This window comes from Chionomys nivalis, chromosome 9 (genome assembly GCF_950005125.1).
Source record: "Chionomys nivalis chromosome 9, mChiNiv1.1, whole genome shotgun sequence".
In the NCBI taxonomy this organism is placed as follows: Eukaryota; Metazoa; Chordata; class Mammalia; order Rodentia; family Cricetidae; genus Chionomys; species Chionomys nivalis.
Genome location: NC_080094.1, coordinates 5,708,329 through 5,779,348, shown reverse-complemented (window position 1 = coordinate 5,779,348; position 71,020 = coordinate 5,708,329). Strand labels below are relative to the sequence as shown.

Sequence of the window (71,020 nt, the reverse complement as noted above, 5' to 3'; positions counted from 1 at the left end):
CTCCTTGGTGTGGGTTCTCTGAGCCAGGGACCTGGCATCTTCGGCAGCTTGCGGGTACTATTTTTAAACCTTACAGCTGGTCTTCTTAGCAGCGGCCGATAACGTGTGTGTGTGTGTGTGTGTGTGTGTGTGTGTGTGTGTGTTCTGCCGACATTCTGGACTGACTTTGCCCATGAGCAGGGATGAATCAGAAGGAGTGGAGGCTGGGGTCTATTTCCACTGAGACTCTAAGAGCGATGGGGAGCAGAAAGCCAGTCTCAAGCAAGGGACTTGGAATGGACAGGAGGGCTTGGATGTGGTCATAGCAGCAGGCTGAAGCCAGGAGATAGGGGCAGGATTTCTTACTGGAGTTACTGGAGTGTCTGGACCCTGGCAGCATTGACTAAGCCAGGCTAGCCCATTCATTCTCAACACACCAATTAAAGAAACAACCAGCAAAAAGCAGGGAGAGGAGTGTTATTCAGCATGGTCACACTGGTAAGAGGAACAAATGAAGAGGTCCAGTGGATACCTCACACACACCAAGTTCAATACCAAGGTCCTGATATGAGGGTTAGGTTTCAGTAGAGAGCAGGAGGTCTGCTCAGCTAAGGATGCATGTCCTGCCTGTCACTGACCCATCGCTGATGGGCTCCGCTGTCTCCTGCAGGGTGGTCTGCCAAGCTGTCTGGAATCTTCCTGGGAGACAAGTTTCCCTCCTGGTTGGCCACACGCTTCGGCCTTTCTTTTCTCCATCATGAGATTCCTGGAGCAATCCCAGTTTCTTGAGATGCACTGTTTCAAGTCTGAAAGCCCAGGGAGGGACCGAGTCTCTTTAGAATGTCTACAGTCCTGCCAGGATAGCTGTAGCCTGGGGCTCTGATGTGCCTTGGCCTCTATGGGGGAGGGGAGGTGGATGGCTGTGTGGCCAAGAGGCCAGCACAGTGGACAGCCTTTAGCACGGGTGTGTGATGTGAATCAAGCGCCCACTGCAAGTAACAAGTCCTTCCTGGGCAGGTGTCCTCACGAGAGCATCAGCGTCTGTGGAAGATCCTGGCCACCCTGTGTGAAGCAGAGGTAGGGGCTAGGTACCAGGGATACTGATCCCTCAGCCGGGGGCAGGAAGGGAACTGCATGAAGCCTGACCTTACTGATGTCTGCACCCACTGTCCACGTCCCCCACAGCCGCCATGTAAGCCACTGGCACTGGGCACTGTTTTCTTGGGTTCTGGTTTCATCGTGAGGAGCCAGCGTCCAGCTTTGGTGTGGCTAATCTTGTTCATTGTCTCACTGTTGGGGTGGAAAGCTGGCTGCGGAGCAAGGCAGTGGTCTGGGAGTGAAGGGAAGGAGTGGAGATCCCGTTTTTGATGAAGCATCAGCATGTAGCTTAAAGCAACAGAAACTGAAATCTGCAACTGAGGTGTGAACAGGGCTGGCCCCTTCTGAGGCGGCAGAGGAAATCTGGCCCAGGGACAGTCTTTCTAGCTGTGCTGGCCGCTGGTGCCCTGGGCATCCTGTGGCTTGTAGCAGCATGTCTTCTACTCAGCGGTTACTAGCTTTCTCCTGTGTCTCTGTGTCTCAGACAACCCATTTCTCTCTCAACACCAGCATCGGATTTAGTTACCTTAATGGCATCCACAAAGGTTCCCTCCCTTCCTTCCTTCCTTCCTTCCTTCCTTCCTTCCTTCCTTCCTTCCTTCCTTCCTTCCTTCCTTCCTTCCTTTCTGGTTTGTTTGTTTTTGTGTTTTTGTTTTTTGAGACAGGGTTTCTTGCATAGCTTTGGAGCCTTTCCTGGAACTTGCTCTGTAGACCACGCTGGCCTTGAACTCACAGAGCTCCACCTGCCTCTGCCTCTCCAGTGCTGAGATTAAAGGTGTATGCCACCACCGCCCTGTAAGATTCTGTTTCCATACAAAGGAGTGGGGGCTGAACCTGCCTTCCCCTTTGAAAAATGGAATCTCCTTTGATGTAGAAAAGCAAGTTGGTGTGTTCTTCTGTGTTGCTGGGTTTGTGTCACCCAGGTGCCCCTGTGGGGTCTGTGCCCCATTTCTCCACCAGCCACCAGGGCTGCAGTCCAGGTCATGAGCCTTACTGGCCTTGGCAGGGAGAGAATCTGACTTACCCAAAGCTCTCAAGACTAAGAAACCTGAGGGACCCGAGCCTGGATTCCGTGGTGACTGTTGCCATTTATCAGCTGTTTGAGCCCAGGGAGAAGGTTCCTGTCAGACCCCCCGGGCTCCTCCGCTATAGATACATAGACACTTAGGTAGCACGTCACAGACCAAGCCTAGGTGTGAGCCTAGGTGGAGCAGTGTGGAGATGGCCCCTGGCTGGGCACAGTGACTGTTCAGAGTTTTTGCATGATGTGAAATGCAGGTGACCAGCGGGCCCGCCTGTCTGTAGTCACCCCACAGTCTGGGCACTATGCAAATAAGCCACCTCAGGAAGTTCAGGCGTGAGGTGAGAAGTTGTTGGCTCCCGTGCTACCTGGCAGCTGACAAGGAAAGCAGTTCCTAGGAGTGGGTGGCCACATGGCCCAGGGACATCGGGATGTCTCCAGAGGACAGGGATGGGTCAGGAAGAACCTCCCATGAGCAGGCCTTTAGCAAGGCTCCTGGGCCTCCAGCTCATCGGTGTACCTCATATGCCTCTTCCTTCTGGTAGCCTGGAAGTGACTTTAGAAAGCTTCCTGAGAACCCAGCCTGGCCATAGCAGCCCTGGAGATCCTGTGACGTCACTGTGCCAGCCTGGATGACAGACATGTGCCGAGGCCTGACCAGTTCCAGCACTAACCACAAGCGGACCCATGGGGGCCCAATTTCCCCATGATCTTGGGACTTATTCTTTCTCAGACAATATTTTGGCACTTTGAGAGACAAGGCTGCCCAGCCAGAGTTCATGTGTCCTATAGAGGAGGCTCAGAGGACAGCTGCCTGGGCCACCCAGGGCTTGTTCTGGCAGATTCCCAGTCTGCACCTGACTTCCGGAGAACAGGGTCTGCCAACCTCTCCCGCAATCTCCTGAGGCTGAGCTCAACCACGGGTCTTCTCATTGATCTCAGCTCTGGTCTCCTTGTTGTGACAGAGCTTGGGAGCACTGGGGTAGGATTGTTGACTCGGTATGAGGAAGGAAGGCTTTTGAGCCCTGTTTCAGAAACTGGTGGATGCCACTGAGGGCCTCGAAGCCTTCATTGGCCAACCTCCTCTCTCTGTCTCTGTCTCTCTCTCTCACACACACACAGACACACTTCTGAGACAGTATCTAGCTATGGAATCAGGACTGTTCCATATATAGTCCAGGCTAACCTCAAGCTCATGACAATTCTCTTGCCTCAGCCTCTCCAATTCTGGGATCCCAGGCATAAGTCCTCATGGCTGACTCAGTTTCCTCTTCAGTGTAATTTCCCACTTGCTGGGATGAGAGGATGGGGTCCGGGACCCAGGATGTTCAGACCAGTGGTGTCATGGCGCTGTCCGGAGAATGCTCAGTTCAGGACTCCTCCTCAGAGATGGTCTCCCAGCATCTGGGAAGACCCTTTCAAAAGACTCTTAACAGAGCAAACAAATCCCACAAGGTGTTTGCACCGGTGTAATGAGGGCTTTCTTCCATTCTCTGGAGATGCCCCCTGCCCCAGGTCTCTCTGCGCACGCGTGTGTGTGTATGTGTGTGTGTGTGTGTTGCTTCAGTTGGTCCTTGAACTTTGAAAGTTTCAGCACCAGCAGAGGAAAGTGCCAAGAGCCTCTCCCTGGGTCTGGTGAGCACCCCCCAGTGTTACCATCCTATGTGACTTGTCCCAGCCTAGAAGTCACCGTGAGCTCATGAATGGATGTGGAGTTTCAGGGCCAGCAAGATGGCTCAGCGGATGAGGGCACTTGTCTACAGTCTGACGGATGAGGGCGCTTGTCTACAGTCTGACAGCCTCAGTTTGGTCCTCAGGACTCACATGGTGGAGAGAGAGAGCTGACTCCCACAAGCTGTCCTCTGACCTTCACACGTGTCCCATGGTACTTGAGTGCCCACCACACATCACACATACAACAAAGTGTAACAGAAATTGAAAGACAAAGGAGATGGAGTACCAGGCTTGACACAGAAAACTGGTCCCCATGAATTCCTGTAGGGTCTGGATGGTTAATGTTGATGGTCACTGGAGGATCTAGAATCACGTAAGAGAGAAAGCTCTGGGCCTGTCTGGGAGGGAGCATCTAGATTGTTTTAACTGAGGCGAGATGGACCCACCCTAAATGCAGGCAGTGCCATTCTGTGGGCTGGGGTTCCCAACTGAATAAAAAGAAGGCAGGGAGCTCATACCAGCAGCCATCTCTCCCTGCTTCCTGACTGTGGATGCCACGTGACCAGCTGCTCTGCCCTCCCCACCGTGATGGACTGGACCCTCACACTGTGAGCTGCACCAAACCCTTCCTTCCCCTAAGTCACCTGTGTCAGGCATTTTGTTGAGAAAACCAGGAGGCAACTATTACAGGGTCCCGCTGAGATTGTACATCCCACGGCCACCTTGACTCTTCAGGCTCCTGAGTCTGTGATGGCTTCTCCATCGTCCTTCGCTTGTAATGATCTTGACCATTCTGGGGAGCACAGCTCAGCGATCTTGACCATTCTGGGGAGCACAGCTCAGCGATCTTGACCATTCTGGGGAGCACAGCTCAGTGATCTTGACCATTCTGGGGAGCACAGCTCAATGATCTTGAGAATTCTGGGGAGCACAGCTCAGTGATCTTGACCATTCTGGGGAGCACAGCTCAGGAAGTTGTGATGAACTCTACGGCTTGGGTCTGTCTGATGCTTTTTGTGGGTCCTAGAAAGCTGTGGGATTTGGAAAGAAGCAGGGAAAAGTGAGGTTCCAGCTTCACCTGATGTCATTTTAAGCCTGATTAAATGTGCGCATCTGTGTACACGATTGTCACAGGGTACATGGAGAGGTCAGAGGACAGACAACTTGTGAGAGCTGGCTTTCAGGCCATCAGACTTGGTGGAAGGTGCCTTTACCAGCTCCACCCATTTAATTTTTTTTTTGGACAGGCTTCGTTGTGGCCCAGTCTGACCTCAAACTTGCTATGTACCCAAGGATGACTTTGAACTCCTGGTCCTTCTGCCTCCACCTTCCAAGTGATGGGATTTTCAGTTGTATGAATTAGGGTTACTGTGAGGCAACACCACGACCGAAAAGTAAGCTGGGAAAGAAAGGGTTTACTCGGCTTATGCTTCCACATCACAGTTAAGGAAGCCGGGACAGGAACTCAAGCAGGGCAGGAACCTGGAGGAAGGATCTGATGCAGAGGCCATGGAAGGGTGCTGCTTACTGGCTTGCTTCCCCACAGCTTGCTCAGCCTGCTTTTCTTTAAGAGATTCACCACCCCACGGATAACATCGACCACAACTGGTTGGGCCCTTTCTGTCAATCACTAATTAAGAAATACCTACAGCTGGGTGGTGGTGGCGCACGCCTTTAATCCCAGCACTTGGGAGGCAGAGGCAGGCGGATCTCCGTGAGTTCGAGACCAGCCTGGTCTACAAGAGCTAGTTCCAGGACAGGCTCCAAAACCACAGAGAAACCCTGTCTCGAAAAACCAAAAAAAAAAAAGAAAAAGAAAAAAGAAATACCTACAGCTGGATCTTAAGGAGGCATTTTCTCAAATGAGGCTCCCTCCTAGATGATTCTAGCTTGTGTCAAGTGGAGATAAAACTGAGTACAGCATACTAACATGTCTGTTTTTATGTCCCCAATGCCTCTCAGGATCCTGTCTTTGAGGGGGGGTACCACACCCCAGCTCGGCCTTCATTGCTACATGGCTTTTGAGGAAGCTTTTGTGACATCTGCACTCTGGCTTAACCGATTTTTTGCTGAAATCCACTCTGGCCACACCCATGAGCCGCACACTGTGGTCTGACCTGCTAGATGCTTCTCCCACCCCAGGACCATGTAGAAAGACACAGAGTTGGCATGGGTGTGCTGTTCTGAGCTTTCAGTCTGGGTGCTTCCTCTCTCACAGGCGGGACAACTCCATGAAGTGTGTGGGGCTTCGGCTGAGAGGGAAGAGGGCAGGTTAGCAACCGTCTGGTGGGTGACAGACCTGTGTATGAATTCCCTCTGTATGCCAACCACTGATCTTGAGCCAGCTGCCACCTGTCCCACCTCCCTGAGCCTCACTGTGCTCACTGCAAAGGGAGGGGATGATGTGGCTGGCTGCACTGGGTGCTGGGAAGAGTCTGGGGGTGCTGATGGTGTGGAGACACCAGTGTTGGGGCCCTGCAGCTGTTTCTCCAGACAAGCAAGCCTGTGCCAACGTAGCAGACTGACTATAAAAGGGGCCACTTTCTAAGGCTCCCTTTGGGGAGGTTTGGTGGCCCTACTCATCCTGGAAGAATCTGCAGCTGTCTGGTCCAGAGATCCATTTGCAGAGCCATCCCAGGAGAGGCCCGACTCCCAGCTTCTGAAGACTGTATCGAAAGCTGACTCCCCCTCAGTCATCCACCACTGAAACTGTCTCCCCTGAGCCTGCGGCCAGACTTGCACTTGGAACTTCCTTCTGAGGTTCTTGTAGGAAGGTCACCCAGAGGTGCGTGTCCCTTGGAAGCTCATGTTCTCCTCTTCAAATATTGTACAGCATCAGTTGTGACTGCATTGTGTTCGGAATGCTCCCTTCCTTTACCTTGGCTGTGACACAAGGGGACACTGCCTCTAGCTGGGGTCAGTGACACTCACAGGTGCCCACCTGGGTCGCTATGAGAGGGGACTTTAGACTCTACTCTGCACACACTGAGCTCCAGTTGTGAGTTCTCCCCCTGCCTCAGAACACTGGGCTGGGGCCTCGCTGCCTCTGCCAGTCTTCCCCTGAGCTTGGCAATCTAAGGTACCGCCTTGATCTCAGGCAGGCGTTCACAGCTGCTCTGAGTTCAGTCAACGGTCCCGTCACGTTCAAAAGACAGTGCCATCCTCATCCTTCCTAATCTCTGTCTCTTATCTTTCCATCCCCTGTTCCTGGACATTCCCTGAGCCTTGCAGAGGGTGGGGAGGTGATCCAAATGTCCCACTTATGACTGATTCTGAGGTCAAAGCCTTGGCTTGTCCTCCTGTACACCCTACTGGCACCAACACAATTGGGTCATCCCTGCCCCCACCCCAACCCAGACAAGGTCTTATAGTAACTGAAGATGACCTTGAACGTCAAATCCTCCAGCATTACTTCCGAGCACTTGGATTATGTCGTGCTACCATGGCTGGTTTGTGTGTTGCTGGGGAGCAAACGCAGGGTTCTATGGATGCGGGGCAAACACTCTACCAACTGAGAAACATCCCCAGGTGGAAGTGGAGTTTCCATACAGGACAGTGTTTTTCTGAGGCAGGGTCTGTTACATCAGGCCATACAGCCATTCTTGAGCTATAGGGAGGAACTGGGGGAGGGGGAGGTCATTCCCACAGGTGAGGTCATTCCCTCAGTTGCTATAGCGCAAGGTAAACACTATTTGAATGAAAAGACAGAGCAAATAGCATCTTGGCAAGATGACTCAGTAGGTAAAAATTGATTGTATCGAGTTCTGTTTGATCCCCCTGACAACCCAGAGTGGAAGGAGAAACCTGACTCAACACTTAAGAATAAAATAATAATAATAGAAATAGTGATAGTAATAATAATAGCAGGGTGTGGTGGTACAGGCTGTAACCACACACGTGGGAGACTGAGGCAGGAGGATTATTTTGAGTTCAAGGTCAGTTTGGACTGTCTAGTAAGATCTTGTCTTTACAAACCAGAATAAAACAAATAAATAAATAAAACACCGAAGTGAAAAATCTCAAAAGTTCCTGAGCACAAACCAGCAGATGCTAAAGACAGCGTCGGCCAGTGCAGCCCTGTCCTGCCGGGCCCACAGCCGGCCTCCCGCAGACTGCTGTCTCCCAGAACAGATGGCTGCTCTAGGTTGGAAGTTCAATGATTTGACTTGCAAACCCAAGGAATATGCTGCTCTCCCCAGCTCCCAGGTGTGCAGGAAAGGTGACAGACAGGACAGACAGCACACACCTGCCCCTGGAGCTCAGCAAGCAAAGAGGAGACCACGGGGCATTGCTTCTCGACCTGCAGGACAAACCACACATACAGTGGCCCTGTACCTTCTCAGGAGCAGCCACGTCTGAGACTGGTTTCCATGCCCCAGGTCTCAGCACCCATCAAGGCTCACACTCGGAGCCCTGAGTGCTCTCCGGGAGCACTCAGCATTGACATTCTTTGAGTTCACACAGGAATTTCAATCGGTCCTTTTGACAACCCAGTGGTGGCTAATAGTGGTTGGTTTTGTTCCCCAGGGGACAGTTGGTAACCCCAGCAATATTTGGGATATGCTTCCACTAGGAAAAAGTTCAACATTTATCTAAAATGCTTTTTTCTTTTCTTTCTTTTTCTTTTCTTCCTTCCTTCCTTTCTTTCATTTTATTGATATTTATTGAGCTCTACATTTTTCTCTGCTCCCCTCCCTGCCTCTCTGCTCCCCCTTCAAGCCTTCCCCAAAGTCCCCATGCTCCCAATTTACTCAGGAGATCTTGTCTTTTTCTACTTTCTACTTCCCATGTAGATTAGATCTATGTAAGTCTTTCTTAGTGTTTGCATTGTTGTCTAAGTTCTCTGGGACTGTGGTTTGTAGGCTGGCTTTCTTTGCTTTATGTTTAAAAACCACCTATGAGTAAGTGCACGTGATAATTGTCTTTCTGTGTCTGGGTTACCTCGCTCAAACTCACTCAAAATAATGTTTTCTTTTCCTTTTTTTCTTTTTTGTTTTGTTTTTTTGTTTTTCGAGACAGGGTTTCTCTGTATTTTTTTTTTGTTTTGTTTTGTTTTTTTTTTGTTCCTTTTTTTCTTTTTTTAAAAAAAGATTTATTTATTTATTATGTATACAGTGTTCTGCCTGTGAGCATACCTGCACCCCAGAAGAGGGCACCAGATCTCATTACAGATGGTTGTGAGCCACCATGTGGTTGCTGGGAATTGAACTCAGGACCTCTGGAAGAACAGTCAATGTTCATAACCGCTGAGCCATCTCTCTAGCCCCCAAAATAATGTTTTCTAGCTCCATCCATTTTCCTGCAAAATTCAAGCTGTCTTTATTTTTTTCTGCTGTGTAGTACTCTATTGTGTAAATGTACCACATTTTCCTTATCCATTCTTTGATCAAGGTGCATTTAGGTTGTTTCCAGGTTCTGGCTATGACAAACAAAGATGCTATGAACATAGTTGAGCACATATCCTTGTGGCATGATTGAGCATCCTTTGGATATATACCCAAAAGTGGTATTACTGGGTCTTGAGGAAGGTTGTTTCCTAATTTACTGAGAAATTGCCACACTGATATCCAAAGGGGTTGTACCAGCTTGCATTCCCACCAGCAATGCAGAAGTGTTCACTTTCCCCCACAACCTCTCCAGGATAAGTTGTCATCAATGTTTTTGATCTTGGCCATTCTTATAGGTGTAAGATGGAATCTCAGAGTTGTTTTGATTTGCATTTCTCTGATGACTAAGGATGTTGAACATTTCCTTTAGTGTCTTTCAGCCATTTTAGATTCCTCTGTTGAGAGTTCTCTGTTTAGGTCTGTACTTCATTTTTTTTTTATTGGATTATGTGATCTTTTGGTGTTCAATTTCTTGAGTTCTTTCTATATTTTGGAGATCAGACCTCTGTCTGATGTGAGGTTAGTGAAGATCTTTTCCCATTCTGTGGGCTGTTGCTTTGTCTTGTTGACTGTGTCCTTTGCTTTACAGAAGCTTTTCAGTTTCAGGAGGTCCCATTTATTAATTGTTTCTCTCAGTGTCTGTGCTGCTGGGGTTATATTTAGGAAGTGGTTCCCTGTGCCAATGTGTTCAAGTGTACTTCCCACTTTCTCTTCTATAAGGTTCAGTGTGGCTGACTTTATGTTGAGGTCTTTGATCCATTTGGACTTGAGTTTTGTGCATGGTGATAGATACGGTTCTATTTTCATTTTTCTACATGTTGATATCCAGTTATGCCAGCACCACTTGTTAAATATGCTTTCTTTTTTCCATTTGATATTTTTTGCTTCTTTAACAAAGATCAGGTGTTTGAAGATGTGTGGATTGATATCCGGGTCTTCTATTTGGTTCCATTGGTCCTCCTGTTTGTTCTTATGCCAATACCAGGCTATTTTCAGTACAGTATTATAGCGCGCCCTTCCTTCCTTCCTTCCTTCCTTCCTTCCTTCCTTCCTTCCTTCCTTCCTTCCTTCCTTCCTTCCTTCCTTCTTTCCTTCCTTCCTTTCTTTCTGCAACAAGGTCTCATGTTAGCCCAGAATGGCCTTACACTCACTATATAACTGAGGCTGGCTTTGAAGTCCTGATCTGGCGAGCTGGGACTACAGGTATGTGCCACCACTCCTGGTTTCATGCAGGGCTCAAGATCTAACCAAAAGCTTTATATATGCTAGGCAGTCACCGAACCAACTGAGCTATGTGCCTAGCCCAACAGTTTTGTTAAATTCAAGTTTAACTAGGTGGTCCCTGTGTTACTTATAGTCTGTAAGCTGCTTCTTGGACATGCCCCTCCATCCCCTGCCTGATTGCTTTAAAATTATTATTTTTTTGCTACATTTATTCTCTCTCTCTCTCTCTCTCTCTCTCTCTCTCTCTCTCTCTCTCTCTGTGGTGTGTGTGTGTGTGTCTGTCTGTCTGTCTGTCTACCTGCCTGTGTATTGTGTACTCAAGTGAATGTGCACAGTCACATGTGGAGGTCAGAGGCGATGTTAAAGACAATGTTGGGGGAAGCTGGGGAAATTTATTCTCTCCTACTTTATGTATTCTGAGGTCAAACCTGGGTCATCAGGCTTGGCAGTAAGCACCCTTACCATATGGCTTCACACCCAGTCTAATGAAGTGCAAAACAGACGTTCAGAGAAGTGTGTAATACTTAGTGCCAGTGAGCATGTCCGGGTAGCCAAGGCCCAAACTGAAAGACAGAGACAAACCAGGACCCCAGAAGCCATTGCACCAAGCTCCTCACCACCCATTCAAGGGCAACCCATGAACCTCTTCTGGTTCATGACTTCAGATGCCTGTGTGTGGAAGCTCGTGGAACATTCTGTGGTCATGCAAACTGTGAAGTCCTGTTCCTTTCATTCTTCATGCCCATTGGTTCTCATGCAGACTCTGCTGGTGAATGTTTGATCGAGGCTATGCCAAACATACTGGTAAGAACATTCTGGAACGGTCCTCCTTCAAGCTCTACCCCACACTCAATGTTCTTGTCACTGTGGACAGACATCTAGATGTTTAACACTTGCTTGGCACTGACAGCTGGTACAAGACCTGGGTTCTCAACTGGGCAGTGGTGGCGCACACCTTTAATTCCAGCACTCGTGAGGCAGAGGCAGGCGGATCTTGAGCTCGAGGCCAGCCTGTTCTACAAATCAAGTTCCAGGATAGTCAGGGTACACAGAGAAGCCCCATCTCAAAACACAAAAAATTAACAAAAACAAACAAACACCACACTTCTATCACTTAGGACCAGTCCCTAACATTGCCTGCAGATGGTAGGAGAGTCATATGCTTCCGAGAGAGGGAAGGACAGCAGCCCTCTCTCCTGAGCTGTCTCCATTTGGACAGGATTCTTTAGGGCCATGCCACCAAGGGTTAATCCCAGGTATAGAACTTGGCTTTGCATGTACTTTGACTAAGACTCCAGCAACAGCCAGGCAAATATCAGGGAAATGGGCTCTGGGCTCTGGAGGAGGACAACCCATTGGTAGGGGAGGATGGGAGGAGTTGCTTCCTCTTTGAAGGCTGCCTGCCCTGCCCATCACCTGCATGGGATGAGCTATTTATAGCTGCCCGGGCTGCCCTGACTGTTCCCATTCAGCTGCCAGCAAGGACATTCCTGGGGCTTTTCAAAATCCTTTGGTGCCATCTTCCCCAGGGCTCTGGCTAGCTGCTGAAGGATTCCAGGACTCTTCTGGTTCCTCAGGCCTTGATGTCAGAATTCTACAGGAATAGAAGGCTCCTGGCTGCCCTGCTTCTCAGGCAGTCGCAGGGAGACAGTCCTAAGGGAGGCAAAGAGAAGCCCAGAGCAGTCAGTGCAGGGGAGACTGAGGCCTCCAGGAGATACAGAAGGATTTCCAGCAAGCATTGACATTCCTGCTAGCACAGGATTCCATGTCAATCTCCTGGACACCATGAGTTACTCAGCCCCAAGAGTCTCATTATTTGTGAGGCTGCCCATCCCCCACCCTTGACCTCAGGGCACTGTGGTACGGTGAGCATCCCACCCATTTCAATGCACACTTCAGGGTCTTTGCACCTGCTTGATCCTCCCCTCCCCCCTCCATCTCCCGATTTTATCTTTTCTAGAGTCACCTATTCTATTTTGTTGTTGTTGTTCAAGACAGAATTTATCTGTGTAGCTCTGGCTGTTCTGGAACTCGCTCTATAGACCAGGCTGGTCTCAAACTCACAGAGATCTGCCTGCCTCTGCCTCCCGAATGCTGGGATTTAAGGAATGCACCACCAAGCCCTGCTCCGTCACCTCTTATTTTCCCCTGAAGCATATGCACCGTTTGTCCGCCAGACTCTCTGTGTACACTTTAGGTCCTGTTTCTGCTAGGAGACTGGGCTGGACCGAGGGCTAGCTATGTGTCCTACTCCCATGCTCCTGTGAATGGCACTTACACCGTCTCTGCCCTGCCTACGTTTGTCGCATCCATTGGCTGCATGACTTGCTCAACACGAGCCATGGAACCTAAGCATCAGTTCTACGGCTTTCAGACGAAGAACAGAAAGGAATGAGCCCCAGAGGGTCTCAGATGTCTCCCTTAGCTCAGCGAAACTGAGAGTCTAGGGTCTGAAGAAGGGTTCTGTATGTCCCCCACAGCAGTTGAGGAAGCCTTGCTTGTTCCTGAACGGTCTGCCCTGAGTGCCGAAAGCCCCTGGGAAGGTCTAGAAGTCGTCTGCAGCAGGAAGCGGATGTGTGCGGCCACCACTGAGTTTCATTGATGGTTTTGCAATGTCTGGGTTTGCCTGTCTTCCTCTGTGGAGCGGAGGTGGGCTCACAGCCTGGTGTCAGTCTGTCTGAATGACTACATCCTCTCTCTCTTTCCTCCTTCCCTCCTTCCCTCCTTCCCTCCCTCCCTCTCCCGCCCCCACTTGGGAGTTCTATTAGCCCTGAGTTAGGCACCACCCCACCTTCTAGAGTAGCTGGCCACTAGGATTCTCTAAAGGTCCCTGAGTAGTGCTTACCTGTCATCCCACACTCAGGAGATGGAGAAAGGAAGATTGGGAGTTCAAGGGTAGCCTTGGCTACATAAAAAGTTTGAGGTCATCCTGAACTACATGAGGCCCCTCTTAAGAAAACCAAAAACATGGCCTGGCAAGATGGTTCAACAGGTAAAGGCCCTTGGTGCCAAGACTAACGACCTGCATTCTATCCCTGGGTTCCACCTGGTGTAAGAAGAGGCGGCACACACCTTTAATCCCAGTGCAGGGGAAGCAGAGGCAGGCGGATCTCTATGAGTTCGAGGTCTAGCTGTTTGGTCAGCTAGAGCTACATAGTGTGACTCTGGCTCAAGGGAATTAAAAAAAAGAAGAGAACCCATTCCCTTCTGACCTGTGTGTGCACTCTCACAGAGAGAGAGAGAGAGAGAGAGAGAGAGAGAGAGAGAGAGAGAGAGAGAGAGAGAGAGAGAGAGAGAAGGAGAGAGGGAGGGAAGGAGGGAAGTAGGAAGGGAGAGAGTTTTTCTTTAACCTTCTTTGGGGAATCCTAACGCCTACCCAAGCTTGCCCATCACAGCAGCTGTAGATTCTGAGGACTGACATACTCGGAGCCTTTATCAGGAATCTTTTACTGGCTGGGAGCTCCCTCCAGGGGCCTGGAAGAGCAGGTCACCGAGAGAGCTGAGAAAGAGAGAAAAGGAAATAGAGGTGACCGTGCAGACGGGGAGCCCTTCCGAGAGGTGGCGTTGCAGTCTCCACTCAGCAGCTCCCCTGACCCTGTGCCCTGACTGCTGACTGCATTAGCTCATGGATGTGAATGATAATGGCCCCACAGGCTCTTCTTTGAGTACTCGGTCCCCAGGCAGTAGAACTGTGGCCCTGGTGGAGTAGGTGTGGCCCTGGTGGAGGAAGTGTGTCACTGGGTATGAACTTTGAGGTTTCAAAAGCCAATGCTGTTTTCAGTCTCTCATAAGGCTCTCTCTCTCTCCCTCCCTCCCTCCCTCCCTCCCTCCCTCCCTCCCTCCCTCCCTCCCTCCCCCTCCTTCCCCCCTCCCCTCCCGCTCCAGCACTGGGCCTGTCTACCCGCACCTATTCTCCCCCTCTATGGTGGCCGAGGATTCTAACCCCTGGAACATGAGCCTCCAAATTAAATGCTTTCTTTTATTTGTTACTTTGGCCATGCTGTTTGGTCACGGCAATAGAGAAGGAATCAACACAGCGGGCAGCTCCGAAGGGTGTTACCTGATACCGCTGTGGATCCTGCGGAGACAGAAGCTCTCCTTCCATGTCTGGGGCCTCATGAGCCTTGTCATGCGCCCTCCACACAGCCCTCAGGTCACCTGGCAGTGGCTGTGTCTCCTTCTCATTCTGTATAGTGGGATTTCTTGATTGTTTTCTGCTCAAGACAGCTTTTTGCTTGAAAAGTGTTTCCATAACTGGGTGTATATATATGATAGGTATGCAAATGAGCATTTACTGATAATAAATCAAAAAGACATTTGCTTTAATACCAAAGACACTTGTTATTCATATAATTTTACATCCCTCCCCCCTTTAAAAGACAGGGTCTCTCATTATGTAACTGTGGTGGACCTGAAACTGGAGGCCGGGCCTGCCTCTGCCTTCCTAAGTGCTGCTATTGAAGGTGTGGCCATCACACTCCTGAGGGCTTCCACTTGATTTTCATAATAATGTCAACCCCATGTGTCATCCTTCAGGGTCCACCTTATCTTTGAGACTGAGTCTCTAACTGGGACCTGGAATTTACTTCTTCAGCACCACATTGGCCTGCATGCTACCATGCTTTCTTCATGACTTTAATAGACTAAGCCTTTGAACTGTAAGCCAGTCCCACTTAAATGTTTTCCTTTATAAGAGTTGCTATGGCCGGGCGGTGGTGGCGCACGCCTTTAATCCCAGCACTTGGGAGGCAGAGGCAGGCGGATCTCTGTGAGTTCGAGACCAGCCTGGTCTACAAGAGCTAGTTCCAGGACAGGCTCCAAAACCACAGAGAAACCCTGTCTCGAAAAACCAAAAAAAAAAAAAAAAAAAAAAGAGTTGCTGTGGTCATGGTGTCTCTTCACGGCAATGGAAACTCTAATAAGACAGTCAGCAGTGTGACTGGCTTGCAAGCACAGCGAGCGACCTGAATTGACCCCTACTATGAATGGAAAAACCCTGAGACCAGGCAAACCAAGAGCACTTGCTGCTCTTGCAGGGGACCCAGATTCAGTTCCCAGCACCAACATCGGTGGGCAGCTCACAGCAGTCCTAGAGTATCTGGGTATCTCTTCTGCCCTCCAAGGATCCTGCACACTTGGTACACACACACACACACACTCATAAATAAGAAAAAATATAATAGTTTGTGAAGGATTTAAAAGGAACTAAACAAACAATGATGGGAAGCACATGAGGAAACATGTGAGGTGGTTGACCTCTGACCTCCTGCATGTCACCCCCCCCACCCATCCCTGGACAAAGTGAGAGGGTGACAAGGCTCACGGGAGGTAGGGACACTATTGTGTCTCTAGGTCAGCGAGGTGACACTGGAGAGCGTTGCAAAAGCACCTGGCTCTCACAGTCACCACCAGTAAGGACAAAGTTCACCAACCCTGTTGAGGGCATCATCCACTCAGTTGCTGTCCCTGCAAACAGGAGACACCAGCTTTCCTAGCAGACTTGGGCTGTGCCATTTTATTTTTAAAATAAACATCCTTCCTGTCTTTCTTTTTTGAAACAGGGTCTATGTTACCCAGGCTGGCTCCAAACTTACTTCGTAGCCAAGGATGACCTCGAACCCCTGACTCCCCTGCTCTTCCTCCCAAGTGCTGAGATTACAGGCCTGGCCACAACGTTCGGTTTATTCGATGATGGGGAAGGGACTTTGTGCATTCTAGGCAAGCACTCTGCCAACTGCTAATACGTAGCTCAGGTTGCCCTCAAACTCATAATCCTCCTGCCTCATTTTCTTCGCATTTGTTTCCTGGGCTGAGATATAAGCTACTGATATTTTTTTTAAATAAACAAACTGAAGGTAGATCTCAGAGCTGGTGACGTCCAGATTCAGTCCAGATCTGGGAATCACTGAACCAGTACCTGCTCGTTAGGAAAGGGATCGTCTGTAGCTCACTTAGGACAGTCATGGCTGGCTGTTCCACAGTGTAGACACCATCTAGACAGAGAAGGCTGTGAGAGAGACGGACACTTTGAATCCCAGAGATTTTACTCACCGTCCCCCACCCGTGCTGTGTGCAGCCTCCACCCCAGACCTGCCTGGTATTTTTAGCTCGCAGGCACCCTGCACAGCCCTGTACACTGACCAAATTTAGAAATCTCAAGAGTCAGGCGCGATGAATGAACATGCTCCCGTGAGTGAGCTATGGCTGGCAGGACTCTGCTGATGGTGGGGAAGCCTGGGCGATGAATGGCCATGAGTGACTCAGGACACCACACCCCTGTGGTCCAGTCAGCCCTGGGACAGCAAAGCTAACTCCGCATACACGGACACCAGAGCCTGGCAGGGGTAGAGATGTAGGAGGTGACTTGACAGGGCATGGGGGGAGGGGAGGCTGCAGGACAGCGTGGGGAGGATGGCAGGACATGGTGATGTTCAACCCTCACGCCGTATTTTGCGTTTGCTTATCAAAGTTAGGTCTGTTTCATCTGAAATTGGAAAACTTGAAACCAAAAAGGTTTAAATGTCCCGTGACTCCTGCCCCCTGCTTTAAGACAAATTATTCTGTCTAGGAGACACCTTTAACCTCCACGTGGTCGAGAGTCACAGGCAGGCCAGTTACTTTTGTTCTCAGATGGCACAGCTCTCAGTCAGGGAACTGGCTTTGCACCAGGCGTGAGGTTCAAGGTTCAAGGAGCCCCCAGCGAAGGCCTGGGCTCCTCTCATTGTTTATTGCTTCCGTTGTGATTATCATCATTTAGTGCTGGGGACGGAACCAGCCCATAGCGTATGTTAGGCTAAGCAGGCGTGCTCTCTGCCACCGAGTTATCCACATCCCAGCCCTATTTTACTGCTTTTCATTGTTCAGAGCTTAGAATATAATTATAGTCATTATCTGAAAAGTCTTTTAATCACTCTTGGATTGCACGCTTACAGCCGTTAACAAGAAATGACATCCGTGGCCACCCTCTAGGAGCTCACTCAGCTGCCCATAAGAGTACTATTTTTTTAAAGCTTTTTTTAATGTGTGTTTTTATTTTATGTTTTGCCTGCTTGTATGTCTGTGTACCATGTGTGTGCCTGGTGCCTGTGGAGATCAGAAGAGGGAATCAGATGACCTGGAACTGGAGTTCCAGACAGTTGTGAGCTGTCATGTGGATGCTGGCCTTTGAATCTGGGTCCTCTGGCAAAGCAGCCATTGTTCATAACCATGGAGCCGTCTCTCCAGCTCCACGATAGTTAGTCACTAGAGCTGTTTCTATGATGTCTCTTGGCCAGTTTCTGTCCACAGTAGATTTCTGTGGCACTTTCTGTTGTGGGCACCACAATGGACCTCCTGCTCTGTCCTCTGCCCTGGGTGGAAGCAGAGGCAAGAACTTTTTGTTTGTTTGGGGTTTTTTTGTTTGGTTGTTTTGAGACAAGGTCTCTCACTCAGTGTAGCCTTGGCTGTCCTGGAACTCATTCTGTAGCCCAGGCTGGCCTTGAATTCACAGAGATCTCTCTGCCACCTCTCCCTCTCGAGTGCTGGGTTTAAAGGCTTGAACAACTGAGCTAGGCTGACAAGGACACCTTTTGAAACATTAGGTTGCGAGGGTTTCAAAGAGGATTGGAGGTGACCAGGTTTCTAATGACCGCCACACTGCAGAAATGATAGGGCAGCTTCTGCAAGCTCCTCACACCAGGCACTCAGCTGCGAGTCAACTCCCAAGAAAGACTGGGGAGAGGGAGTGAGAGCCAAGACGTGTACCACGCTCCAAGATGTTTGTCAATAAATTTAAGTAGCAGTAACAGTGGCCTTCAGGGACAACACATGACAATTCTGACAAGGGCTGCCCCTGAGGACTGTCAAGGGCATCAGAAGAGCTGAATGTTTACCCTGGAGACAAGGTCTCAGAATGAAGTCATTCTTGCTACTTTCTAAAAGTGAGCCATCAGGGCATGGATGCCCACAGCTCTGCCTGCCACTGATGGGTCTCTGTACAGAGTTTGTTGCCATGTAAGCATGCTTCTTCTAGATCTCAGGTTTTTTCCAGGGTTCTTTATTGGTGACAGCCACCATCGACCCAAGTTGTAATTTAGGTACTGTCTCCTGGCAAAACAGGCATTAAGTGGGCCAGAGGTGTTCCAGTCATGCTTGCTGTGTCTCCAAATCTCCAAACTATCTTAGCGAAGCACTGCTTCCCAGGCAGCTCCTCACTCTAGCATCCTCACTAGCAGGTTCTCCACACATGCCAACTAGGCAGCCACACCCTCCTTTCTCTTTTGCTCTCTCTTTGGGTGCCACACAAAGTAAGCTGCCAAGGCTTAGTACTGTGTGTGCTTATTGAAAAGCCTTGAATCTTGTATCGATGCTTGAGAAGGAGACGTCTGCCCTCTAGTGGGCACCGAGGCACTCACTGCTGCTACCTTAGAGCCCAAAGGACCGAAGTCCTCCCTCGCATTCCAGGAGGCACCAGTGTGGCTATGTGATCTCCAGATGTGTGGTGGGGTTCAACACAGAGCAGAGTCGATGCAAGACATCCAAGCGAAACTTTGTTACCTGATTTAAAAGTCTGTTTACAATGAGGTTTTGACAACTCTTTGGAGACCTTTGGAGGCTATTTTATTTTGAGACAGGGTCTCATGTAGTCCAAGTTGGCCTCAAACTCACTACGTGGCTGCAGATGACCTTGAACCCAGAGCCTCTTGTCTCCACAATGTTGGGATTACACGCCCAAATCACTGCACCCAGTTTAGTCTGTGCCGGGGATCAAACTAGGGGCTTCGTGCTAGGCAACCACTCCTACCAACTGAGTGGCAGCCCCAGCCCCATAGGCTAGCATCGTAAGAACATGTTCTTTGTCTTGTATGTTCTTTCTTGTTTGTTTTTGTTTTTTTTAAAACAAGGTTTCACTGACAGCCCTAGCTATCCTGGAACTCGCTCTGTAGACCAGGCTGGCCTCAAACTCACAGAGATCCGCCTGTCTCTGCCTCCCGAGAGTGCTGTGATTAGTCCTGTATGTTTTTTAAAAGGGTTTATTTTTATTTTATGTGAGAGTTTTGCCTGTGCGTATGTCTGTACACCATGTGTGTGCAACGTCCCAGGAGTCAAGAAGAGGGTGTGAGATCCCCTGGAACTGGAGTTACTAACAGTTGTTAGTTGCCGTGTGGGTGCTGGGAACCAAGCCTGGGCTCTCTTGCATGAGCAGCTGGTGCTCTGACCACTGAGCAATCCCGCCAGCATTATCTGTTCTTACACTAAAAGCATCAAATGGCTGTGCCGTGCACAGAAGAGTTCCCGTTGTGGGTTCTCCTTTAAAGCGACAATTACTTGGTTGTATGGACACATATTCACGTGTGTCATGGTATGCACATGGTTCTTTGTGTGTATGGACTGACACTCATGCATGTCACGGGATACGCACGGTGCTCACAGCACACCTTGCGGGACAGCTTTGCTTCTCTTCTGGGGACAGAATCTGAGTTGTCAGGCTTGGCAGCAAGCACCTTTATCTGCTGCACCATCTCGCTGGTCGCTGGTTAAAATAATCACGACGGCTGTTTTAAATGTACAGTTCTGGGGTGTTAGGAAAGCCACACTTTTAGGTCACCGTCCTAAAACTCTTCATTAAATACCATCTCGTTCTGCTCCCTGGCTCGGCTGACCACAGTTCTCCTGTCCTCCAGGATGCTGACTCCCGTGGGGAACTCCCACCACACCGCTCGGCTGAGCTCAGTGTTTACCTAGGATGGAGCACACTTCCTTTTTAGGACTGCATAGTGATCCATTGCACGAACGGACCTCACTGTTTTTCTCTTCACCTCCTGATGGAGTTTGGCTTCCATCTTTGGCTGTTGGGATACTGTCTGAATGTGTGTGTACAAATCTGTCTCGGGAATCCCAGTTCTAGTTCATCTGGGGAGGAGCCCAGCTGCTGAACCGCCTGGGAATTTCACTTTAGGGTTTCTGGGGAACTGCTCATTGTCTTCCCAAGACAAAGCCTGGTCCATCTCCAGCAACAGAGCACTGGACGCCAGGTCCTCTAAATCCTCACTACAGATGACACCTTCTGCGTGTGCATGAGTGTGGAGGTCAGAGGTCCACACTGAGCGCCTTTCTCTATCTCGCTTCACTTCATGTTATCAAGAGAGGTCTTTGTACCCACGAGCCACTAATTCAGCTGTGCGGGAGCCAACTGCCTCTGACCCGCAGTGTGTGTGCTCCTACACCCCGCAGCACTGCAGTTACAGACGTGTGCTCCCGCGCCCCGCAGCATTGCAGTTACAGACGTGTGCTCCCGCACCCCGCAGCACTGCAGTTACAGACGTGTGCTCCCGCACCCCGCAGCACTGCAGTTACAGACGTGTGCTCCCGCACCCCGCAGCACTGCAGTTACGGACGTGAGCTCCCACACCCCGCAGCACTGCAGTTACGGACGTGTGCTCCCGCACCCCGCAGCACTGCAGTCCACACCCCGCAGCACTGCAGTTACAGACGTGTGCTCCCACACCCCACAGCATTGCAGTTACAGACGTGCCAAGCTTTGTCTTTTACTCGGGTCCTGGGGAGCCAAAGTCTCCATGTTTGCGCAGCAGACATTTTATCTACTGAACCATCCCTCCTGCCCCTGTCACTCAAGAAGACATTAAAGTTTTCTGAAAACATCATATGTGTGTGTGTGTGTGTGTGTGTGTGCTACAATGCCATGTGGAAGTTAGGGACAACATATCGGATGTTGGTGTTCTTCTACAGTGTAGGTCCTGGGGATTGAAGTCATCAGGCTCGGTAGCGAGCGCCTTTACCCACTGAGCCATCTCTCTGGCCCAACAAGACATTAAAAACAAAACCAAGATGGGCGGTGGTGGCTCACACCTTTAATCCCAGTGCTTGGGAGACAGAGGCAGGTGGATTTCTGTGAGTTCAAGGCCAGCCTGGTCTGCCGAGTGAGTTCCAGGACAGCTCAAAATAGAAAGTAGCCTTGCCTGGTATGCCTGAGGCTCTGGGTTTAATCTCTACTACAAAGAAAGTTTTTTAAAAAATTATTTCATTTTATTGAATTATGCAAAAGTCTTTTACAACAGTCAAAAATAACAATAACAGCATACAGCTGACCACAGAGTTTAAATCCTGTTGCATGTCACATGTGGGCGGAATTCATCTGAGGCAGGGAGAGAACAAAGTGACCCAGCTTCTCCCGTGACCACACCACAAGGACTTCCTTCACACGTGGGATGTTTTGAACAGATCAACATTTTAAGAATTTGAACTTGGGGCTTATGGGTGATCCGGAGACATGGCAGTGTAGGGCTCCATAGCAGACGTACGCTAGGCAAAGCTCCTGTAGACAGATCCTGGCTAATCTCAGCTGCACAGAAAGACCCCAGACACTGAGCGCCAGAATGAGGGCTGGAAAAAGACATTCTTCCTAACTAGCGAGAATTACAAGAAGTTCGAATTCTTCACAAATACACATTTCATTATCAAATTTTCAGATTTCTTCTCACAGCCAATCATTTAAAAATGTAAATAAAGTGCTTCTAACAAAACAAAAGGATCAGAAACTAAAATGCTAAGAAATTATATAGATAATGTATTTTTTTGAGAGAGAATCTCACGTAGCTCAGGCTAGCCTAGAATTTGATCTGTAGATGAGGGTGAGCTTGAACTCCCCATCCTGTGGCTTCTACCTTCTTAGTGCTAGGAACAGTGTGTCACACTAGAATAAAAATAATTCTAGTAACAATGCCAGGGCAATTTCATATCTAGCAAAGATTGTAATTAAAGGAAAATACAAACCAGGTCTGGTGGCGAAGGCCAATCATTCGGCTACTTGGAATACTGACGTAAGAAGATGGCTAGTTCAGAGTGTGGCTGGGCTGCTGAATGAGTTCAAGCACAGCCAGGGCAATTTAATGTAAAAAAAAAATAAGTGGAATGGAGGCTTGGGGTGTAGCCTAGCTTATACCAGGTCCTGGGTTCAATCCACAGGTCTACAAAAGTAGTGGGGCAAAAATCTAAAGGCGAGACTTGCTCTATGCCAAAGTAAAATCTATTATATATATATATATCATTTTTTTTCTAGTCAAATGGGATACTTATTGCTTTCTATCATTCCATCTTTTTATAGCATTAAGATCTTTGGGTTGAGTTTAGAATTCATTAAAAGCATTTTGGTAGCTTTAAACATCGTAGAAAATTCATTGGCATACAAAAGGTGTACAATTCATCCTTGGGGCTTAAAACATCATCGTATCAGAACTCTCAAGGGTGGATACAACAACTCAAGTGTTTTTGTTCTAACCACCAAGGCGCTAGCTGGGCTGAGCATCTTTGGAAATAAATATTTCCTAAAACCTGTCCCTGGCTCACGGTGGGCCGCCCTGCCAGTGCCTAGAGGGTGAACCCATGGGGCTGAGGTGTGCCCTTCCTCCAAGCTCTGACTCCAGTCTTCAGGAAAAAGTTGTGGAATTTTTTTTCAAACATTTCTACACACTACATCAAACTCTGGGAACATGGCTATCACCTTGGTGATCTTGTTTCTAACTGGTTTCTTCCCTAGAGGCCACAGCATGGAGCAGCCTGTCACTTATCCATCATGTTGAAGATCATCTCGCAGGTCAGGTCTTCATCCTGGCTCTCGCTCCTGGCTGCACAATTGCCACTGTGGTGGCCGAGAGCCAGCTCCCCAGGGCACTGCGCCTCCTTCCAGGAGTTGCTCTCTTGGCCAGCAGTATCTAGGAGAAACCACACAGAGTGAGAAAATGTGAGAAAAAGCCGAGACATCCAGGTCGGGAAACCAGAAAGTGTTTTGTAATAGTTGCTGAAACAACCTGATTCTGGAATACTGACTGTCAGTCTCCTGCCTCGCGTCAAGGCTGCTCAACTTGGGCAAAGGGGATAGGGACTCCTTTACGGGGGCACTGTGGGCACCATAGGAGTCAAGCAGCTTCTTGCCCATGAGATGCCTGTGGCAATCAAAAATGTCACTAGACACAGGGCAGTGGTGGTGCATGCCTTTAATCCCAGCACTTGGGAGGCAGAGGCAGGCAGATCTTTGTGAGTTTGAGGCCAGCCTGGTCTACAGAGCTAGTTCCAGGACAGGCTCCAAAGCTACAGAGAAACCCTGTCTCAAAAAAAAAAAAAAAAAAAAAAAAAAAAAAGTCACTAGACATGACCCTGGGGATAGCTCAGCAGGTAAGCGCTTGAGTTTGGGGTTGAGTGTAGGTGACCGTGCAGAGGGGTGGCTTACCTTAATGCAGTCGCCACTCTGACACAGTTGCCAAGCCCCTCAGTGACCGGGCTACAATGGCCCCCACCCTCACTGACTTTCTAGCTGGGGTTAACAATGGGAAAACCACTGCCAGATTAGAACAAAGTGGTCAGAAAGGATGTACCGTTGTCCCATCCTGGTCCTTCCTCCACAGTCGGCTTCTTCTGCACCGCTCTTCCCTTTACGGAGGTGGCCGGCTTCTCGTACTCGGGGTCACACTTCTTCCGGTGTCTCTGCAGGTTACTCTGCGGGAGACGGTACAGGCCACCAGTGAACAGCAGTGTCCTCACGTGCAGTTGGCAACCACGGTTAGGAGATGGCTTCCACCGAGTCTGACTCGCTTCAACAGGTGGAGGGGCTTGTCACTGCTGGCCTGAGTTGAGACCTGTGGACCCACATGGTGGACAGAGAGAACTGGCTCCTGTGAGTTGTGCTCTGAGCTCTGCATGTATGCTGCAGCACACGCCGCCCTCTGACATACTGCGAAGCACATCAATAATTACACACATCTTTTAAAAAGTGGGCTTCATAGCAAACAGATGCCACCCAAGAAAATGCTGCTACCAAGAAGCAATTCTTAACTCTGTTTGTTTTTGTGTATAGAATTCCTTCCTAAGCTCTCTCATGTTTTATGGATGTAGTCAGCCCACATTAGTATCATACATAAAAAGAAACTGTTTGTTCATTTTCCAGCTGCTAAAACCCAACTAATCACGTTGACACTATATTAATTAAAACACTGATCAATGGCTCAAGCATAAAAAAAAAAGTGGGCTTCAGGAAGATAGTAGATAATATGCACCTTTAAGAGTTGGGGCCCAAACCAAAAAACAAACCCAAACCAAAATGACCTTAAAAATGTGTGTTTGTGTGTCTCTCTGCGCGTGTGTCTCTGTGTCTCTGTGTGTGTTTGTGTGTCTCTCTCTCTCTGTGTTTGTGTATGTTATGTTATGTATGTGTATGTAAATGGAGACTGTGCTGTTTCCCAGCCACGCAGACCTGAGTAATCACACAGAACTATATTCATTATAGCACTGTTTGGCTGATGGCTCAGGTGTATGCCTAGCTTGCTTTTACATCTTTTTTTTTTTTTTTTTTTTTTTTTGGTTTTTCGAGACAGGGTTTCTCTGTAGCTTTGGTGCCTGTCCCGGAACTAGCTCTTGTTTTTTTTTTGGATTTTTCGAGACAGGGTTTCTCCGTAGCTTTTGGTTCCTGTCCTGGAACTAGCTCTTGTAGACCAGGCTGGCCTCGAACTCACAGAGATCCGCCTGTCTCTGCCTCCCGAGTGCTGGGATTAAAGGCGTGCGCCACCACCGCCCGGCTCGGAACTAGCTCTTGTAGACCAGGCTGGCCTCGAACTCCCAGAGATCCGCCTGCCTCTGCCTCCCGAGTGCTGGGATTAAAGGCGTGCGCCACCACCGTCCGGCTTGCTCTTACATCTTACATTAACTCATTTCTATTAATCTGCACATTACCATGAGGCTGTGGCTTACCAGTAAGGTTCTGCCATCTTTTTCCTTCAGCACCTACATGGCGTCTGCTTGACTCTGCCTTCCTTCTTTCTCCCTGCATCCAGTTTAGTTTTCCCACCTACCTATTATATTCTACCATGTCATAGGCCAAAGCAGCTTCTTTATCAACCAATGGCAATAAGACGTATTCATAGCATACAGAGGGGAATCCCACATCATGAGTATGCTACGTGTATGTATGTGTGTGTGTGCATGTGTGTATGTGTGTGTGTGAGGGGGTAGGTGAAGGTATCTCTGGAAGTCAGAAGGGGGTGTCAGATCTCCTGGAGCTGGAGTTGCTGTTGGCTGTGAGTCACCTGATGTGGGTACTGGGAACCCAAGTCAGGTCCTCTACAAGAGTAATACATGTACTTCACTGTTGAGGTTTCTCTCTGGGTCCCCCAAATGACCTTTTAAAGGGACTAGCGCAAACCTAACTTGTTTTTATTTTTAAAATAAATTTATCTTTACATGATGCTTCTACTCTGTAAAATAAGACCTGACACTAAGCCAGAAACGCAATGTACCATCCATTGCTATGCCCACTGTCCTGCAGAGGCCTGCCGCCGTCATGCAGAGGTCTGCCATGCGGTTGCTTTCCTGAGCTCAGGACACAGTTTGCAGCACCTCAGAGCTCAGAGACACAGGCTGGGCACGGTGGCACATGTCTGTAATCTCAGCCGAGGAAAGAAGCTAAGAAAAGCCATAACCAAGACAATCAGGTATAAAGAACCCATCTTGGCTGGGTGTGCTTGTTAGCCCAGGTTGGGTTCTGGTGCACCCCTTTTTAGAAGAAGAATTGCCTTGCAAGGTTACTTTGAGCTTGTGTGTTCCTTTGTGTGACATGGAAAACAGTTTGGGGCTCATCTTGAACTTTAAATCTCCCTGGCTAAGTACTCGTTGGTGGCTGGGTCATCCTGGAGGTTGAGTAAGAGAGTGGATGAGACGCTGACTTAAAGAGAACACCGCTTGGCATCCAGTTATAGTTTGTGCTAAGACAAATGGACCCCATTTCTTGCTGTGCAAGCAAGGAATGTTTTCCTTTGTTTAACTGTTTTAGTTTTAGTTTTGTTTTGTTTTGTTTTCTTTAAGGGCCTATATCCCTGGGCCCCATGTACTTCCTCCTCCTCCTCCTCCTCCTCCTCCTCCTCCTCCTCCTCCTCCTCCTCCTCCTCCATCAATGCTGGCCTAACTTGGTTCCTGTCTTAGGGTTTCTATTGCTGTCATAAACATCATGACCAAGAGCAACTTGGGGAGGAGAGGGTTGACTCCAGCCTACAGCCTCAGGTCACACACTCCATCACTGAGAGAAGTCAGGGCAGGAACCCCAGCAGGGACCTGGAGGCAGGAGCTGACACAGAGGCCATGGAGGGGTGCTGCTTACTGGCTTGCTCCCCATGGCTTTCTCAGTCTGCTCTCCTCACCCGTCCCATATTCAAACCCCCTGGGCATCAGGCTCAAATCCAGAGGTGATGCTGTTTAGACACAGCCAGGCGGTGCTGGTACACGCCTTTAATCGCAGTACTTGGGAGGCAGAAGCAGGCAGATTTCTGTGAGTTCAAAGCAAGCCTGGTATACAAGAGCTAGTTATAGGACAGGTTCCAAAGCTACACAGAGAAACCCTGTCTCGAAACAAACAAACAAACAAAAGTAAAAAAATAAGAACAAACAAAACTAAAAAAGAAAGAAAATGCTGCCAAAATATTGTACTTGAGACATAGATTCATGGCAGCATCTACCTATAGGCAAGAGAAAAAGGCCCACTATTGTTTTAACCTAAATTAAAAGTTTTTTAGATTTCTCTTCTCTCCCCATCTTGGAGGAAACTCACTCTGACTCTGGTCATCCCAACAGCTATCCAAGAGTTCGAAAGATTCCTGTGGGCAAAAGAAAGCGAGGGGGAGCCAGGAGATGAGCGGCGATCGTAGAAGTTGAGTAATGTCCCTCTATCCTGATGTCTACTGTGTGTAATCCCTCTATCTGACGTCTACTGTGTGTAATCCTCCTCTATCCCGACGTCTACTGTGTGTAATGTCCCTCTGTCCTGACTTCTACTGTGTGTAATGTCCTCTATCCTGACCTGTCCTGTGTGTAATCCCTCTATCCTGACATCTACTGTGTGTAATCCCTCTATCCCGACATCTACTGTGTGTAATAGTGATGACTTTTGCCCTGTCTTGGAGGCCACATAAATAAAACTACTGATGCACTTTTGTGGTCTTTTAGATAGGGCCATTGAAGCGATAACCCCAAATGCTCTTATGGAATTGGGGCAACAACCAATCTGGCTCCTTCCAGCTGGATGGCGACATTGAGTTTGGCACTCAGGGTACATCTCCCACCAACAGGATGAGATGGTGGGGTCTCTGAGTGTGGCACTCAGGGTACATCTCCCACCAACACGATAAGATGCAGTTACCGCTTATGTCAGGGCCAAAAGACAGAGGCTATCTTGGTTGAGCCTGATCATTAGCCCAGTCAGGGTTCTGGCAATATATATATATATATGGCTTGGCAAGTGACTTTAACTTAGTTCCTGTGTTGCTGTGGGGACACTGAGATTATTTTTCCTCAACATTTGCTCATAAGTGGTCCATCCACGTCTGCTGCCAAGCTGTAGCAGAAGCTGCCTGAGAAGCTGGGAGCGTTTGTTCTGTTTACAAAGAAAATGTGCTGCTCCTGGTTATGTGTGAAATAAAGTTTGTTTTCAGTTGTGGTGGTGGAGGGGTCAGGAGTCTCTGAACATCCGAGACAAGCCGTGGGCTGTTTCCCCAGCTGTGTGGGAAACAGCAACTCATACGCCTGCCATGCATAAAGATTAGAGCTGAGAACTTCTGGTCCATATGCTGAGCTAATACACATGAATACAGCTACGTCAGCCTTTTAAAAGCAGGCCAAACATGCTGAGCATTTAGGCTCCTCTGGACACGGAGACAGTGGCATGTGCCTGCAGTGTCCCAGCCCCCATTAGCATCCTACCAGAGACCAAACCTGTGAGTCTGGAACAGACTCCTAGTGCCGGGACTCCAGAAAAGTGAGAATCCCAGATCAGTCCTTCATCCCTGTAACTGGTCCTCCCTGCTGCCACAGAGACAGACACCCAACAGACAGCCTGCCACCGAAGGCCACCCGCGGTGGGGACATCTCAGTTAGATATGCCTCTCCCCCCACATTAGAGAAACCTGGCCCACAGGCTCCTGCTGTGGGACCTCTCCCTCCTCTGAGATCTGTAAGAAGGGGTCCCCCTCTGTCTTAGCAGAGCCCCATCACGCTGTCTGTCCGTCTATGCTGCTCCTAACTCTTCTGTAATCCAAAGGTCAGTCTGATCCGGTGTCCCTACGAGCCCTGCACCTGAGACCTTTCTCTTAATCTTCCAAAAGGGAAGCCGTGCTCAAATATCCAGCTGTGCTCTCTTTTTCAGTAGCCACCCAGCCACACTGCTCCCCAGTTCCAGGCTCACGTCTCCCATGTGATGTGATGTACATCTGTTGAGCCTGGCATTCTGAGGTTTAGAAAACGAATACCCCAACTGGCAGAACATAAAATGAATGTGGGGTACACTGCCAGATTTTACACCCTGGAAACACCCGAGAAGGGAAACCACGCTGTGAAGACGCCTGCATTTAGTTCACAGGACAACTGTCAACGATCACACTTTAAAAACTAGGTTCCACCCAGCTTGTGGCACACAAATCTTTAATCCTTGCACTGGGGAGGCAGAGCAGGTGGATCTCTTTGAGTTCAAGGCCAGCCTGGGCTATGTACCGAGTCCCAGGCTAGCCAGGTCTTTGCAGTAAGAGAATTTCTCAAACTGTTTTTTACATAGTGTGTGGACAATCTGCCCTGGTGCTCCCCGGACCTGGGCCTGGTACAACACAGTAGTTTTACCAAAATGAAAGGGGTTAAAAACCAAAACAACAGTAATAAGTAACCATGGGGCAATTTCTCTCTCTCTCTCTCTCTCTCTCTCTCTCTCTCTCTCTCTCTCTCTCTCTCTCTCTCAGTTTTTTGAGACAGGGTTTCAGTGTAGCTTTGGAGCCTGTCCTGAAACTCACTCTGTAAACCAGGCTGGCCTCGAACTCACAGAGATCCACCTGCCTCTGCCTCCTGAGTGCTGGAACTAAAGGTGTGCGCCATCACTGCCCGGCATGGGGCAATTTCATACCCACTAAAGAACAAGACTAACAGACTATGGGTCTGGCCTGGTGGTCTAGACTGACCCACCTACTCAGACAGAACCCTGAGCAGAAGTTCAAGGCCAGAATGGACAGTTTAGCTGGAGCTGGTCTCAAAAACAAACACAAACAAACAAAAATAAAAAATAGGAGGCCCAGTGGTGAGTCTGCCTGGCACACACCTGGCCTGGGTTCCATTCCCAAAAGTCTGTGTCTGAGCTTCCATTCTGCCTGTTGAGGGACAGCGGGTGTTTATAAAATGCTTGACTTCTCTGAACCCCCAAACTAGTGGGAACCTTCCCCAGAGGTGGAGGCCATTGTCTGAAGTGTCGGTAACCCTTGAGACAGAGGCGTGCTTACCCGGCGGGAAAAGTCTTTGCCACACTTGAGGCAAAGGTGTACACTGGGGACGAAACTCGGGTCATGGTACTTCCTCAGGTGCACCATGAGCAGCTGCTTCTGCCGGAAGTGCTTGTTGCAGTCGAGGCAGGAGAATGGCTTCTTTCCCGTGTGTGTGAACATGTGTGCTGTCAAGCAGCGCTCCTGGGGGGGAAGCAAGGACACGGCTGACCCCGGGTGGAAGGGTTCCCCAGAACTGTGCATATATTCCTGCGCTTTCCTCCCCCAAGATCGGTGTGGCCCTCATCAGAGCCAGGGCCTGCTGCATGCTAGGTCACCAGGGTTATCCTTGGCTACATGCAGAGTTGTAGGCCAGCCTGGGTTACAAGAGGCCTGCCCAAAAAACCAAAGCAAAACAAGCAGAAATTCTCTACAGCCCATACTTTGTAGAAGATGATGATGAATTATGTATGTGTGTGTGCGTACACCTGGGTGGGGCTACCAGAGACTAGAGGGTGTCCGCTCCCCTGGGGCTAGAGTTAGGCAGGTGTTGGGAAGCAATTCTGGTCCTCTATAAGAGCAGCGAGTACTCTTGACGACTGAGCAGTCTCCCCAGCCCCAATCCAGCCTGCACTCTGAGAGGCAGTGATGTGAACTCCTGCCTCCGGCGTCCACTAGTGAGACAGATCCAAGGCACACTTGGATCAAAGTGCTTCTGGTTGTGGATGAGAAACAGCCGTATTCATGGTGAGAAACAGGAAGCAAGGCACTGATACACATTTTGAAAAGTAAAAGGAAAGCCAGTAGTACATCAGGAAATAATGCTACAAACTGGAGAGGTGGCTCAGCTGTTAAGAGTACTGACTTATTCTAAGAGACCTGGGTTCAATTCCCAGCACCTGTGTGACAGCTCATCCCTGCCTCTGACTCCAGTTCCAGGGGATCTAATGGCCTCTCCTGACCTTCGTAGGTACTATACACCAGGTACACAGACACACATGCACACAAAATATGCATATACGTAAAAAACTCAAAAAGATCATGGGGCTGGAGAGATGGCTGGAGAGATGGTCTTCAGAGGACCCGGGTTCAGTTCTCAGCACCCATATGGCAGCTCACAGCTGTCTGTAACTCCAGTTCTAGGGAATCTGGTACCCCCCTACTAACTGGGTTCAGCTCACAGCTGACTGCAGACCCAGAGATTCACCTGTCTCTGTGCTGGGACTGATGTGTGTACCAACACTCCCAGCCCCGTGTCTATATGTGTGTAAGTGTGCCGAGCTCTCGAGATGCATAGGATCCCCCGCAGGTAGCTGCCTGCCATCCAACACAGGTGCTGGGATTTGAACTGTCGTCCTCATGATAGAACAACAATCGCTCTTAACTGCTGCGCCAGCTCTCCAGTCTCTAGCTTCCTTCTTTCTTTTTAAAGTTTATGTTTATTTATTGCTTTGATAGATAGGAGTGTTTTTATTGCTTGTATGTACATGTACCATGTGTATACCTGGTACCCAGGGAAGTCAGAAGGGTGTCAGATCACCTAGAACTGGAGTTACCTTGCATTACGGATAGTTGTGAATGACCACATAGGTTCTGGGAATCAAACTCAGACCCTCGGCAAGAGCGACAACAGCTCCTAAGAGATGAGCCACCTCTCCAGCCCCGAGCCTCTTTCTTTTGTTTTTTTTTTTTTTAAAGGTTTATTTATTTATTATGTATACAACATTCCTCCATGTATGCTTACATGCCAGAAGAGGGCACCAGATTCCATTATAGATGGCTGTGAGCCACCATGTGGTTGCTGGGAATTGAACTCAGGACCTCTGGAGGAGCAGTCAGTGCTCTTAACCTCTGAGCCATCTCCGCAACCACTCACACCATACCTGCTTGCATGCATAATCGCACTGCTTGCATTTGAACTTCTTCTCGTTCTTATGGGTCCTCTGGTGCTGGATGAGGGCATAGCGCTCATGGAAGCCAGCAGGACAGTATCGGCACTTGATCTCCTCAGGGCTGTGGCTGTGCATGTTGCGCAGATGGACACCTGTTGGAGACACAGGAGACACTGCTGCCCTGTGACCCTGTGAATGCCTAGGGACTCCCTGGGTAGGGTGGGCAGTTCTGGGCACTACAGACTGTCTTCTGCACCTTGCCCCCTCCCCCACATTAGCTGGCCTCCCTCAGAGACGACAGACAGCAGCCTCCATACCAGGGGCGTGCCCCCAGGACACAACCACCCTGCCTGACCCCACTGAGCATGACTGTTGTGAAGGAAATAACAAGAGACCTCAGTCTAAGACCTATTCTACCAGGAGAGCGTGGCTACAGGCTGGCCGTGAACGTTGAGAACCCTAGCACAATGCAGGGGCTTCAGAGCCAGGCTAAAGGGTTTTCTGTAACAAAAACACGACTGTTGTCCTGCTGGGAGTCCAGACCCTTTTGTCCCCATGACCTGAGAGAGGTGCATACTGGGCACTGTCTAGGACACTCCTCCCTCAGCTAAGTGTCATGCCTGGTAGCCATGTGGCACTGTGAGGGGCTGAACAAGATGCCAGTATGATGGAGGAGCACCCCGCACCCCTCGATTCAGAGGGACAGACCACTCCCTCCCTACAGGGAGATGAAGAGCCATACTGTCATGGTATTTCTATTGTATTTTAATAAATAAAGCTTGCCTGGGGATCAGGAGAGTAAAACAGCCACACTGCTCAGCCTCGACCTCAGTCTGAAATGGCGATCCTGCCTCCAGGAATCTCAGAATGAGGCTGTGTTTGAGAACTGTCTCCTCCTGTTTTATAATCCTCTCTAGGGCTGGGATTAAAGGTGTGCACGCCCGGTTTCTATGGCAAACTTGTATGGCTACTGGGATTAAAGGTGTGTGTTACTACTGCCTGGCTGTAAGGCAGACCAGTGGGACTGTTTTACTCTCTGATCTCAGGCAAGCTTTATTTATTATACAATTGAAATGCCACTACACCACACCGCTACAGCACTCCTGCAGGGGCTGCAGATCAGTCCCCTCTAGCATGTGACAAACAGGCTCTACTTGACAACTGACTACTGGTCATTTTGTCCTAACAGGTCCCACTGGACAGTGCTTGGTGATACTGCAGGAACCCAGAGGCATTGACAGAATGTTCCAGATGAAAGGTAAAAGTTAAAATTGGTCAAATGCCTTTAACCTTGCAGGGATATTTCCAAAATCTCCGGGATTTTCTGAGGCAAGTGAGAGGACTTTTATTTTTACTGATACTTTTACTGTCTCTTGTAACATCATCCTTTTGGGGCAGAGAGGGGAAAAAGAAGAGGATGAATAGGAAGGCCTTGGAGATCTAGGGGGTCCCCTGCCATCTCCCTGTCCTTGATAGCTCCTTGCCCTAAATAAACTCTGCCCTCCACACGCGCCACTCCTATGCCAAAGGCTGTCTGCCTCTCTGCAGGGCTGGTTGCACTGCAGGCTCCCAAGCGCATACACAGAGTCACCCCTGCAAACTTCACCTGTCCTGGGGTGTCCTGTGTCACAAGGCTCACCACAGGAGAAGGCAGACTTTGTGTCACAGGCTTCCTCTTACTGAAGCAAGTTCCTCAGTTTCCCCTCTATACCCCAAGCTCCCGGCCGAGCATGCAAATGGTAGGCTGAGGAGGGGACATAGACAGGGCTAAGCTTTGTCATCGTGACCGCTGTCCCTGGCAGAAAAATCATCTGTGTCTTTCAGTCTCATTGTCTTTATCTGTAAGAGCAAATCCAACACGAGATAAAAACAATACCCATGAATTTGATCAGACAGATATGCAGACTGGGCTGGCAGCTCTTGAACTGCACTTACTCAGATCAGCCACCAGAGGGCGGGACAGGACCTCTGTAAAAACATTTCTAGAAAAGTTTCTCAAGCTCGCCAGGCCTTTCAGAATTGGGCAGGCTCTGCAGACTTTGGGAGTCCAAAGGGCAGGTCTGTACTGTGGCCAAGGGGACACCGTTAAATCAGGCACTCACGCAGGTCGCTCTTCCTTGCGATGGCGGTAGCACAGTGGGGACACATGTGTTTGGGCACATTCTCTCCATGCTTCTGTGCCACGTGGATCTTCAAGGTCCCACTCTGAGTGAAGCGGGCATGGCAAGTGGGGCATTCATAGGGCTTCTCACCTGGGACATGAACAACAAGTGACTCTTGGGACATGGTGTCCCCATGAGCCTGGTCCTTCCCAAAGGATGCCTGGGCTGGGGCTTCACCTTTCCGTAGGTTTAGCCTCAATGGCACAGGACTGGGAAGGCAAGCCAGACAGCAGGGTCACAGGGCTCAGATGTGAAACCCTGGTGGCCCCTCACTAGCTCAGAGTGGGTGTATGACATTGTGTATAGTGAGGAGACCTGGGCACGCCTAGTCTTTACGCAATGAATCAACTGAGCAGGCTCACAGCTCTCATTTGAGAGGGTGTATGACTCTCGCCTGAGTGTGTGCACGGCTCTCACCTGAGTGTGAGCATGGCTCTCGCCTGGGTGTGTGCATGGGCTCTCACCTGAGTGTGAGCGTGGCTCTCACCTGAGTGTGTGCAGAGCCTTTAGTGGGAGCATGGCTCTCACCTGAGTGTGTACGGCTCTTGCCTGAGTGTGAGCGTGGCTCTCACCTGAGTGGATCCGCATATGGCGTTTCAGCTTGTAGGCGTCCTTGCTGGCGTAAGTACATTGGTAGCACTGGAAGGGACGCTCACCCGTGTGTGAGCGGATGTGACGCTTCAGCTTGCTTGCCTAGGACAGGTGGGAGAGAGTCATTGCGATGGGAACCTGAGGGTGGTCAGGGTTTCAGTTAACCAACTTCCTGTGAAAGGTATGAGCAACCCAGAAATCAAGAAACTGAGGCAGGAGGGTTGCTGTAATTCACGGTTCACTTAGGCTACATCAGGAGACCTTGTCTCAAACACTCTTTTCCCCCAACCCCCAAAAAATGAACCCAGAAAGAGAATAGGGAAAAAAGGGAACCTAGTACATGCCTGCAATTCCAACTTTGGGGAAACTACGGCAGGAGGATTGCTGCAAGTTTGAGAACAGCCTGGGTCATACTGTGAACCCAAAGTTAACCTGGGCTATGTCTCAAAAAAACAAAAGGAAAAATTTAATTCAACCAGACCTCAGCGTCAGGGTGTCCCATAAAACAGAACTGTCCAATCTGCTGATGGTTCCTAGTTCTGCCGCTGGCTGTACACACAAGATCCTTTGGGGTTGGTGAATGAGCAGCGGTTTGAAGACTTCCACCCTCAATTTCACTTTACAAACAGAAACAGAGCTTCTGCTCAATGCTGTGTATGTTTCTCTCTTTATTTCCAAGTCCTTGTCTGCTCATGGTGGCAGTAAGGTTTAAATCACTGAGGAGACACACGCTGGGAACGCTCTCCAAGGTGGGAAAGCTGGGCCATTAGATAAACGCCGGCTCAGCATCCTCACAGGTCGCCGTTAACTGAGTTCAAGACTGTTGCCCCAAAGGGTGGTTCTGTGTGCTACTGACTTCTTTTAAAGATGTTTTTGAAACACAGGTAACAAAGAGGGGAGCTGTAAGGGGAAGAATAAACTCTACTAGGGGTCGAAGGTCACCAAATAGGAACCGGTGTGAAACTTCTTGTTCACCACAGCAGCCTGCTTTCCTGCCACCCTTTCTCTCGGTGCCCCCCGGGGAGCAGAGCCATCAGCCACACTGGACTGGAGGCTTAGAAGCCCACATCAGCCCTGCTTATGCTCAGCAAGGGTACATGGACCTGCTTCCCTGGAACGCAGGAGCCTGGAAGGACATTCAAGAACAGAGGAAGACTTGGAGTATAAAGCAAGACTGAGACAGACGACTCGCCTTGATTTTTTTTTTTTTTAAGAACTGTGAGGATCAACTTTCATGTATCACAGAAAGGAAAGAAAAAGAAATTTTTTTTTTTAACACTGCAGTGTGGGAGGTTCCAGGGTTCAGGAGGTGAACGGTAGGAGATCAAAGGTGGTAACATAGGACGTCCCCGCCTGGCTTCTCGAGGCAGGCAAGTGTTCTCCCACTGAACTACATCTCCAGCCTCTTTTTACTTTTTATTCCGAGACCATGTTTAAGTTGTACAGGCTGGCCTGGAGCTCACATTATAGTCCAGGCAGGCCTCGAACTTGCCTCCAAGGGGCTCAGCAGAATGCAAAACCATCAGAAACTGGTGTGTCTAATCTACTTTGCTAGGTCACGTGTAAAGGGGTGGGGTAGGGAGGGCACAGCCCATCACCCTATCTCAGTGCTAGCCAGAAGGTACCACCAAGACAGCGGCATCGTGGGCAGTGCCCCTGGGGCCATCCCTGGGCTGCATGGACACTCTGCCACTGGGCAGGGTCTCAGAGTTCCTGGGGAGAATGGTGGGCACCTATAGTATGTCCTTCTCACGAGGAGCCTCAGAGTGCCCTTGTTGGATACCTTCTGAATCTTCACGTTGTGTCACAACCTTTGCCTCAACTGGGAATGCTCTTTTTAAAAACAGCCGCAGCGGAAAGAGGTTCTTGGAGCCGAATTCCGACCCGTCTGTGAAATCCCCCAATTTATGAAACACACTTGCGTCACTGCCGCGGTTAGCTTGCTCTGTCCCCTTTAGCTTAGTTCCTGTTAAGAGTCCCTGCTTAACCCTCCTCTACCAGGCTCACACCAGGATGCTGCCAGCGTCCTCACGTGAGGTGGAACCTTGGATACAGATTGTTAGAAAACGGGCCACTAAAGGAGAAGCCACAAATGGCCTTTGTTTCGCCGAGGGTCCTGACAGCTGCCCAGGCCGGTCTCCCCGCTACTCAGCAAGCTGAGGTCGGAGGACTTCAAGTACAAGGCCTGCCTGAGCTGCAGAGTGAGTTCAAGGCCAGCATGGGCAGCTTAGTGAGACCTTGTCTCAAAAAAGAAGACATGGCTGAGAACATAGGTCCGTGATAGAGCAGTTGTCATGGCTGAGAACATAGGTCCGTGATAGAGCAGTTGCCTAGCATGGTGGAGGCCCTGGGTTCAAGCCCTAGTGCCACAGAACACACACACACACATACCACACAACACACACACATATAGCACACATACCACACACACACCACACACACACATGCAACACACACACACATATACACATACCGCACACATACACCACACACACACATATACACATAACGCACACACCCACCACACACACATATACACATAACACACACACACCACACTCACACATACCACACACATACACATATACACATAACGCACACACACACCACACACACACACTTAGTTGTCATGAGCAGAGCATGCAGCTAATTCCATTGGCGTCTCTGGTGCTGTGGTGTATGTGGACAGGGTTACATCTTGAAGCCATCAGTTAAAGGTCTGTCCAGGTGGTGTTGGGAGCACAGCTTCAGTCCAAACTCCCAAGTTCTATGCTAGAGGAGATACTCCGGTTTGTGATCCTGACGGTGGCATAAAATACTGGGAAGGGCTTTTCAACAAGTCAGAGGGGTCTCTCTCTCTCTTTGGTCTTAAATTTTCACTTTGTGCATACGAGTGCTTTGCCTGCATGTATGTGCCCGGTGCCCAGAGGCCAGAGGAGAGGGCATCTAATCTCTTGGAACTGGAGCTATAGAGATTTGGTTGTGAGCCACCACATGAGTTCTGGGAGTCAAACCAGATCCTCTGCCAGAGCAGCTGGTGTTCGTGACTGTGGGTCATTTCTCCAGCCTCAGGGTTATTTCTCAATTGTAGTGAATATCTACAATCTGTATACTTTTAAATATTGTTGGCTCAGCAGCTAAGAGCATGGATTACCCTTGCCGAGGACTCAAGCCATGTCCCCAGCACGGCTGTCAGACGGCTCCTGACCACCTTAACTCCAGCGCCAGGGGATCTGGTCTCTTTATCGGTCTCCACAGGGACCTGTACTCGTGGGCACATGCCACCTCCCCCAGTTTAAAAAATAATAAAAGTAAATACAGATAAATATTGTTTGGGGATGGTGAGATGACATGGCTGGTAAAGGTGCTTGCTGCCAAGCCTAGAGGTCTAAGTTCAACCCTCCAGAAGGGGAGAACTAGCTCCCTCAAGCTGTCCTCTGATGGTCAGTATGAAGACCAAGCTGGCCCTGAACTCACAGCAATCATCCTGCCACAGTGCCGTGATTACAGGTGTGAGCCACCATACCCAGCTCCAATTTCCTATATGCAGTTTGGACACTAATGCCTGTGGCTTGCTTCTGGCATAGATTTTAAAATATGGTAAACAGTTGAGTAATGGGTTAGCCTCTCCCTCGGGGTGGCGATTTCTCACTCCTGAACAAGGCTGGCGGAAGGGGCCTCACCTCGACGCTGGCATACTTGCACAGGGAGCACTTGAAGGGCTTCTCATAAGTGTGTTTGTAACGCCTGTGCCGGACCAGTTCTCCGCTGGTGACAAATGCCATGTCACAGTCCCCACACTTGTAAGGCCTGGTTCCTGGAAAAATCACGTGGTTTACACTTTTCAAACAAGACTTAACTGCAAAACTTCCAGTGACTTCTTAGTTCTGAAATGGCAGTCTGAAAAGGCTTCAGCAATTAAGAAGTTCTTTGAACTATAAATATCACAGATGTACGAGACAATGCTTTGGGTAACAGTCAGTGCTTTTAGCTGAAATTCAAGAAGGCATGTGGAGGGGGCAAAACCAAGCTGGGAATGGTGCGGGCAGCCTGGTAACCCCTGCCCTCAGAAGGCTAAGGCAGGGGGATTAGTGGCTGGAGATCAGTGGGCTACAAGTGAGACCTATTTCCAAAACAAAACAGATGAAGAAAGACAAAACTAAGCATAAATACTTGCACAAGGGGAACCCACCTTCTTGTTGGAGAGCAAGGTACAAGTGGTCCTTGAACGCTTATGATGAGGCCTAATTAATAAATTAGACACTAAAACTCAGGACAAACGACAATAAAAATTGACGGAGCAAATGAGCTCGGCTGGTGACCCAAGGGCACCATCCTGGCTGCTCAGGGGCGGAAACAGGAGGATCACAAGGTCCAGACTAACCGGGGCAACTTAGACCTGTCTCAACATAAAAAGTAAAGAGCTGCAAATGTAGCCCAGCAGTGGAGAACTTTCCCAGCATGCTTGAGTCCTCATTTTTACAAAGCATGGGCAACAAATTGAGTTTGGCAGATGCCAAGAGGATACTGACAAAACTCTTTACGCACTGAGAGGAAAATTATTTAAACATCTGAGCTGCTGCTTCTTCTGCAATTCCCTTTCCTGTTGCAGTGCTGGGGACGAAGCCCAGGACCCTGCATGCACTAGGCACGGAACTCCACCCCCAGCTCCTGGGATTTTCTATTTGCTAGGTTGACCACCAACAACAGAAACTGCAGTGAAGCCCCAGGCGAAGGGAGAACTCACTGGTTTCCCCGCACTCTCCCTGAGACACGCAGCACTTCTGGGAAGGAAGGTCACCCAGGGCGCCTCACCTGTGTGGGTGTTGACGTGGTTCCGAAGGAGGGTGACAGTGCGGAAAGCCTTCAGGCACAGGTGGCACAGGTGAGGTCTCTCGTCATTGTGGATTTTCTTGTGGCGGGTAAAAGTCGAGAATTTGGAAGACGTGAACAGGCAGACGTCACATTGGAAGGTGCGTGGCTTTCCTATAGGGAGAAGACACAGTGCCACATTTGGGAAGCTCTGCTTTGAGCAGTTCCAGCAAAGGCCAGGATCAGATGTCTCAACACCTCAGGATACCTCATGCTTGATTGAGAGCGTCTTGTCAGGAAATAGGTTTCTGTTTAGGTCCCTAACCCATCTTCCTGCTGTGCAGAATGGGCACCAGTGGGGCTCACTAATGTCCGCAACACCCATTCCAGAAAATCTTGTGCCCTCTTCTGGCCTCCATGGGCACTGCACACAGATGGTGCACAGAGACACATGAATACACACACACACACACACACACACACATTAAAAATAAATCAATCCTAGCTGGGCAGTGGTGGCACACTCCTTTCATCCCAGCCTTCAGGAGGCAGAGACAGGTGGATCTCTATGAGTTCGAGGTCAGTATGGTTTACAGAGTGAGTTCTAGGATAGTCAGGGCTACACAGAGAAGCCCTGTCTCAAAAAACAATAAAACAAAAACAAAATTTAAAAAATTAGTCTTAAAGAAATGTCACAACATTAAGAGTGTGGCAGGGACCAGAAGGGACAGAAGATGAAGTGTCTGCTCAAAGCAGGAAGTCCTAGAAGAGAATCTCCCTTAAACACGGACCCGAGTGCATGTGTTCTCTGTTGAGTGAAACAGAGACTCCCACCTGGCTTCTCAGCATCCTCCACCCAAGCCAGGGAGCTCTGACAAACTGGCATGAAGTGGAACAAAACCACAGCCAACAGCTACACGCGACTATTTAGGTTTGTATCTAAAATAACTAAAACGAAAACAAAACGTGGCTCCTCCCTGACGTTCGCGCTCATGTTCGCGCCCACCAGCGCCCATGTTCGCGCCCACCAGTGCCTCATGTTCGCGCCCACCAGCCACATGGCTGGTGGCTACTGGACTGGATACAATCTTTTCCTGTACCTCAGCTGCTCCACTTGGCAGAGCCAGGCCAGACAGACAAGCGAGGACGCCCTCCAGCAGGACACAGCTGCGAAGGAGGAGCAGCCCCCGTTAACATTTCTTGACGAAGCTCCCAAGGAGCTGGCCGAGGGCAGTTTCCAGCTTCCAGCACCGTGGATGATCACACCTGCGGTTTTAAGGCACTGAGCAACTGCTGCTTGGTGACAACAGCCACCGGAAACTCACACAGCAGCCGAGGCTATGCAGGCATTTCTCTACGGGCCACACACAGAGGGGCAATGCATGCCTGGAGACAACGGCCACTAGGAAGACGTGAATGAAAGCAGCAGGATTCCTTTTCAGACCCAGGACCATCGGAACAACCATCAGAACAACGCGACACAGCACTGAAACTGGCTTGGTAAGGGTGTGGAGGAACGAGTCTCTGACACTGCAGGCGGCTATGGGGAAAGTCCGGCAGTCTCTCAGAAAGCTAGACACGGGCCGGGAGAGAGGGCTTAGTGTGGAAGAGTGCTTTCTAGCAAGCACAAGGACCTGAGTTCAAATCCCCAGCGCCCTTATAAAAAGTCAGGCGTGACCTTGAATGCCTTTAACTCTAGTGTTGCGGGAGTTGAAGACAGGGGATTGCTGGAGCTTGCTGGTCTCCAGCCTAGCTTCAGGTTCAGTGAGAGAGACAGTCTCCAGAGAGTAAGGTAGAGAGTACAGCATACAGTCTGTGACCTCTTCCTACAGGGTTTCCACATGCAAGTACACACACACACACACACACGTTAAACATGGAACAAAGATATGACCCAGAAATCCACTCCTTATGTACATTCCCCCAAGTTATTAGTAGTCATAGCAACACCATTCACAATAGCAAAGAGCGGGAACAACCTCAACATCAGCAAGGGACGAGCAGACAAATAATTGTGGTATGTCCATACGATAGAACACTAGGCAGTTGTTAAAAAGAAAATGCTACTATATGCTACAATAAGGATGAACCCTGAAACGGCTAAGTGAAAGAATAAGGATCCAGGGGCCACATGATTTATAAGTAATATCATGGACATATCGGTGGTTCCCACGGCTAGGAGGCCAGGGATGGAAAGTAACTGAATGGTAGAGATTTCTTTCGGGGGTGATAAAAAATGTTTTGGAATTAGCGTGATGATGATTGCACAGGATTACAAATACATTAAAAGCTGGAAAGCGAGGTAGGCAAGAAATTCGGGGCTACAGCCTCATGACCGACTGTATGAGAAGCTGCCCTAAGGCCAAGAGCCAAACCTCCACCTTCAGAGGCAGAAACCTACGGGAATGGCCCTGGCCCTGCAGAAGGGAACTGAAGTGTTGGCAGGGTGGCTGGTTCCTTTGTAAACTGAGTCACCTCCTTCCCAGCCTGGCCGTGGGTCACTAGAAGACAAAGACACAGTGTGCTGTCATAGACTGACTTTTAGTGGTGTTTTCTTGGCTTCTTTGTTTTCCTTGCCTGACCGGGGATGGAGCCCAAGCTCTCATGCATGCTAAGAAAGTGCTGAGCCACTGAGCCACAATTTCATTCAGAGAGGACTTCTTAAAAAGTCATCTCAAAATTGGGATAATGGGATAAAATGTCTTGATTTAAATAAGCGAGAAATTACTTTAAAACAGCAGCCCATTAAACCACTGTGAGAGTCAGATTCCTCTTGTGGGCCGCTAGGATGTCATTTACTATGCTGCTGTTATGAGACCTCCACAGAGCTCCACAGGGAGTGCCCTGACAGGGCCATTGATGGCCACAGGAAGGCCACTCGTTCTGCTGGCTTGACCCTTGGTCCCAGCTCCTAGGCTGGCTTCATTTTCCACAATGACCCCCAGCCTGGCTCAGTCCTTCTTCCTGCCCCCCAAGTCTCCCTCTGTTTTTCTTTCTGACCCCCAGCTTTGCTTGTTCCCTTGCCTGGCCTCTAGCCTAGCCTACTGCAGGAAGGGCTCCCTGGTCCCATCCCTTCACTCTTTGCCTTTCTACGGGGCCAGGGCTTGCTGCTCCCTGCTCTGTAATCACCTGCCCCCAAGGAACTTCAAGTCAGAAAACAGAGCCCAAGCCTGGCCTGTGATTTATGTGCATAATACTTTCTGGAACATTTAAAAACCACTTTTTAAAAATGTCTGTATGCAAAACAAAACAACACCCCCCCCCCCAAAAAAAACCCCTTTTGGCTCCAATTTTCAATATAGAACATCAGTTTAAAATTCCTTCCATTTCCTGATGTTCTGAAAGGAGTTGATAAAAGCTGACACCTCAAACTTCAACAACTACCACCTTCCCACAAGAAAAACAGGGGGTCTCTCAGCGTCTCGTGCAAGCGAACCAGCCTACCCTTGGCCTTCCTCGGAGGTTCTGTGGCCGCAGCCTTAGGTGCACTTGTCTGGCTTGGCGCGGGCTGATCTTGCTGTTCTTCTAGGTTCAGATGGGAAATGGTCAGAACGATTTCCTCTTTTCCTTCATCAGCTGGTGCCATTTCCACAAAGAGGTATTTCTCTTCTCCTTCCTTCTCTGGTCCTCCCTCTGACCACAGTTGGTCCTTCTCATCGTCTTCCAACTGATAAGTGAAAATGAGCAATCAGAGGCAACACTGTTACTTACAGTTTGATGGAGTTCTTCGTTCTGGCAAACCACAGAACACAGAAGGAAAAACAAACACATGAGGCTGCTCACAGCTACCAAACGCGTGCAATTAAGCTGGCGTTAACTGAGCATCGGGGTTTCTGTGGTGGCTCGGTCTTATTTGGTGGTGGTGGTTTTCTTATTTATTTTATATTTTATATGCATTGGTACTTTGCCTGCATGTACGGCTGAGTGAGGGTGTTGGGCCCCCTAGAACCTAAGTCACACACAGCTGTGAGCTGCCATGGGGGTGCTGGGAATCGAACCCAGATCTTCAGGAAGAGCAGCTCGCGCTCTTAACCACTGGACCATCTCTCCAGTCCCGGTGGTGTTTTTCTTTTGGGTTCTTACAGGGTCTGTCGTCCAGCCAGCCTCAAACTCACTATGTACTTGAGGATGACCCTGACCCTCTCCTCCTCCTGCCTCCACCTCGTGAATGCCCCACTGTGGGCTTCCAAGCTAGATTTATAAGGACTGGGGATGAAAACCCGGCTCCATGTGTGCAGGTGGGCACTGTACCAGCTGAGCTGTAGCTCCAGGCCATAATATTTCCTTTTTCAAACGCAACGCACCTCACACGAATAGCATTTTTCCCTGTAACATTTTTGTGTTTTTGTCTTGTTTTGTTTTTCGAGGCAGTGTTTCTCTCTGTAGCCCTGGCTGTCCTGAAACTCGCTTTGTAGACCAGGCTGACCTCAAACTCACTGAGAACTGCCTGCCTCTGTCTCCCAAGTGCTGGGATTAAATCCTGTAGATTTTTAAAAACACACATATATTATATTTTATTATATTATATGTGTGTTTAAATACGGTAAGGTTCATATATATATGGTAAAGTCTCTTGTTATTTTTATACTGGGCTTTACTTTCCAACTTCAAATTATCTTGTCCATACATAATATCACCCAAAGCCTTGATCTAAGAAAAATCATTTACTTTCCTCTCTCCCACAAGGCATCGGCGTGTAAGAAAGGAACATACCTTCATCAGGGCTGTGCCTTCACCCAAGTCTGGCATTAATTCCCGGTCCTCCTCAGCCACTGGCACACCCTCCCACAGCAGGTGGAAATGTGTGCGCTCCAGCTCCTCAGGTGGGCACAGCTCTTCCGGGATGCTGATGGCCACACAGTGCTGAAGGCTGGGCTGGGGCTCTTGTTCCAGCCACAGCACGGAGGGCAGTGGCAGGAAGCTTTCCGCCTGTGGCATCATCACTGGAAACCCCTCGGAGTGTGGCACGCTCAGCCACCCCAGTCCCTGCAGGTGCACATCCTGAGAGGTCAGCTGCAGGGTCTGCAGGGTCAGGATCCTCCTATCGCTCTCTACCGGGACCGACAAAGGCAGCTCGGGCTGGTCTTTCTGAGGCCCCGCATCCAGAAGCTGGCAGAACTCGGCCTCCACCTCGACAGTACACTCCTGGGCTCCCATTCTTTGTACCCCACCCTTCTCCTTTTCCTTTTGCTGGTCTCCAGGATTCAACTTCTGCTCTTTGATTTGGGTGAAGGACTCAGAAGGGACAGGGACCTCGGCGGCAGCCATTGTGACGTCCCCTGATGGAAAGAGAGCATGCAATCTTTACGGGGTTCAGAGGGGCTGAGGCCTAACGGAAAGAGATTTTCAAAGTGCAAAAGACAGAGCCCACATTTCAGGCCAGTCTGGGCTCTGTAGCGGGACCGTGTCTCAACATTCCTCCACCTCCACAAAAGTCTCTAGCAGGATTTAAGCTACAGCAAGCGATAGTTCGACATTCTAAGTCCCAAGGTGGGTTCGCGGTGGTGAAGGGCCATGGTCTGAGCTGGCATAGCCAAGGGTCGAGCAAAACCCGGGTACAAGCTCACCCACCCCCAACCTGGTGCGACACTCGAGGTTGCAGGGCAGTAGAGCAACCTCTCTTTGGACCTCGTTGCTCTTGGCCGCCATGTGCACACGGCCCATCTGGCTCCATGGCCGCCACCCACGCTCGTGCCCCGCCCGTTCTGCTCCACCCCCTCCTCACTCCACCCACGCCCACGCTCCCTGATGCTCCATATGAGGACGAAGTGCCCTGGGACCTCACCACCGAGGCAGAGCCTGGGAAGTCTACCGCGTGGCTGCCACCTTGTCGCCTCGTGCTAAGCGGATCTTCGTGCTGCAGCCGCTGCCACCACCTCCCAAAGAGACGAGTCGTGTGCAGGCGATGGGGGGGGGGAAGGGGTGGAGCCAAGGAGAGGGAGAGCATGGAGATGGGGAAGTGGAGTAAGAGGACACAGGACCCCAAGGGGGCGCTGGAGTCCAGAGGGAGCACTGGAGTCCTGGGGGAGGTGGACTCCAGAGGGGGGCGCTGGAGTCCTGGGGGAGGTGGAGTCCAGAGGGGGCGCTGGAGTCCTGGGGGAGGTGGAGGAGTCCAGAGGGGGCGCTGGAGTCCTGGGGGAGGTGGAGGAGTCCAGAGGGGGGCGCTGGAGTCCTGGGGGAGGTGGAGGAGTCCAGAGGGGGGCGCTGGAGTCCTGGGGGAGGTGGAGTCCAGAGGGGGGCGCTGGAGTCCTGGGGGAGGTGGAGTCCAGAGGGGGGCGCTGGAGTCCTGGGGGAGGTGGAGGAGTCCAGAGGGGGGCGCTGGAATCCTGGGGGTGGTGGAGGAGTCCAGAGGGGGGCGCTGGAGTCCTGGGGGAGGTGGAGTCCAGAGGGGGGCCTGGAGTCTGTGTGTGCATGTGTTCATGAGTGCGGACGGGCGTGTGTGCGTGTGCGCATGCTTGCTCAAGTGCTGAGATTGGGCTGGGAAATAAATATTCGGAGGTTCCTGTGAAAACTGTACTATAAAAACTTTCATTTTTATTTTTTTGGATTTTTTTTATTTTTAAAAAGATTTTTTTTTATTATTTATTATGTATACAGTTCTGTCTGCATGTATTCCTGCAAGCCAGATCTCATTACAGATGGTTGTGAGTCACCATGTGGTTGCTGGGAATGAAACTCAGGACCTCTGGAAGAGCGGCCAGTGCTCTTAACCTCCAGCCACTATAGTAACTTTAACCAAATCACTTAAATGACTTTTTTTCTGCTTGAACAATAACCACCTATCCAGTATCTTTGTGGGTAATTTTGCAGCTAAGGGATTTTCTCAGGATATGTGTTAAAAATTGATGTTGGAAAATTCTAAAAACCAATTAAATGCTCCCCCCACACCTCTTTCTCTCTTTTGTTTTATTGAGATGGTAGCCCAGGCTAGTAAGCCTGGAACTCATTATGTAGTCCAGAATGAACTATTTTTTTCTTTTCATTCTTTCTATTTTTTTTTTTTTTTTTTTTTTTTTTTTGGATTTTCGAGACAGGGTTTCTCCGTCGCTTTTGGTAAAAAATATCCTTACCTAGCCCGTAGTGGCGCAAGCCTTTAATCCCAGCACTCGGGAGGCAGAGGCAGGCGGATCTCTGTGAGTTCGAGGCCAGCCTGGTCTACAAGAGCTAGTTCCAGGACAGGTTCCAAAGCTACAGAGAAACCCTGCCTCGAAAAACAAAACAAAACAAAAATTCAGTAAAAATATCCTCAAGGTTTTTTGCATTTTTATTTATTTATTTAGAGACAGGCTCTCCCAGTGGAGGAAAGGCCTGCAGCAGCCTCTCCCTTTCTCTCTGTGGCTCACTTGGGGTTTTCTCTTTGTCTTCTTATTGTTTTGAGACACTCTCGTGTAGCTCAGGCTGGCCTGAGGTGTCAATTCTGCTTCAGTCTCCTTGGTTCCAGAAAACTCACATCTTTGAAGTTCTGGGGGAACCCAGGTTCCAGTCCAGGCTAAGCAAACGATCACTGAGTTATGCCAGAAGCTGTGTTGTTTGTTTTGCAACAGGTTCTTTCTATGTCGCCAAGGTTAGCTTGAATTCTCTATTTCCTGTTTCAATTTCCTGGTGCTAGGATTAAGGCCAGAGTTTACCACCTGGCCTCCCTTGCCTTCCAATCTTATAAATGGCTCCGGGGGCAGCAAAATGGCCCAGCAGGTAAAGGTGCTTGGCACCAAGCCTGCTGACGGAAGTGTGATCCCTGGAGCCTACACAGTGAAGAGACAACATCTTTTTTTTCCTCTTCTTGCTTTTTTTTCCTACTTTTTAAAAATTAATTAATTAGTTAATTTTGCATTCTAACTACAAGCTCCTCTCCCTCCTCTCCTCCTCCTCTCTCCCCGCTCCTTTCCTTCCACCTCAGTCTATCCTGCCTCTGTATTTGCTGAGAAGGGGGCAGGCCTCCCATGGGCATCGGCAAAACATGACATATCAAGTCAGCACCTCCCCCTGTACTCAGGCTGGGCAAGGCGATCCAGCATGAGGAATGGGTTCCCAAGAGCCAGCCAAAGCACCAGGGACAGCCTTGCCCCCACTGCCACGGGTGCCACAGTTCTTTATGTTTTTTTAAAAGGATTTATTTAATTAATTTATTTATTTGTGTGTGTGTTGTCTGCATGTATGTATATGCACCTGTGTGTGCCTGAGGAGGTCCGAGGGGGGCTTCAGAACCCCTGGGACTGAAGTTATGGTTATGAGCTGCTATGTGGGTGTTGAAAACTGACCCTGGGTCCTCTGCAATAACTGTTCTTAGCCACAGAGCCACTTCTCCATCCCTCCCCCTTTTTGAGAGAAGGTTTCTTGTAGCCCAGATGGGCCATATACTTGAGGATAACTGATCCTCCCGCCTCTACTTCTTGATTGCTGAAATTACCCACTCGTTCTGGTGTGTACAGCTCAAGTGCAGATGACATGGGTGTGTGAGTGAGACAGAGGCTGGGGAAAGGAGGGACATGGGAGGGGAAACTGAGGTAGCCTTGGAGGAGCAGAGAAGGAGGGAGTTTCACCAAAGGAGGAAGCCAGCCTGGGGAGAAGCTGGAGAGAGGCCCCAAGGGAGGAGCTGGTGGCGAGCCCTCCCTCTTGAAGCTGTGCTGGTTTCCTGCTGGAGGCTTGAGAACCCAAAATGCAGCTTAGCACAGTGAGATGGTAACCCCATTTGTAATCATACTTCCCTTCCCACCCACCCCATTCTGCCTTCCTACCTCCCTTAGATACTGCAGTGTTTTTGTCTTAAACACTGGGTAATGTTTCCTTGTTTCTTACTGCCAAGACTATTATATAAAAATATTTTTTAATGTGTAAACATTATCTATTTAACACTCTCATTTTAGTATGCAATGTAATTATGATGTGAAAAATATACAGGTAATATGCAAATGTAGCTGCACATGGTATGCAAATGTATACCTGCACGTGATAATTCAAGGCTGTTTTTGCATTTGATATGCAAATGTATATTTGCATGTGATAACCATGTGTATGCATGCATGCATGGTCTCATTTATGGCGTGGGATGGGTGGAAAGCTATAGGTGGGCAGGGATCTCTGTTGCTATTTTTTTTTTTTTTTTTTTGGTTTCTCATGACAGGGCTTCTCTGTAGCTTTGGAGCCTGTCCTGAACTTGCTCTTGTAGACCAGGTTGGCCTCGAACTCACAGAGATTCGCCTGCCTCTGCCTCCTGAGTGCTGGGGTTAAAGACGTGTGCCGCCACCACCACCAGCTAATCTCTGTTGCTTTTACTGGACTGGCCCTGACGGTTGTTTGTGGAGAAGCTTGGTGCTACAGTCAGCTCTCTAGCTTTGCCGTCTTGCTAACGTGCACGAAGAGAATACATGCTTTGCGTGTGATCTGCACATCCTACGCGCTTACAGGATGTCATGCTGGGTATGTTCTTATTACCATACACTGTTGAAACTTTCCAGTGCTTTTGACTTTGTCCAACTCTAGGTGTTTGTAATGACCCTGGGGTGTGCTTTAAGGACTTTTATCATTGGAAAGTGGGTATCCAAAAGTCTCCTATGAGTTGAGCTCTGGTATCTAGCATTTCCAACCTGGACCTGTGTGTGCCATTTCCCAAGATGTACTTGGGAAATATACCAGGTAGAAAGAATGTAGCGTACAAGGAACTATCTGGGCTGGAGTTTGCTTGTGCTGCCTAGACTGTGCGTGCAGCCTTCCTCACCTGCTGGTGTCTATAGAAGGAGCTGGGACACTGACTGCCACTTTATCACCCATGTGAACTGAGGATCAAATGCCCTGATTTTTTTCTGCATGGTTAGTCACTCCTATATCCTCTTCTTGTTGCTCTGAAGCTGGATTAGCCATGGGTGTGTAGATTATTCTTTAATTTACATTTCCATGGAAAATTTGGTCCTTCTAAGTGTTGAAGATAGATAGTTTATACCATAAAGTAAATAGCTTTTGTTCAAAATGTTCCCGCGGTCAGTCCGATTTCAGCCAATAGGTGGCCCGGGAGTGTGTGTGGGCACGTGTCAATGGCCTGTTGGGCAAGCTTTGTTTATATACCCATCGTTATACTTTGAACTTTGACATGAACATGGAATGTACTGACTTCACGAGCAGCTCAGCCCTGCTTGGACTTGGCTGCTCATGGGGAGTTTGGGGACAAGCGAGGCAAAGGATCCTCAGAACCTGAAAGATCATGAGTCATGGAGGCGGGGCATGAAAGGGACTGTTATATAAAAGTGTCCTTGGATTCCAGAACACTCCAGAACTTTATTGGTAAAGGCTCTGTTATCCTGCTGACAGTTGGAGAAACAGCTAGTAAATGAGAGAAAGTTTTGTTAACCTTTAGTGTGATGGACTCCAATGACAAGCAGCTTAAAAAGGGTCTCCAGACCATACCTGGTAGACGGTTCCAGTAGTGGGGTACTCGAGGGCCTCATGTTGAATGCTGAGGGAGTCCCCATTCTTCTTCGCATAGACTGGGGTGTGCTGTCAGGACATTGAGCGTGCGCCACCACCGCCCGGCCTGTCAGGACATTGAAATGAAACTACCCTGAATTGATCTGATGTCATTGGGAAGACCTTATGAGGGAGATGGGGTGAGGGTGTGGGGTGGAGGGGTGTGGGGGTGTGGGGGTATGTGGTCATGGTCAGAAGGAGATATAGCTAAGAAAATGGAGAAAGAGATTCAAGGGTAATGTGCTCTGGGCTTTGGGGATAGAGGGATAGGTTGGGAGCAAGGAAGAGGAGGACTCCAGAAACTACTTTTTACAGAGGCAAAGGAAGGGAGTGTCCCCAAAACCTGGAGAAAGGCTGCAGCCCTGCTCACCCCTCTATAATGCTGATGTCCCGATCTGGGAGAGGGCATGTGTGTGCCCCCCAGAGTACCCAATCTGAGCGTGAAGACACATGTACAACTTGTATCTGAAAGCCAGATATCCCTGGTCTTCTCCATGGGGTTATCTTAGTCTCCCACCTGCTCCTGATGCTGCTGGTCCTCTCCTTGGGGCTATCTCAGTCTCCCACCTGCTCTTGATGCCCTGGTCCTCTCCGTGGGGGCTATCTCAGTCTCCCACCTCCTCTTGATGCCCTGGTCCTCTCTGTGGGGGCTATCTCAGACTCCCACCTGCTCCTGATGCCCTGGTTCTCTCCTTGGGGCTATCTCAGTCTTCCACATGCTTTCTACTTTCCTTCCCAGCCTCCCAGCACCAGGCCTGTGGTTTGTTCCTTGGATTAGCCTCCACAACATTTTCCTTGGGTATCTCGGCACCTCGGTACTTTCAGTGAACCATGTTAGTGGCTTCCGTTGGAACTCCTAACCCCCTTGAATTGTTCAAGTCCTCTAATGTACAAAACTGTCCAGATCAGAGCTCTTCCCACCCCACCTCAAATCCTGCCTTTTTCAGGCTTTTACTGTAGTTGGTGAAGATCCTTGTAGATGCTTCTAGAAGCTGCTGGAAAACACCTTAGAGACTCTTCCTTTTCTTACAGCAGCAAATGGACTGACCTCACAAAAATCTCTCAGAGTCTGAGGCCCTAATCCTAACTCCTCGGCTCCTGCCTGGATCTGGCCAGCACCATGCCATACCTTCTGGTCATGCCCTAGGCAGAGCCCCCTAGCGGTCTTCAGGACTCGTGAGAGCTGAAGGAGCTCCCTTCTCCCTTTGGAGTCCATGATTGTCCACATGGTCAGCCCTGCTCTTCCACCTGGCCCTTTGTTTCTCCTGCAACCTTCAGACCTGCTGTCCTGAACCGGATTTTCCTTCTACCATGGCAAAGTCTGGTCCCCAAAGTATCAAGACTGGCTCTTCTCTGACCACCTGTCTCCTCCAAAGGCCATCTCAAAACACCCTTGAAGTCAAGTTGAAACCCCTGTTCTGTTGTGGGTAGCTTCAGTGCTTCAGGGACAGCGAGCAGCATTTTCAAAAAAGTGGAATGTTCCTGCTGTGCTGGCAGTAACATCTGGTGACATGGTTTGCCACTGCTGCACGAGGCACTGGGCCCTCAGATGCTTGCTGGGAGAGCTAGCCCGGGCACGCGTGACGCAATCGCCTTTTTCATTTCATTTTGTTTTGTTTGAGACAGGACCTTGCTTTGGAGTCCGGTCTGCTCTCTACCTCAAACCCTTCTGCCCCAGCCTCCCTCAGGCTAGGATCATAGGTGGACACCCAGCTTGGTGATACAGCCCTCTGCAATAATTTAGCCTGGTTCTGAGGTGGCTTTTCCCACCCCAGCCCCTCAGTATTGAGGATCAAGTCTGGGACTTTGCGTGTTGTACATTAGTGCTCTCTACCAGTGAACTCCTCCACCAGCTTAGCCTGGCTCTCAGGCCTGGTATTTACCAGGACTCTCTGGTGGTCTGGCTTATCCGTGCTCTTAGTCGGGCATATTATATTAGTTGAATGTAATATGCATCTTAACTGCCAGACTTGTAAAAGTTACAAGACTGTATACCATAATCAAACAGTGTGAAATCCGGTTCCCAGGGAGAAGCTGCCAGCATGTCCCTGACACACCTCTCCTGCTGAAAGTTCCTTCTGCCTTAAAAAAAAAAATCAACTTTTTAAAAATGTGATTGAGTGTTTTTCCTGCACATGTGTCTGTGTACCGTGTGTGTGCCTGCCCAGGGAGGGCAGGGGATCTCAAGGATACCTTTACATGTGCCTGTGTACATGTGTGTGCCTGCCCAGGGAGGCCAGAAGAGGGCAGGGAAGCCCATGGAAATAGTTATAAGCAGCCATGTGTGCCCTGGGAATCAAACCCAGATCCTTTGGAAGAGCAGCCAGTATTCTTAACCACTGAGCCATCATCTAACTCTTGGAAGCACCCTTGGCTTTTTATAGGCATGAGTTCCAAAGTCAGTTGTAGAGGAGAATCCCAAGCTCCAGTCTGGGAAGGAGGAAGAGAACTGACCTCTTGCATAGGACACATTCAGGTGGAAAAGGAGTTGTGGGACAATATTCTCTCTGACAGCAAATAACCTTTTGTCTGCTTCCTCTTATGAGATCTAAAGGAACCACTATCGGCTCAAGACCCTCAAGACCAAATTCTCAGTACAAAAGAGATTTAGTTTCCCCAGAGGGACAGAGAGCAAGGGATAAAAGACAAAGACAGGAGACAGAGGAAGAGGAAGAAGGGGAAAGGAACAAGGGAGAGGGGAGAGAGGTATTTGTCGGTTGGGGGACAATGACAGAAGTCTGTCCCTGGATAGTGAGAAGACCGAGGTGGCCCATAGGCAAACAGCAGTTTATAAAGGCAAAGGGGCAAAGTCCTTGTTAGGATGAGGTGTTTAATTTTAACTGGGCTTGTTAGGGGGCTTTTGATTGCTGGACTTCAATACTTTGATAGCTGGGCCTTGGTAGTCAGTCTCAGGAGGAAGAAGTGGCCAAATAAGGAAATAGGCCTTGCTGGCTGGCTTTAGGAATGAATCTAACTGCTTTTAGCAAGGCAGAGGGAATGGGGGGAAGGGCAAGGTTTGCCAGAGCCATGTTTGCCATGCTTGGGCTGACTAGACCTCCTTCAAGACCCTTGCCAGGAAGTTGGTAAGAAAGAACAAGTGGACAGTAGCCAGGAAGCTACAGGGTTGGGGGAGGCAGAGAGGCCATGGGAACTAGCTATGCGTTGGTTGAGCCTGACCATGCCTCTCAAGGAGAAAAGTGGCTCTCTACAGCTCGCCTCTACACTTTTCCTGACAGTGTGATTGTCCCAATTCAGGAAATGCCCCAGAAGCTCCTGGCAGGTGGGAGGAGACCCTAATCAAGATTCCATTCAGCTGTACCGCTATGTGTTAGAGAGGAGGTGGACTTGGGGATATGGCTCAGTTACTAAAGTGTTTGCTTAGCTTGCACAAATCCCTGGCTATCATTGCTAGCACTGTGCAAGTCAGATGTGGTGGCACACACCTGCAATCCCAGCACTCAGGAGGTGGAGACAAGAGGATCTGAAGTTCAAGGTTTTCCTCTGGTACATAGTGAGCCCCAGGCCAGTCTGGGCTACAGGAGACCCTGTTTCAAAAGACAAAGAGGAGTAGAGGAACTCTTCTCTCTCTCTCTCTCTCTCTCTCTCTCTCTCTCTCTCTCTCTCTCTCTCTCTCTCTCTCTGCTCCCAACACAATGGCCCTCTGCTGCACACACAGGCTTGGGGGAGTGCTGGAGGTTTGTGCATGTACACACGCGCTTCTGTGCAGTCAGAATTCAGAACAGCCCCCCAAAGCGCGCCTTATGCTGCCCTGCACCGCTCACCCCCACTGCCCTCCTCAGCCCAGTGAAGGACACAAGAACCTGATCCTCCCAGGACCGGACTGGGATCTGAGGAAGAACACTGGGTGTCTCCACAGACTCCCAGGGAGGTCTGCACCTATCTTATCAGTACTTGAGGGCCTGGGGCACCTGTACTCTAACTCCGGTGTCTGCCGGTGCTGCTGGAGACAGTGCTGAGTTTAATCCTGAGAAGACTTGCTCCAAAGTCCTTCCACTCCACACAGTCACCGGGCCACGTTTCTGCAGGGGGCACAGACATCGTCTGAGATGTCATTTCAAGTCTGGAGCCCAAGGTGTCTGTAGAGAAGCCCACTCATACAGGTAGAAGAGCTCTGGGTTCCCGCTGGTCTGATCCCCTTTTCATTGCAGACAGGGGGGGGGGGGGGGTTAGTCCTCAGGTGCATTGCTTGGTTAAATGTGGCACCACAAGGAGTCTGCCCCGTGGATAAATGGTGTATTTCTAAATCTAAGGTAAAGGTTTCAATTAGCTTTCCTAGAGGGACCAGGTAAGCCATTGCCTTTGATTGGAGAGGGACAGGGTCTTCCTCAGGGCAACCCTTGTTCTCGGGTTCAGTAGATGGCGCAGGAGAGGTGTTCTTTAGGTGCTTTCTGGGTACACAAGTCACTCCAGTTGAAAGCTGGCAAAAATTTCAAACAATGTCTTTTTTATTTTTGCCTACCAAGCAAAAGAGGTGTGGAACAGATCTGGTGTGAGCCGGTGGGCGACCTCTGTTCTGGATACTTGCCCAGTGACCCGCGGTTTTTTTCTTTTTAGGTCTCAGAACAAGAAGAGCTGGAGGCCGTTGAGTGGTGGGACTTGGAAGAACTTCAGTCATTCATTAAATTGTTGCTTTTCCCAAGGGAGAGTTCTGGAAACCGTAATGATTAACACTGTGCAGGGCTCTGCAGCCTATCAGGTGGATGCTGGGCTCTGCTTCCTTGGTTTACCCCCTGGGGGTATGGGATGGGCATAGTGTGGTCAAGGTCTGGAGTCTGGGTAGCACATGCCATGACCTGGACACAACCCAGCGTGACCTCAGAGCTGCGTCCTAGTGCAGGACTGTGTATGGTGTTCTCAACACCCAGCCCTCTCCTGTCCACTTTCTGAAATGGTCTGGTCTTTGTGATTTCAGCCCACCTTGGTCGGCCCTGACTTGAAGGACCCAGGGTGTGTGCCACTAACTGCCCACTCACAGCAGAGCAAAGTTGGGGACAGGAACAGCAACACAGCCTCTGGTAATTTCGGTTCCATGGACTAGATGGTGGGCTATGTTCCTCTGAGGGGCACACGTGTGTGTGTGTGTGTGTGTGTGTGTGTGTGTGTGTGTGTAGGACAAATCATGGTCAGGATGTAGTCTAGGCTGGGGAAACCACAGAACCCTAGGGATCCGCTTGTCTACCTACTCTGTGCTGGGATTGCAAGGATACCACCATGCCTAGCTTTTTAAATGTGGTTGTGGGGCCGGGCAGTGGTGGTGCACGCCTTTACTCTCAGCACTCAGGAAGCAAAGACAGGTGGATCTCTGTGAGTTCGAGGCTAGCCTGGTCTACAAGAGCTAGTTCCAGGACAGGCACCAAAGCTACAGAGAAACTCTGTCTAGAAAAACAAAAAACAAACAAACAAAAAAAGTGGTTGTAGGTTTGAACTCAGGGTCTCCTACTTGTATGGCAAGCATTTTTTCGACTTAATTAATTATAATATAATTGTAATATTATAATCACAACTGATTGTAGTCATTCTCCAGTACGCAAGGACAGACGTTCGTGTGTGTGTGTCTGTGTGTGTCTGTGTGTGTGTGGTGGGAGTTAGGGAGAGAGAGATATCTTTACTCCTTGGATAACCACTTCTCTTTTCGTTAGCTATCTCTAAAGCTACTTTAAGGAACCCTGAAAACCTCCCTCCCATGTCTGCCCAGACTGCTTGAGGGTCCCCTGCCTCCTTCTGATAGTCAGAGCCTGAGGGAGTTGAAGAAGACACAAGACCTAGCTCCTGCAACTGGACATGGACCTTAGGAAAGACCTTGGGTTTGTCAGGAAGACACTGGAGGAATGTAAGCCACAGGGGCATTTTAGAAACTTCTTTGGGCAAAAGAGATGGTTCAGTGTCTAAGAGTACGCACTGCTCTTGCAGAAGATCTGAGCATCCATACTGGAGGGTTATAACAATCTCGAAGTCCTGTACCAGGGGATCTGATGCCCTCTTCTGGACTCTGCAAGCATCTGCACTTGTGTACACACACACAGAGACACACAGACACACACACACACACACACAGACACATACACAGAGAGACACACACACACATTTTTAAAATTTTCTGAGGGAAACTTTGCTGCCAGCCTCGGTTGTGTGGTGAGTTCAGGGTCAGCTGGTCTTCATTGTTTGACACAACCAAGGCTGATGTGAAGGAAGTCATTCTTTGCATGTAGGGTTTGCAAATATGACCTGTGAGGAGGTCAGATGTCAAGTCTCCCTTTCCCATTGCCTTTCCTGCAGCTGATGGGTCTTGGGGTTATCCCTCTTCCACTGCAGCCTTCCAGCCCTTTTCCTTGCTCAGTTCTGGAACTAACCTTCCCTCAGAGGGTGGCCAGGGACACCTGACCACCCATGTCAGGACCTCCGCTACATCTGTGCTATGTGTCTCTTTGGCCTGACTTCTTAGCTTCCCTGGGGATGCAGACTCAAGAGGACATGGCCCAGTCATCTTCTTGCCTTGCCCAGCCTTAAACGATGTCTGACCGACATCCATCGATGGAGCAGACTAAGAATTCAACTGTCAAGGACCCCAGGAGTATCCTGCAACGATGCAGCAACACACTTGATGTCTAGCGCAGCCTCCCAGGCATTGACTGGTGGTCTGTATGATACTGTGTGTTCCAAAGCCTCTGCGGACAAACACGAAGGTAGAGGTCACTAGCCTCTGTTGCTAATGTCCTCCCATACACCTCTGATCCACTCTAGAACCTTCTAGCAGGACTGCTTTCTTCCTAGGAATTGTCTCTGGCTTCTTGCCAGCAATTAGTCAGGACACTGTCGACAAAACTACCCTTCAGCAATTAGTCTGGACTTTAGTTGTTTTCAAAAGATGAGTTTAGAAGTAATTTTCCAATTAACAGCGGTTGTCAAATAAAGGGGGGGGCAAAGTCTCCGTCTGTGCCCAGACAAGTCCACGGTGTGGCAGGCTGGAGCCTCTTGAGGAGCCTGGGTGATGAATGTAAAGAACTGGTGGTCTAGAAACCAATTAGCTGTGGCTTCTGTCGCTAATGGGGGAGCAGCGCAGAGCAGAGTGGGCCAGCCTAGAGTGGAGTTCAGATGGGGCACGCTGTGGCAGCTGAGCTAGCAGGACAGATGAAGGGAGGTGCTCAAGAACTCCCGGGTTCCTAGCCCGCCACAATGTGCATCTTCGTTTGATGGAACGCCTCTGAGTTTGCATTCCTGATGCCTGGTTTAAAGACCTAATAGCTACCAGTGTCTGTTCTAGATAATAAAACCTAAAGGCTCAGGGTGGCAGGGAGGGCGTTTGTCACGGGGCTGACGTCCACCGGGGAACTTTTTTTTCGGAGTAGTTACTCTCTGCAGAACTGTCACAAGGCGCTTTATGTCATTTTCTTGCAATTATTTGTGTGATTTCTGGTTCCTTCTCTCTACCCCAGCACAGAGGCTTGAACCTAGCTGCTCTCATGAGCCAGGCAAGCCTCCTCCCCCTGAGCGACTCCCCAGCTCTTTTTAAACTTTGGGTTTGAAACAGGAGCTCACGAAATCACCTAGACAGGCCATGAACTCATGATCCCTCTGTCTCAGCCTCCCACGTAGCTTGGGTGGCAGGCCTGTGCCACTGGGCCTAGCTGTGATACTGCTTCCTTAGTGGTCTCCTTTGTCCATGTGTTGATGTCACAGGACAACCAGTGCCACAGAGAGCCTGGAGGAGGGGATCATCTTGGTGCTGATTCTTGGCTTTGGGCCTGGCTGGCAGTCCAGGCCTTCGGATGCCTGCTCCTTTCAGATCTCTGTGGGGAGCTAACCAGACATAAAGGGCACTGGGACATCCAGAAAGGACTAGTTGTTTTTTTTTATTTGAGAACAAAAGTACCATCTCTCTAAGGAGACAGATGCCAGTCTGCCACTCCAGATACTTTGTCCCTTGCAGCTATTGCTAAAGATCCTTTCCAAACGGTTGTAGTCTGGAAGGCTTGTCCTAACCCCACCACAACATTGGACTTGAACCGTCTTGAGCCTCGAGTCTCTTCATCAGTAGACTAAAAAGACTCTTCGGGGTTGTGGGAGTACCTCTTAGTTCCTGTCCTCAAAGAAGAAAAGAATCCAGAGACGGATGTGAATTAAGCAGCAGTTTACACAATAAAGCTAAACATAACAGAGAGATTGGCGGATGCTTTCCCGAGGCAGGAGCAGCCCAGTGAGTTGCTAAGTGGTTATTAAGCAACACATTATTAAGTTGTGAACTGCACAGAAGTTTCTGGGGACATCTCTGAGGTAGGTAACATCTTCTGGGGTGAAGGTGCCTCCTTGCCTCATGTCCTTCGGTTTTCCCTTCACCCACACTCTTGTCTGGTTGTTGTGTGACTCTTCTCTGGGGAGATGAGAACAAATGTCTCCTCCCTCCAGAGAGAGGATCTGACAAGTCCAACTCAGTGAGCTGTTGAATTTATCAGGGTGCCATCCCGAGAGGGGTCGAGGGGTGATTTGCTGGGTCGTAAGTAACTCAAAGACACACTGTGTGGGCTGCAACCCTGGAGCTCCCTGACAACTGTGCCCTGTAGTTCTCACTCGTACATAACTGTGGGAATGTAGGGGTGTTGTGGGTCTTGTAAGTTTCAGGGTCTTCCTGAGATTTATGACTTGTTTTCTTCAGGTTCTTAAGGAGCCTCCCTCCAGGATGGAAATCTTTCAACTTGCTGCTCTCTTCGTCCCCATCTCTAGTGTTCTCTCTTTAACATGTATGTGTGTGTGTGCACATGTGCACACATGCGTGAATGCACCCACACACCTACAGCATAAGAGCCATGTACATGTGTGAAGGTCAGAGGAAAACTTGAAGACTTGCTTCTCTTCTTACCCCATGTGAGCTCTGGAGACTGAACTCTGATATGCAGGTGTGGCAGCAAAGCACCTTTACCTACTGGGCTAGCTCACTGACTCCTAATGTCCCCCTTAATCACATGGGCACAGTGCCATAGAACACAGGGCAGTCTTCTGTCATGTGGGGGTCTACAGCAAGGCGCTGCTTGGTCATACCATGATAAGACATCTAATGGGGACAGAACCTGGGTGGGGGTGAGCAATTCCCTCTGAACCCCAGCTTCCTGTGCAAATGAGGGTGGTGACATTTCCTGAAGTGATACGAGGGAGGGGACTGAGACTAAGCTCCTGTTGCTTCTTCCTCCTCTCAATGACAACTTTATGCTAAGCTCAGAGGCACCTCTCAGAATTTACCCTAACAGCATTTGAAGGACAGCTCTCCATGCTCATATGTGTCTAGACTCAGGGTTCGCTCCAGCCGCTCAGTGGCGGGATCTGTCTGTGTTACTGTCCAACATAAAAGGCTGAGTTCTTTACCAGCAGAGTTCAGCGGCCTGGAAAGCTCTCCATCAGGACAGGATCGTCCAATTCATTTCATTACCATTTGGACGGATGTCTGGGAAGGCTTGGCTGACTATGTAAAATTTAAGTGACTTTCCAATCAAATGGGGGGGGGGGCGGGTATTTGACTACTTCCAAAGCCAGCAAGTACAAGCCTAGGAAAACTCAAGAGATGGGAAAAAGACAAGTGGTATCATTCAGAACTCTCTTCAAGGTGAGTATTGATCACGCCCTGGACAAACTCCAAGGAGAATTTGTAGCCCCGATCCCAGCCCCATTTGATGCAGTTGAAAACATCCTGTGCTTTGGAAAGTGCTTTCGGCAGACACCAGCAATCTTGTTGACAAGATTAATTTGCTTAGCAGAGCCTTTCTTGAAGATCTGAGAGGATAAACTTTAACCCAGCCTCTATCAGGATGACTGTAAATCAGAGGCCTTGAGATTTGATGAGGTCTGCTTGGCTCATCCACTGCAGGCTCTTAATAGAGACATAAGCACAGGGGCTGGAGAAGCAGCTTTGGGAGTAAACTGTGCAAGCATGAGGAACCCCGAAACCCACATAAAAAGCAGGGTATGGCGGTGTGTGCCTAGAATCCCAGCACTGGGGAGACAGAGACAGGAGAATCCCTGGGGCTCACGCTGGCTAAACTGGTGAGCTCTGGGTTCAGTGAGAGCATCAAAAATTAATAAAGATTAAAATTGAAAAAGGTGAAGAGTGGCTGAGGATTCCTGAGGCTCACATCTGGCCTCTGTATGTGTGCATGTTTGTACACACGCACACACAAGAAAAAAGTGTAAGAGCAATACATGCTGCTGACATATGAGAATCACATTGTGACATGCTCTTTTCTTTTTTCTTTTGTTTTTCAAGACAGGGTTTCTCTTTCCTGGGCCTGGATGCCCTGGAACTCACTCTGTAGACCAGGCTGGCCTTGAACTCAGAGATCTGCCTGCCTCTGCCCCCGAATGCTGGTATTAAAGGTGTGCACCTCCATTGCATCCCTCGTGACATGGTTCTACATTAATTTAGGAACTTCTAGTTTTAAATTTCATCTATTTATTTATTGTGTATTGTGGTGTGTGTGTGTGCACGTGTGTGTGTGTGTGCACGCGCGCGCAAGCGCACCATGGCTTGAGGTGGGAGGTCAACTTTGTGAAGGTGATTCTCTCCTTCCTCTCTGTGGATCTTAGGCTGCCCAAGCACCCTCCCCTACTGGACCATCTCTCTGGTGAGACAACTGATTTTAATTGCCTTGCATTGTTTACCTGTGAATTTGCTACTGGTCAACAAACGATTTTTTTTGTGTGTGTGGCTTTTTGAGACAGGGTTTCTCTGTAGCTTTGGAGCCTGTGCTGGAACTAGCTTTTGTAGGCAGGCTGGCCTTGAACTCACAGATATCCACCTGCCTCTGCCTCCCAAGTGCTGGAATTAAAGGTGTATGCCACCACTGCCCGGCTAACAGATGATTTTTAAAAGCAGTTTTGATCATTGTCCATGAGTTCTCCCAGAAGGTGCCAGACGCAGTGGCAGATCTGGATTTTCCTTCTGCTTCTGTGTCCGTTTCTCTGGTGTTTGGTTTCATTTTTCTTGAGTACTGCACCATTTTTCCATATAGCGGTATTGTGAAGACCGAGTTTGTGGAGCTTAGGGGACCAGAGAAAGACTGTAGACATACTTCACGTGGAAGTCAAACTGCAGGGTCCCTGCGATCTGAACATGAAAAGTGATGGATTGGTTAATCAGAAATCCAAAGGACCTTCAAGAGGACGTACAGAAAAGCAGAGACAGAGAAAATTGGAAATGTCATAGGGACATTTGCCACGAACCATTGCCATTTAGACAGTGTCAGGGTTCAGTCAGAATGCCAGGCTCCTAAGGAAGATGGATTGCTCAGCAATGTTTGATCTTGACTAGTCCGTGGAGGGGCTTCTACTCAGGCAGGGGATGTTGGGGCAAACATGAGCTGGCAGCAACAACCAGGTGAGTGGCAGAACATTGTTAAGAGGGAAGGGCCAGTGGCATTATTCTTATCAGCACCCAAATGGAGACAACTCGAGGGCTTATTAACTAAGGAGCAGATAAAGGATAGCAAAGCCGCAAGGCGGAATGCCACCCAGCCGTGAAAATCTCCTGATGTTGAGATGTGAATGATCTAAATAAAAGATGCTGGTCACAAAATACCACAAAGCAATCGTACTGTGCCCCTGGTGTGGAGCCCCATAAAGGGTAGGTGGGTGAGGCTGGAGAGAACTGGCACCTGCCAAGGGGCCGCAGGGGTGCTGAGAGACTGTGTGTGTGGATGGGACTGTGCGGTCAGGGGAGAGGTGATGAGGGGTTCTGAAGGATCCAGGGGTGTCTGTATACCCCTGTGTGATTACACTAGAAGTCTCTGAATTGTGTGTTTTAAAAGGTAAATCCAACGAACCTTTAACAGGATATGGGGAGAAAAGCCGTGACCAGTGGGGCGACAAAATTGACGATTGTGCTAGCAAGACTCTCCGATCACAAGCCGGGAACCTTCAGATTTATGTGTTGTTGTTTTGAAATCATCTTTGTGTGTGTGTGTGGAGAGGCTCATGTGCATTCAGTGCCCTCAGAGGCCAGAAGAGAACATGGGGTCCCCTGGGGCTGCAGTTGCAGACGATAGTTGACCTTCCCCACTTGGGTGCTGGGAGCTCAACTTGGTCCTCTGTAAGTGCAGTACATTCTCATTCCCCGAGTCACCTCTCCAGCCCCACACAGAGCACCTCAGATCCTGAGTTCTCATCCCTAAGATTCTGTTGCATGCGCTGTGACTGCCAGGTGGGCGCCCAGGCCTTCGCTGGGCATTTGGTGTTTGCTTTGATGGCTTGCTGACTCTGGCGGAGCTGACTGTGAGTGTGGCGAGCTGTGCAGTTGACTGTCTCGCTCCCCATGCACGTGTGCTTCAAAGCCCTCTCTGATCTGCATTCTCCCCGAACTGTATGTAGGCGCATCAGGTAACATGGATGCTGGTAAGGACTTGGGCTCTGGATCCTGAAGGTTATGACCCAGTCTTAGCCCAAGTCTGTTTTCTTCTGTGAATATTAGTAGGTAAAAATTAGTAAGGAACCCCTGGGTCTCTCCAGCTCTTAGTCCCTCCTCTTGACGATTCCGTCCCGTCTTCCTTCTTGGCATCTTCAGAGACTACTCCATGCCAGTTCCCACGCAGAGAACTTATGTAACTTTTGGGGTTTTATATCTTTTCAAAAAGACAAACCCTGGTCAATGAGATGACTCAGGCAGGAAAGGCTCCTGCTGCCCATACCAAAGACCCAAGTTCAATCCCTGGGACCCATGAAGTGAAAAAAGGGGGTGACTCCTACAAATCATTGTTTGATCTCCACATACGCTCCCCCCTCCCCCCCCCTGCTAAATAAATTGAATGCAACAAACACTGAAAGGCATCTCTGGCTTCTCTTAGGATTGTTACTTGAAAACACTCAGGAGCCCCACGCCTGGTTGTCTGGAGCTGGACATTAGCCTCATTTCTGCAATCTGACGACGCAGTCATGTAGTGAAGTCCAGGTTACAGAAAGGAGTGCCTTGCCTTGTCTTAGTCCAAGATCTGCCCGTGGGACCAATGTATCACTTTCCTGCCCTTCTTGAGTCCTGTTTATTATTCCTGTTTTGATCCCAAGGGACTGGAAAACCCAGAGTACAGCACTTCATTTGTTCAAACCAATTGCTTGGGTGGAAAACAAGGTCGCGGGCTCAGCACCACAGTGAAGCCTGTCCTGTCTCGCTTGTTGATAAGGGTTTGAGCAGACATTGACTTCTGAAAGTTAAGGGGTGAGGAGACTGTCGGGGAGGAAGGAAAGTAGAAGAGGAGTTTGTTACAGCGCGAAAGGTTAGGGATGACTCACCGGCTCAGGGTGGGAAACTAAGTAATAAAATAAGTGTGTAATTGTGGGCTGCCAGGCAGACAGTGGGCTAATACCAGAGTGACAGTTGAATGCGGTAGGGAGACTGAGCAACAGGGAAGAGTGGGCGAGATGGAAAAATAAAGAAAGAAAGAATAAAAGCCAACACAGAGGGGGAGCATTCAGGAGGCTGTCACTTTGTCTTAGGAGAAATTAAGCAGCCAGACAAATTGCCAGTGTACTTTGTTTGGGAAACATGATCAGACAGTCTGGGAGCTCTAGAGAGGGGGATCATGGCTGGAGGGACCAGTGATGTGGCCTGGGAATAGTGGGGACTTCGTAAAGTTTGCAGGTGTTGTTGGGGTGCGGGGCTGAGGCGATGCTTGGAGTGTGTGCCTGGGTTTCCTTGATTCCCCTGTTCAGAAAGAGAACACATAGTCCCTGGGATCTTAGATCTCTGTTTCAGGCAGGGAAACTGAGGCAAACCGCTTGCTCCATTTCATACACGTGATGTGATTCTAGCTTCTGACGCCCTGCTGGCTTCCTCCTCGGCGTGCTTCCAAGCCACTGAGGTGGTTCATGCACCCAACCCAGGCTTCATTTCCAGGGAGGGTTTCATGGTGCTCTTCTTTCAAGGGGCATTGTGTCTCCTCATTTCTTTAGGAGGGGCTCCCTTGGGCTGTCACTCACTGCCAAGCAAAGCCCATATTTCCACGTGTTCCAAGAATGAAGTGAGCCGGGTGGTGGTGGCGCACGCCTTTAATCCCAGCACTCGGGAGGCAGAGGTAGGCGGATCTCTGTGAGTTCGAGGCCAGCCTGGTCTACAAGAGCTAGTTCCAGGACAGGAACCAAAAGCTGCGGAGAAACCCTGTCTCGGGAAAAAAAAAAAAAAAAAAAAAAAAAAGAAGAAGTGAGCCAGACACTGGCAAAAGCACAGTTCAGATGAACGCCAAGTTCACACGGAAGCTCACCTCTGGGGTCAGGGACGGAGAGACACCTAGAGGAAGGTCTTCCTGCCCCAGGCCTGCTATGAATCCTGGGCTCTCATGGGTCCTCCTTGGCCACAGTGATGTACTCAGGGCGGCGAGGACATTTTTGTTCTGGAAGGGTCTGTTCATGCCTCAGAGGTTCTAACCAAATGAAAAAAGGGATGTTTCCTTAGAAATTAACAAGTGTGTGTGTATGTGGGGGGCGTAGCACAGTGGAAGATGGCCTCTGTGCTTGTCTGTCTGACCTGGCAGAAACAAGGGCTTGGAGGCCCAGCAGGCCCAGCAGCTTTCTGGCAAGGCCCTGAGGGAAGAAACATCTGACAAAACAAAGGAAGTTTCTAGAGTACTGTCCAGGCCTAGCTAATGTTTCATGAAGACAAAAGGAGGTATAATTTGTTTTCAGAGAGTAATTTTATTATCTCTTAATGCAAAAAGGTAAGATAAATTCCCTATTATTTTATAATAACCATATCAATTTTATAATGCCACACTATTGTAATAACCACTTCATAGCAAGTGATGAATGTATAATTGCATTTCTTACCTATTATCATATTGTAATTTACCATCACAATTGTGGTGCGTTTTTTTTTTCTTTCTTCATTTTGGTACTTTTAATAATATTGAAAACTTTTTTCTAAAGTAGCTCCTTCAGGCTCCCATTATATAGTTCTGCCACAAGCCCATGGTGCTGCTACCACTTCTCTTTTTAGATGGTAAATTACCCTGAAACGTTTAATGAATAAATGAATAAATTAATTAATAATGACCAGAGAAGGCATTCAGCTGGCACCGGTGAATGGGGACTGACGAAGGCTTATGAAAGATGAAGTTAAGCAGCCCCCACCCTGGCACACTCCTTCCTGACTGGAGTCTTCTGGCATGATTGGCCAGTGAGTGGGGCCAAGCAAGAAATTATCACTTAATCTCAAGAATATAAATGAATGGTAAAATGAACTGCAGGCCAGCCTCATGTGCGGGTGGTAGGGGTGACCAGTGGGGGCGCTGTTCTCAAGCAGGCTAGAGTTGGGGTGACTCTACATAGCCGTTGCCAAACGGACAGAGGCTGCCCATCTTGGAAGCAGCACCCCCCAAAAGGTTCAAACGTGCAGCAATTCCAGGGGGGCTCTCGAAGGCTGGGGACGGCCTTTCTACAGCCAGTCCACTCTCTGCAGGGGTCTATGGGTCTAACTACCCACAGGGCCTTCGTCGTTTCCCTAACAACCCGAGAATCACCTGCAGGTGGTAGAGACTGGGCCTGGGAGCGGGGGCGTGGCTAGCAGTCATGAGCCGGTGCTGTTGTTAAACCAGGCAAATGGAGAAGACGCTAAAGTATAGGAAGCCAGATGGCTTAGGGGGTAAAGGCGCTTGCCGCCAAACCGGACAACCTGAAATTGATCCATGGGACACACATGGTAGAAAAGAACTAACTGACTCCCTCAAGTTGTCCTCTGACCTCCACATGTACATATCACACACACACACACACACACACACACACACACACAGTGTAAGTTTTTAAAGCAGTGGCTGGAGAGACAGCGCAGGAGTTCATGCGATGTTGCTGTTGCAGAGGACCGGAGTTTGGCTCTCAGCGCGCTCACAAAGGCTCACGCGCCTACAACTCTAGCTCCCCTGAAGGCACTCTTATTCATGTGCACAAACCCACATTCACACACGCATATACACGCGACTAAAAATAAAGATAATTTTTTAAAAAATAAACTAAGGTATTCAAAGAAGCTAACAAGCAGAAATGAACGGGCAGGAAAACAGAGTGCAGCACGTGGGAGGGCTGGGAAATGCCAAAAGGGCAGAAACCAGGTAGGGCGAACCAGGCACAGGGGAGGGCAGCGCAAAGGGCCTGAGTGGGCACAAGGCTGGCTTAAGGAAGGGGCCAACCCATAAAGGGGAAGTTGATTTTCAAGTTCTGCGCTCTCTGTAGCTCCCAAGGGAGGGCCACTATCTGATAAAGGGGAACCGTGTCTCCAAACTGTACTGACAGCCAGGATCCACTTGGCCGGTCTCTGAGCTTGCTTTCCAATGGTTTTATCTCAACTTGAGGCCACTGTATCCCAGTGCCTGGCTACACGACCTCAGAATGAGCCAATTCGTGGCCAGGACACTTCGGGATGTGGGATGGAGTGAAGTCAGCCTCTGTGGCCAGCCTGTCTACTCCGTGACACTGTGGTCTCCATGTTCATGCCCTGGCAGCCTCAACTCCTTGAACAAAGTCAGATTTCAACTCCAACTTACTTTTTTTCCCCCTTAAGGAACAACACGTGTCACATAAAACTTTCTTTGACAAGCCCATAACTAGAATAATTAGATACGTAACGAACAATGAGGAAAGAAGCGATTCTAAGTATATTCTGAGCACAGCGTCCCCACCACCCGCTCCCTGCAAATGTCACTTGTGGAACACTCGTCTGTTTGTCATGAAGCACAAAACTTTTCCCTCTGTTCTTTTCACAGTCGTTGGGAGCGTCCTCCATCTCTGTTCCCAACCGTGGGTAAGTCACTCCCAAATTAAAGTGCTCCAAACCTTTATTTTTCAAAGCCCAAACGGCGCCCATCAAAGCTGCGCTCAGAACAGAGCTTTTTAGTTTCTAGCGAGCGCATTCATCTGCAAATGTCAGCTAGGCTCTCATTTAAATAATGTGACAGCTCGGAAAAGCTGCCAGAGAAAGACGGTTCCCGGGTGTTAAAAGTACATCAAAGATAGTCCAAGAAGTTTCCCTCTCCCCATAAAGAGTTTATCATTAATAATTCGCAGGTGGTGCTTGAGACGGGGTCTCCCGTGAAGGAACTGCAGCACCTGCTCTCTCCCTTTCTCTTTTTCTAAGTGGGGACTGTGGGGACCTCACACAAGGGTGCCTGTCTGAGACTTTCACCCCAAGTGTGTGTGTGTGTGGGGGGACAGCTCTAAGTATATGGGGTTATTATGTGTCAATCAAACCTAAAATAAAGAACTTTAAAAAAAAACAATCTTAGGAATATGAGATCCTAAATGGACCCAAGAACCACATTAAGTGGAACATTAAAATAAAGATATTTTTTTAAGGCTAGGTGTGGTGGTGCAAGCCTTGAATTCCGGCAGTTGGGAGGCAGAGACATGGAACTCTTGTGAGTTTGAGGTCAGGCTGGTTTACATAGTGAACTCCACGCTAGTCAGAGCTACACACTGAGCCTGTGCCTAGAACCAAACCACACCAGACTAGACCAAACTAAAACAAGACAAAACCAACCAAACAAACAAATGAACAATTTCCCACCCCCACAAGATCAAAGGAAACCGTGAAAAGGGGAAGATTTGAAGCTTGCTTCTCCCATTCTGCTGGGGGGGGGCACTAAAATGGCCACCCAGCTCGATGGGTCAATCTTAAAAAGCATATGCTTATAAATTTTTTTTTTTTTTTTTTTTTTTTGGTTTTTCGAGACAGGGTTTCTCTGTAGCTTTGGTGCCTCTCCCGGAACTAGCTCTTGTAGACCAGGCTGGCCTCGAACTCACAGAGATCCGCCTGCCTCTGCCTCCCTAGTGCTGGGATTAAAGGCGTGCGCCACCACCGCCCGGCTTATAAAAATGTTTTGAACCAAACACCTCATCTTTTCATTTGCCATTGTGGAGGAAGTCCAGTCTCCCTTGCTTTGCAGCTGGATGTGTGTGTGTTTGTGTGTACTGTTTGTATGTAATTGTGCATGTGTGCGTTCATACGTGTGTGTGTGTGTGTGTGTGTGTGTATGGGTGTGTGGAGGCCAGAAGTCAGCGTTGGTGTCTTCTTCTGCTGCCTTCCACCTTAGTTGCTGAGACAGTCTCTCTCAGATAACCCTGGAGATTATGAACTGGGCTAGACTGGCTGACCATTGAGCCCCTAGGGTCCCCTTCTCCCCTTCTCCTGTGTTAAGAATACAGGTGTTTGCTGCTGTGTCCTGCTTTTGTGTGGAGGCTGGGGACTGAAGTCAGGTTCTCGTGCTTCTGTGACAAGCACTTCATTGACTGAGCCATTTTGCTGATCCTTTCATCCCATATCTAAAAGGAAGTTTCAGATTCCCTGTGAGTTGGAGGGAGAGCCACAGGTCTGTGAGCTGGGGTGGGGCCCCATAGAATAGAAGTTGGGCTCCGGTCTTGCACCCTGGCTTTGTGAGCATGGACAGGACAAAGGGTTCCGAATGTGGCCTCTTGCCCCAAGGCTTCTTTGGACCAGGCATGCTTTCTGTAGAAAATAAGGAGAAGCAAAGCACTAACCATATCAGGCGTGGGTGGCACCATACAGGTACCCTGAGCCCTGAGTCCTCCTTGCTGTTCAGAACACGTGATAACTGAGAAAACAGACACCCTGTCTTTGCTGCAGCTGCAACTGCAGCTGCTTCTCTGCTTTTCACGTACAGTGTTAGTTTCTCTCTTCCTTCGTTGTTGATCTTGTGTGGCTGCCTCCTCAAAGCTTCGGGGAATGGGCACGTGTTTGGCGTTTTTCCATCAGATTCTGGTTGTTTCACAGACAAAGAGGAAGTGTGTTTATCCGTGTGAACAGTCTCCTTCAGTCTCCAGTGGCGAGCACAGCAGTCCTGGGGCCGGATTTTCTCTGTATCCAACTGGGAAACATTTCTGACTTCTAAGGCTCAAGCCCCAGCATTGACCCAGTTTTGGTGGCCAGATCTCCAGCCTGGGTCGTGTGTCCCTCAGCTTGGGCCACGCAAATTCTGCCCCTGTCAGGAGAGGAGCTGACAGGGTGCATTTGATTTATTGAGTTTTAGATGTTCTTTCCAGCGTGGATCAGAAAAGATATTTTTGTTCTTATCAGCAGGTCCCAGGCAAGCGGGGAACAGTGCCTGGTTACGAGGGAGTTCGGGGAAGGGGTGCATTTGGTTCCCAAGCAATTATCATCCTCCAACAGAGCTAACTGCACCCCAAAGTAGATCCATTTTCTCGCTGAAGAATAAAAGCGTTGGATTTTTTTTTTTTTTTTTTTTTTGTGGTAGCTATGCAATTAGTTCTTTTTGCCCATGTTCTACCTGGCACTGGGGTGGCTTCCTGGGGAGTGTGTTTGCTACAGTTCCCAGTGGCAGCTGATTCTCATCTTTGATGTCAACTTTCAGGAACTAGATTCACTTACTCCATACCTGTAAAGTCAAGGGAGACCTCCATCATATGCTGGAGGATCAGGAGAGCTGCCTGGGAGGAGTCCAGAGGGGCCACTGTCTGTCTGCTGAGACCATCTGTAGTCTCAGCTAGGCAGCCAGCCTCTTAAAAGACCTTCTGGGGCTATATTGCATGGCTCTCGTGTAAGTCCTGACTGTGTGCAACTAGAAGCGTCCCAAGCAATCTGAGGTTTATACAGAGTCTGCAAGGGAAGCCACGTGGAAACCAAGGCTCAGAATAATTAGGAATGGGGAAATTTTAGGTAAAAATGCACTTCCCTTTGTGTGGAACAGGCAAACAGAAGGCGAGAACAAGACGAAACTGAGCTAATTAGCACAGGCTTGAACTTTTCGTTTTGTTCTTTTTCAGTCTCCTGGTTATCGAAACTGCGTGCCTGGTGGCAGACAGGAAGGATCCTTCAGTGGCCCGTGCACACCAAATGAAAGACGTTCCCCTAGCTGACGGTGGTGGCTCATACCTGGAGTCCCACTGCTCGGGAAACTGAAGCGGGAGAGCTGCAAAGTTGAGGCTAGCCTGGCCTGTAAAATGAGATCTTATCTCATAAAGCAGGTTGGGGAGACAGGAAGACATACTTCTCCCAAGCTTCCAACAACATGGTAACCCGCTGCTCTAAACAGGTAAGAGAGAAGTGGCATTAGAAATTGGGACAGTGACAAAGGGACAAGCTTTCACAAATGGCAATGACCTCGGGGTTTGTAGCTCTCCTCAATACTTCATGGTACTGTTAGGCAGAATGGGGCATGGGCAAGCTTCTGAGGGAGCTAAAGATCTGGGGGGACTGCCCTAGGTCTCAGGTTCCTCATCCCTGCAGACTGTGTAGCCCTCATCTTAACTGAGTGATCCTCATCCCTGCAGACTGCGTAGCCCTCATCTTAATTGAGCTGCTTTAGCTGCAAGCAGAAAGGGTAGGATCAAGGGTTCAAGGCAAGGAGTATGGTGACCGCAAAATGAAACCCTCTGCCTGTTTTTCCTTGAGTTGAAAAAGAGTCCTCTGAACCCAAGTGGCCGTATTAGCCAACTGTCAGCACCGTATAGAGGTGACATCGAGCTCTGGAGAGCCAAGTTGGTCATGGGCTGGGGAGGCATGGGGTGTTGAGTTCCAGAGCCTCACCATCTGACATGGCAGGGTGCTGCCATCTACCCTGTCATCCAGCCTGGTGGAGCAGTCACCAGGAAATTTACAGGGCCAGGTGTGGAGCGCACCCTGTAATCCCTGCACCCGGGAGTCAGAGGCAGGCGGACTGTGGGTTCCGGACAGGCTTGGGCTATGGAGCAGTTCTTGCTTTTCAAAATCATTCAGAACTGGGGTCAGGTGGCCTGTGCTTCTCGGGCATAAGAAGCCACGGGCTTGACCCCTCAGCACCACAGAATCAAAGCCAGGGTTTGGGGAGTCTGCTTTGCCATGGGTCAGCAATGCCTGCAATGGAGAGATCTCATCCCAGAAGGCTCTAACAGCTGAGTATTTTCACGCCTCTAATGCACCTTCTGGGTCCACCTTTGTTGCAAAATTCACACCTTATTCCTGAGTCCCAAGTAAGTTGCTTTAATTTTAGATTTTATTTATGTTTTATTTCTTTGTTCTAGAATACACACAAGTAGAGCTGGTGAGGCTTCAAGCATTTAGGGCATTTGTGGCCCAGGCTGGTTGCCTGAGGTTAACCCCCAGGCCCCCTAGGATGGAAAGAGAGCAGGTTCCTGTAGGTAGTCCTCTGACCCCCAGACAGGCACAAGCACACGTAATAAAAGGCAGACAAACGAGCCAGGGCACCCTTGGGGAAGGCTGTGGCATAACACAGCCCTTTATGGTCAGGGTCTCTCAGCTGGAGACCACAGTCTCAAGATACCCCAGGTCAGACATTGGAGACCCTTCTGCACCCCAAATTAGGCTTTGGATCCTTCTCATCATACTGTCCCCAACTTTTTTTCAACACTTACTAAAAGGGGGGCTGACTGGACTACAAGGGCTTTCTTTCTCTTTCTTTCTTTCTTTCTTTCTTTCTTTCTTTCTTTCTTTCTTTCT

At 49.4% G+C, this 71,020-nt stretch overlaps 1 protein-coding gene across 1 annotated transcript; it reads right to left on the bottom strand.

Moving 5' to 3' along the window:
* Positions 1–22,941: 22,941 nt before the first annotated feature.
* Positions 22,942–44,379, bottom strand: Ctcfl (CCCTC-binding factor like). Its single transcript, XM_057781050.1, has 10 exons — positions 43,825–44,379; positions 42,556–42,778; positions 39,115–39,285; positions 37,983–38,116; positions 34,281–34,401; positions 33,649–33,798; positions 31,538–31,698; positions 29,676–29,858; positions 23,754–23,874; positions 22,942–23,093 (listed from the first exon to the last, which is right to left on the bottom strand). The coding sequence occupies exons 1-10, from the start codon at positions 44,377–44,379 to the stop codon at positions 22,942–22,944; spliced, it is 1,971 nt and encodes a 656-aa protein (XP_057637033.1).
* Between the last annotated feature and the right edge of the window lie 26,641 nt (positions 44,380–71,020).

Coding starts and splice junctions, on each gene's coding strand:
- Ctcfl (XM_057781050.1), bottom strand. CDS start 44,379: ATGGCTGCCGCCGAGGTCCCTGTCCCTTCTGAGTCCTTCACCCAAATC. Junction 34,402..37,982: donor GCAAGTATGCCAGCGTCGAG/GTGAGGCCCCTT, acceptor CACCTGTCCTAG/GCAAGCAAGCTGAAGCGTCA. Junction 33,799..34,280: donor CCATATGCGGATCCACTCAG/GTGAGAGCCACG, acceptor TTCATGTCCCAG/GTGAGAAGCCCTATGAATGC.